Raw genomic sequence first — 72,089 nt, forward strand, 5'->3', positions numbered from 1 at the left:
AACCTGCACACACATACACCCCGGACGGACAAGGAGCCGAGGCCCGCCGTCCTCGCACCTGTGGGGCTATGCGGCTTAAGGCCGGTTAGGGCGTGAGGGCCCTGTGACCGACCGGGGCGTGGTTTTATCTTGTTGACGGCCCAGTCGGTCCAGGGTCCCGCCCAGGGAGGTGAGCTGACTAATGTTATGTGTTTTGTGTTTCAGCTCGTGGACTGCAGGAGGTGTGTCCCTGCCTGTCCTTGCCTTCCTGCCCCTTCGTGTTGTTGTGCAGCCGCTGTGTGCCACACACCCAGTGGAGGGGAGTGCGGCTTGGTGGGGGGGTCTGTCACGGTGAGGCGGCCCCCTACCGGCCGCCTCTGTCCACAGCGGCTGTGTTGTTGTTGTTTTGTGACGTCGTGTACGCCCCTCAGGTGGGCGGAGCCCGTGATCCGTTCCCACCTGATGGTCGTTTGTCTGTCTATATATGTCTTGTCTTTGTACCAGTTGACCGCTGGTCATTATATCCTTAATTCGGATCTATTGCACGGGTTTTAGGTTTGCACACTTTATATTAAACCACCCTTTTTCCCTGAGACTTGGCGTGATCGCTTCCTTTTTGTTGCTCACACCTGCCCGTCACAGCTCCTTACTGTGCATATGACAATAAAGCTTTGAATCCTTGAATCCTTGATATCTCTCCTCAAAGAGTACGGAATATCTCTCCTCACTAAGGGACCCAATATCTCTCCTAAGCCACTAAGTCTGCCTACCTCTTTCTCTCATTAGCTTAATCAAATCAAATCAAATCAAAGTTTATTTGTATAGTGCTTTTCACAACACATGTTGTCACAAAGCGCTTTACAGGATTTACAGGGTTTAATCAAATCTCCAATAGAATTGTTAACTCTATAAAATATATAAGAGGAAATTTGTAAATGTGTGATGAATATTGGGTTTCAATAAATAAAATAAATTCAAGAAATATTTGTACTGCTGGCACAATGAGAAATATGCAAATGGGTGGTTGACATGACGTGGCTTTTTTTTGGTCCAAAGTGTCAAATATACTTAAATTATAGAAAAATATGTAAAAAACTGTGGTTATTGTGACGAACGGGGTGGAGTGAAGGACGGGACACAGAATCCTTGCTACAGACGTCACTTTTAATATTTCCACACACAGATTGCGCAAAAGCGCACGAGGAACACTTGACATACACACAGAAACGTGTAGACTCTAGACAACGACGAGCACAGGACACTGCGCGAGCGCACATTAAATAGACAATCCACATTAGCCCCACGTGATTACGAGACGGGCCACAGGTGAGACAGATTATCACACGACATAACCACAACCACGGAGATCCACCGATGCGGACGATGCACGTGGACAACGTATACACACGCCCAAAAGGGAGGGGCCGGGGTCCTCAACGTGACAGTGATATTGTTCAGAAAGTGCTGTTTTATATGGATTCACAGAGCATTCATGGGATTAACATTCCTATTTTTCACAATTTTCAGCCAAACTAGAAAAACCTCATATGGAGCGACTGTCCCAAGCACATTTCACAAAGTTAGATTTTGAATTAAAACAAGAAAATTAATTAATTTTCTGTTTACTCAATAATATATTGATAACCCAGATGTCTACTTTTGAATATGCTTGACTAAAAGTTCAGGCATAACATTTTGAAGCCACCCTTAACTAAAACATTTTGTCCCAAAAATGGATGTCATATGGTGTGACGCCATATTCCTTTTTTTAAACGGGCAATTGTTTGGAGACCTTTGGGGAGTGGGGGTCCTCCTTCTTTCAGGAGATAGAAGAAAGCCTCAGAGAGACACTGAAAGTTACAAAGTGAGTCATCGCTCATGTTTCATGTTCATGTTTTCAAAAAAATCAAGTATATCCAGCAATCCTGCTTCAGTTCCCTTTTGGTGTGTCTTTTGGTGTGACACATATTACACAAAAATCCACAAGTTAAATTGCTTTTCAGTCAGTATTACCTTTAAAACTATATTGTCACATTGTAGTTAGCATGGTTTTATGGTGTTAGCGTAAAGGCACATTGCTTAATGTTTCATGCTAAGTACATGAAACCTCATATGGTGTGACACATCATCATAAGGTGTGACAGGGTTTTCTAAGTACTTGAAACCTCATATGGTGTGACACATTATCATACGGTGTGACAGGGTTTTCTAAGTACATGAAACCTCATATGGTGTGACATCATCATAAGGAGTGACAGGGTTTTCTAAGTACATGAAACCTCATATGGTGTGACATCATCATAAGGAGTGACAGGGTTTTCTAAGTACATGAAACCTCATATGGTGTGACACATCATCATAAGGTGTGACAGGGTTTTCTAAGTACATGAAACCTCATATGGTGTGACACATTATCATAAGGTGTGACAGGGTTTTCTTGTCACACCATATGATCATTTTGTCACACTATATGATATGAACTGTGCATAAATACATAAATAATGGTCTTGATAAATTTTTATAGTTAATAGTTTGTTGAATATTTTATACTTTTAATATATTTTGATAATATATGATTATATTATTCACATTTAATATCTACACCAACTCAATTTGGTGAATCACTGCTATCCCATTTTCAAGCTGAATCCATGTTAAACTACATCATTTTTGTCACTCAAAATGTTTCCCTTTATTTATTTAGTTTGAGGCAGATTTCATTAGATGATGAGAGATGGCACACAGATTTTAATGATATAATATCAGCTTGCTGTTTGATCATCGTTTTACTTATTCTCATTCTTAAATTAATTTATGCATTAAATATAAAAAAGTTCAATGACGTACCAAAAATTATTAGAATTCATGTAACCAATATTCAGCAGATTAGAATAAAAAGTGTAACATCTAATGAATACAGTAAATGGATTAGTTATGCCTTATTGTTCACTACGTTGAGTAGAATTCACTGTTCTTCAACAATTTTGTGATTTTGCTGTAACTAAAAATGATTTCGGTCACTTGTCAAACCAAGTTTGGTTGTTTGGTAAATGCAGATTTTTGCATACAGATTGCTGTGTGGCATGATTTATCATATGGCGAGACACCATGTAATTTGGTGTGACATTCAGAATTTTGAAACAAATGAAGGATTTTGACAATTAATCATAAACTCAACAATGTGGCTGATGGGGAATAGTGCCAGCAATATTTACATGAATTTTGGTACTTTTATAACAAGATACTCACAAATTAATTTGATAATACTGAAAGATTATGAGTAAAAGTCTTCTTATGAGTGTTGATGAAGCAAATTAATACAAAAGGTTACATATTTGCACATGAGAATGGTATACTTTTAAATAGTAATGATAAAGAATCAGGATAATTGACTTACATTATTACATTATATCTCTTTTTTATTTAATTCACAATAACATGTCACACCATATGACAAATTTAGTTACTAAGACATTAAACTAGTGAATAAATGTAAAATTCAAGGAAAAATCTACAAGACACATATATATTTGGAAATATAAGAGTTGATACAATATAACCCAGTGATTTCCATGACTTACATTTGAGATTTTTTTTTTAACTTTTTTTTTGCCAAATATGTCAACCCCCCAAATGCAATACAGTGTTTCTCTGCCACTGGACAAATGATGAAGAGGACAAAAATGAGGAAGAGGACAAGCAACCATACCGTATGAAATCAGAGCCATGCGGTCAACCATGCATTTAATTTTCTGGAGGCAAAGGGTCAAGCTACACTGTAGCATCATCCAGACATTTAAAAATGAGAATAGATAAGTAGACCTATACTAGATCGTGTTTGCACTACTAGACTATGCCTTGCTGGGAGACGAAGATGGCTATGCACCTCAGAACAGAAAAAAGCCATGGTCAATAAGGTCAGAGCAAACAATAGTATATGTTTCTGACAACTACAACAGTACATCATTGACAACGTCACCATCAGCAACATCTATTCCGTGAGTCTATCCACACTGGGACAGTGACAGTGTGAAACAACTGCACCGTGAATATGCACAAGTCTGCTTTGCTATCCACTCACTGATACTTTATTCCAGTGTCCTGAGCCACACAGCATTGACAACATTATGCCCATTTCATGCTGTAATGAACATCATAGGACACTGTGCCAATGTCAGAGTCTCTGGCAGCATGGCAGCTACATCACAGTGCACAGTGTATGACACATCATGACACTCTTGGTCCCTACAACACTGCCCACATCATCACCTTCTTCAACACAGAGCACAACACACTCTTGGTCCCTACAACACTGCCCACATCATCACCTTCTTCAACACAGAGCTCAACACACTCTTGGTCCCTACAACACTGTCCCACATCATCACCTTCTTCAACACAGAGCTCAACACACTCTTGGTCCCTACAACACTGTCCCACATCATCACCTTCTTCAACACAGAGCACAACACACTCTTGGTCCCTACAACACTGCCCACATCATCACCTTCTTCAACACAGAGCTCAACACACTCTTGGTCCCTACAACACTGTCCCACATCATCACCTTCTTCAACACAGAGCACAACACACTCTTGGTCCCTACAACACTGCCCACATCATCACCTTCCTCAACACAGAGCACAACACACTCTTGGTCCCTACAACACTGCCCACATCATCACCTTCTTCAACACAGAGCACAACACACTCTTGGTCCCTACAACACTGCCCACATCATCACCTTCTTCAACACAGAGCACAACACACTCTTGGTCCCTACAACACTGCCCACATCATCACCTTCTTCAACACAGAGCACAACACACTCTTGGTCCCTACAACACTGCCCACATCATCACCTTCTTCAACACAGAGCACAACACACTCTTGGTCCCTACAACACTGCCCACATCATCACCTTCCTCAACACAGAGCACAACACACTCTTGGTCCCTACAACACTGCCCACATCATCACCTTCTTCAACACAGAGCACAACACACTCTTGGTCCCTACAACACTGCCCACATCATCACCTTCTTCAACACAGAGCACAACACACTCTTGGTCCCTACAACACTGCCCACATCATCACCTTCTTCAACACAGAGCACAACACACTCTTGGTCCCTACAACACTGCCCACATCATCACCTTCCTCAACACAGAGCACAACACACTCATTCACCATCACTAGGGGGAGGAAAGTCAAAGTCAAATTTATTTATATAGTTCACATGTTGTTACAACACATGTTGTTACAAAGCAGCTTTACAATCATATGGGTCCAGATTCCTAATGAGCAAACCAAAGGAGACAGTGGCGAGGAAAAACTCCCTATGATGGTGGGGATTAGGAAGAAACCTCGGGAGGACCAAGACTCAAAAGGGAACACATACTCCATTGGGCGGACCATTAACACAAGTCCGTATTTGTGGACAAAAGGTGGTTCTACAGTTATAGTTAAGGTTCTTGTTCCCCAGCCAAGTAGTCACAGTTCCTTCGGTGTAGATGGTGAGCCTCAGGTAGGAGCATCAGCACATCCTCTTGTGGAAATGGCACATCCAACCCCGTCATCAGTACATCCACCGGCAAGCCAGACCATCTCCCAGGTGCTTGTAGGTGCTTGCATGCAATCGTCTTAGGTAGAAGCATGCAAAAAAATAGACAATACAGTTTGAGTATGTGGACATCAAATTACCACCATTAATTTAAATGTACATAGCTCACATGCCAGTGATAGCATGTGGCTCCGGCAGGCTAATCTATAGCAGCATAACTAAAGGGAGGGGTTCAGAGGTGACCACAGGCATGAGGGCTCACTGAGACATTGCTTTCCAGCCAAGTCATTGTCACAACTAGAGTGACACAGCTGGATCAACATCTCAGATTACCAGAAATCTCAAAGTCTGGGGGCCCCACACCTTACAAGGGGAATATTAACTGAAGGCTTGATTAAATAGGTGAGTCTTAAGTCTAGATTTAAAGACTGGAACTGTGTCAGAATCTCGGATTGGAGCTGGAAGGCTATTCCATAATTGAGGGGCTTTAAAAGAGAAAGATTTGACTCCGGCTGTAGTATTTTTGGAACTAGGAAAAATCCAGCATTTTGGGAGTACAAAGGGCGAGATGGGTTGTAGTAGGTAATGAGTTCACTCAGATATTGTGGGGCAAGACCATTTAAGGCCTTATAGGTGTCACGTTACGGCCCCTGACCCCTCCCTTTTTGACGTGTGTTTATGTTGCCTACGTCTAGTCGTCTGCATCTGTGGATCTCCGTGGGTGTGGTTACGTCTTGTGTTCATCCGTCTCACCTGTGGCTCATCTCGCCATCACTCGGGACTTATGTGGTTTGTCTAATTAATGTGCATTTGCAGTGTCCCATGCTCGTCTTTGTTTGAGTCTCGCCTCACTTTATGTGTACGTGTTCTATGTGCGCTGTCTGCGCTATTTTTGTACTTAATAAAGTAATGTTTGTGAGACCGTGGGACTTGACCTTTGCCCTTCCGCGAGCGTTACAGAAAAACGAGCCAACCAAGATGCCAGGCTATACCACCCGTGCCAAGAAGGGGAAGAGGCCCCAGTGACACTCGAGGAGATACAGCAGGACCTGTTGTGTCAGGCACGGGAAACCAAGGTGGCCTCGATGGCGGAATACTTTTGCGAAGCCGCGGTGAGGATGTGGAAGGAGCGACACCGCTCTTCCACCAGAGACCTCTCGCCACTGAGGGTAGGCTCCCTAGAGCTCTGCTCCACCGAAAAGACCCCCGAGAGCGAGTTCGAGAGGGAGGAGTCGGAGGAAGACTTTGAAGAGGAGGAGAGCTCCCCTCCGTCCGTATACTCGACCCCTACTGAGTACTACAGCGAGGGAGAGGAAGAAGAGGAAGACCCTCCTCCGTCCGTGTACTCGGCCCCCACCAAGTGTTATGGTGAGGGCGAGGAAGAACGCTGTAGGGGTTTCACCTACTAATCCTTTAAAGTAGATATAGTTTGTTTTACCTTAATTATTAATCAGTCTCATTAATTTAGAATCAGTCTCATATTCTAATTATACCAGAGCCATAACATTTAGTTATCAACTAAAAGGTAATTAATGGTTTGGTATCTGAAGGATTTAACTATGAATTCTTTGGAGGTTTTGGCAACAACCACTTTTGAATGACATCAACACAGACAATTTGGTGAAAATAAATGATACATTTATTTAAAACCAACTATTCTAAAACAAACAGCATCAACAAGGATCAGTATATTAACAGTGAAGACTCAGCATCTAGTGTGTGTGTGTGTGTGTGTGTGTGTGTGTGTGTGTGTGTGTGTGTATGAAAAGGGGAGGAAAGTACATGTGTGTGTGCATTTGTGTGCGCGCGTGAGGAGGCGGAGTTGTAGTCTCAGTTCTCCTATGGAGAATAAAGCAACTAAAATGGCGTCAACTTTAAACAGTAGAGCAGCGTGACTGTGTGTTAATGAGCTCAGCTGGTTTATACACAGACCCTGGTGTGAGTACGCCCTCAGATAAGTCTGCAGTTCAAGTAACTATGCCCTTTTATAAACTAAGCCCAGAAGTTAGACTCTCACGTGTTGAGGATTTTTTTATCCTCCATCCTCCATTTATCAACCTCAGGCTCCTCGTTGATAAAAAGCGACGTCGTCCAGGTGAGCTGGGAATCGTCCTTCTGGTTATGAAGTCCCGGAATGTGAGTCTCGTTCACGGTTTAACAAGGAATTGATCGCCTTTGTTTCAGTCCGTGTAGCTGCGTCATCAAGCTTGATTGAAATAATTTGGTGAATCTGTTGTCGCGGTAACGTTGATCAGTTGCTGGTTAGATTGCTCCATAACTCGGGCTCATTAATTAAGTAATATGACTTTCAGCTGTTTGCTGTTAGTCGTATCAAAGTTTGCGTGCTCTCAATAAGGAAAACCAGAGAGAGAGAAATGACGGAGCCTCTCTTTAATAGGTCTAACCTCGGTGTCAGTCAAACCAGAGAGAGAGTTATGAATGGCTGTTCAGGGTATTTAAACACCTGAACTGTAGACACACCCTTACTTCCGTCAAAGCAAGCTTGTTCCATGTGTTGCCAGGGGTACTGCCACCTGCTGGTTTAGCATGGTACCTACAACGCCCTCCTCCATCCGAGTACGGATGGTGATCCGTACACGGAGGATGAAGACCGTGAGCCGTGTACGGAGGAGGTAGACTTGAGTCCGCCCCCCTCGGAGTACTCCGGTGAAACCGTGAGGGGCAAGAGAGGGCAGAAGGAGGAGCTTTCTCCCTATCCCTCAGAGGGGAGTACAATGGACTGGTCCCGTGGCAAAACCCCGGTGGAGCCAATGATCTTGCGTTCGGACGGTGAGGAGGAAATGGAGATAGAGAGCACCGAGCAAGAGGCCGGATCACCAGGGGGAGGTGAAGAGCCTTGGCGGGGTCCCCGGAGAGGGGAGGAAGAGCATCGGGAGGGCCATCCTGCGGCGCGCCCCTCGGGGGCTGCCCGAGAGACTGGTCACGTGCCCACGGAGAGGGCTGCAAGGGTTTCCGCCAGCCGCGCCGCACCCAACAGAGGGTTTGCGGCAAGGACTGGAGGAGGACCGCCTACGGCAGTGCATGCAGCTCTGGGAGAGTTTCCCCTCCTGACTGTTCTCCTACAGCTGCGATGCCTGAATGATAGTGCCCAATGGTAGCATATATAATGAGAATAATATGGGGCCCAGTACAGATCCTTGTGGGACACCACATTTTACCTTGGAACGCTCTGAGCCTTCGTTATTTACTAGTACAAATTGGTAACAATCTGTCGGGTAAGGACCTGAACCAGGAGAGTGCTTGACCTCTTGTGGTAGGGAACTGGTCTTGTGACCGGAGGGTCGTGGGTTCGATTCCCAGACCTGAGGCTATGACTGAGGTGCCCTTGAGCAAGGCACCTAACCCCAACTGCTCCCCAGGTGCCGGGCTAGGGCTGCCCACCGCTCTGGGCACGTGTGATCCACAGCCCCCTTGTAATCACTAGTGTGTGTGTGTGTGTGTGTGTGTGTGTTCTAACTGCACAGATGGGTTAAAAGCGGAGGACAAATTTCGATTGTGGTGTAAATCACAATTGACAAAATATGGAACATTTACATTTTATAGTATAATTAGTGGTGGGCCGTTAACGGCGTTAACGGCGTTCGTTAATTTGATAATCTTATCGGGCGATATAAAAATTATCGCCGTTAATCTATTCTTAAAGTTAGGTTGGGAATTTGGTCAAAATGGGTAAGCAAACTATGATGACTTTCAACTTGATAGTTTAGCTTGGCTGTATTCCTAACCAAATTGCACAGTAGGGGCGAGAACGAGTTTTCAAACCTGTGAATTACAAATCGTACGTGTGTTTACATGGATACAGCCACGAAGTCGCCAGGTTTGCTTCATGGAAAATTCATTTTTAGGAACGTAAAGTGTTACCGGAGCAGAGCTCGGAGCGGTCGTTTTCTGCATGGTCCTAGTGCTAGATTCGTCGCTATTTAAATATTTCTTTTTAACTGTTAAAACTGCAGAGGACCAAAACCGGCTTTTGAAAAAGTCCCCCCCAAATTACATCCGTGAGGTTAAATGTACTAAATGTTGGTTTACATTTCAAATATCATGTTTAGCTGAATAAACATGTTATCAACCCCCTTTAATGTACAGTATGTAGGCTTACAAATTCATGTTTAACTGAATAAAACGTTGAACACGAGTAGCCTACATTTTATTGAGCATATTTTTTTTCTTCAAGTATCAAAGTAAAACATCTTCCTCAAGCAGTCATTGATGCATTTTTGAAACAGGAGATGAGCCCCTGGTCTAATGCACCCTAGAAACCCTATCTCAAAAACTGACTTTTAGTCATTACTTGGGTAGCACGCATATGAGCCATTTTAATATAGATTAATCTAGATTAATCTAGATTAATTTCAAGATTTCAGTGAGATTAATCTAGATAAAAAAAATTATCTATGCCCACCCCTAATTATAATTGTGTTTGCCTTTGTGGTGTAAATGTTCTGAATATGCATAAATAATTTCTGTATATGTGAGTACTCTGAAAGACCTTTACAACAGACTACAAACAGAACACTCAAACACAGGGTAGTACTGTTCTATTTATCACACCAGTGTGTAGTTGTTATATGAGAAAGGCTGTTCATCTGATATTTATGTGTAGAGTTTGGATGCAATAATTTGGTTTTGGCAAGAGTTGAAGGAGTTTTGGTTGTGTGTGTTTGCTTTTTCCAAAAGTGTGAGATGCCTGTTGTGTGTGGCATTGCCTGCCGTGTGCTAAGTTTTGACAAAAGGAGACATATTTTCATACATTTGGTCTTAGTATCTACAAAAACTGTAATAAGATGAAAGAGTAGTGAAACTTAACACCCTCAACAAATTAGATGAAAAAGTAGTGAAACTTAACACCCTCAATAAATGTTAGCATCATAGCATGATAATCCTTGTTTTAAGATGTTGATATTTTTCATTTATATCTGTGACAGCAATATTTACTGAGGAAGAAACCAGAATATGACATAAATGGATGTGTGGAATAAAGAAGTGAAAATGCTTGCATAGGAAAGTGTACAGCAGTTGTGTTTGAGTGTCACAACAGCACTAAGCATGACACGAGCGTCAAGCACACAGCCTCTTTGCAGTCTGCTACCAAGTCAAACAGCATTATGTGTGTGTGTGTGTGTGTGTGTATGCGTATGTGAGTGTACTTTGGTCAGTAGTGTGTGTGTGTGTGTGTGTGTGTGTGTGTGTGTGTGTGTGTGTGTCCGTACGAATGTCAGTATACTCTGAGCAACAGTGTGTCCTGTGTGTGTGTGTGTGTGTGTGTGTGTGTGTGTGTGTGTGTGTGTGTGTGTGTGTGTGTGTGTGTGTCCGTACAAACGTCAGTATACTCTGGGCAACAGTGTGTCCTGTGTGTGTGGCTGCTTTGGCCCTTAATGAGTGTTAGGACCCACTTGTACACTGATCTGCTGCCCATTATTTTAAATGAGGGCCAACTGAAGTTCTCATGCACTAATGAGGTTCCTGGGCTGGGACTGTGTGTCCTGTCCTTAAGGAGATGGATGCTGCATTTAACAAGAGAACAAGGAGCCCACAGTGACTCCCATCACGCTCGTCTGCTCCTTACAGTGGCTGTCAGTATGATTTTAACACACACATGCGCATTTGGTGACACTGAAGAGTCAACCAGAATAAACCTGGACAATCGAACCAGTATCAGCACAGTATACCAGCTTAATGTGGCAGCATTCTAAAACGTGTCACATAACATAAAGGCATCTGTGTATGTAAAGGGCATCTGTGTATGTAAAGGGCATCTGTGTATGTAAAGGGTATCTGTGTATGTAAAGGGCATCTGTGTATGTAAAGGGTATCTGTGTATGTAAAGGGTATCTGTGTATGTAAAGGGCATCTGTGCATGAGTCACCATTGACTATTTGCCATGTCAATGCCTAAATATGTCTAAATTCATGTGAGTTTAACACAAATGTTTTGTGAGTGATTCAGGGCATCTAATATGACATAACAAATATAATGACACTACAATCTTCATCTTCCAAACTGGATCCTTGTTTCTTGTTCCCTCCTAAACAGACATACATTAACAGGTTACAGCCCTTGAACGACCACTGGGAGACTGTGGGAGAGAACCCAGTGGACGTCAGCTCCGCACAGCAGCAGGAAGTGGTGGCGTCTGCTTTTGATCATCTGACTTTCATGTGGGATGTTTTCCACTTCCACTACATTTCTTTTTTTTTTGGGGGGGGGGGCATCATTATGTTCCGTGACGTCAAAACAGGGTCTGTTTCCCTCTGATTCTGTACTTTAAGATTCTTGTCAAACGGGGCATCTAGGGGTGTGTGATACAAGAGCTTTCATCGTTCCTCCATCTTTATGCACCTTCTTAGAGACGAAGGCTGTATATAAAGATGCTTGTAACATATTCCAGCACATTCACTGCAGCACCTAGAATCGGAGCTCCAGCCTCCACCTGGTCCTCAGAGCTACAGCCCTTCTCCCGAAATCTGCATCAGCTCAGGCAATCAAACAACATCAAGAAAAAGACGAAACCACAGCCAGAGAAGCATCTGTGCCTGCTGCCATACTGCATGGAAGAGGTGCAGACCAGCGCCAACTCCACCAACCAGGCAGAAGCTCTTCATCACCACCACCATCTGGAGGCACTGAGCTGCATTATTACTGACAACCTGCACCAGAATGTGAGAGTAATATTTGTTTGTTTTATATTTGTTTTTTATACAAACAGCAATATTATTTTAAAGGTGGCTTGAAAAAAGCAGAAGGTTCAACAGTAAAGCTGAACTATCAAAGTCACTGAAAATAAAAATCACTTTTTTAAGTCAAGGGCATATTGTTGAGAAATACAGTGCATGTCAAACAATCAACATGGTTCCTGAAAAATATTAGTCAGTACTGAAAACATGTAAATGCATCTTACTATTTTGTCATTTATCGGTGCATTTATTCACTGTATTTACCAGTGCTTATCTAGTGATACACTTATATAACATTTTAATGTGGCTGCTTAAGGGAATATTATTGTCTGTCAAGCTAACATTAGTTGGATTAGTGTGATAATTTAATATCCATATTGTATCTATCTATTCTGGGCTTTGAAAACGTGTGTGTGCACATCTACTGTAGATGGTGGCGCTCAGCATGTGGTCCCGCACTGCACTGTTGTTCACAGTGCTGATGTGTACGACTGTAGGGACCTGGGCACTCCCACCTACCCACGCTCAGACTCCGGACAGGTAAGAACAGTGCACTACCATGTCCAGAACAGGTCCTTACAGAACACGGAAATGATTTAAAAAGTGTGGTGTGTTTGATCGTGGCCACAGAAACTCCCCTCCAGTTGGTGAAGATACCTCTCCACAGGACCACTGGCGCTACCCTTACATCCCTCTTCGTTACTGGAGTATTCAAATGTTGTCTGCTCCAGACTTTGACAGAACCAGGACAGAGCAGCTGGATGTGGGGGAGTGGACACCCCTGAGCCAGCCGCAGATAAAGGTGGACCTGGTGAAGGGGTCTGGTGCCATGACGCAGACGCTGGATCATCAAGCGAAGAGGAACATCGTAGTCGCAGATGATGCTGCATTCAGGGAGAAAAGTAAACTTCTCACAGCTATGGAGAGACAAAAGTGGCTGAATTCATACATGCAGAAACTGCTGGTGGTGAACTCAAAGTGAATCATGTGTCCAAGCATGTACATCATATGTATAAATAAATAAAGATGAATGCTAGTTGTATGACTACAGGATGTCTAGAAATGAAGACACTGGCTCCCTGATCTAATGAAAGCATATTCTGTGATAGGCCACTGTTGTGTCAGGATGTCAATAATTAAAATTGTGCAGAAGAATTCACGATCTGATTCATCTGTCAAAACTATGAAAAAAGGAGTTTATCACATGATCTATTGCAGTAGTTGCAGCAATAATAATAATAATAATAATAAAATTTTCTTTTGAGGATACCTGAATTGTAAAGTACAATTAGAAAACAATTAAGCCAGAATTTACTTTCTGTAAGGGTTCTTTTCAGAATTGTTAAATACTAAATTCAAGAATTTCCTTCTGGGATCAATAAAGTATCTGTCTGTCTGTCTGTCTATTTGTTTTCCACTAGAGACCTGTTAGCTCCCTCTATTGGCCTGAGATGTAAGTCTCTCTTTGAAACGTGAAAAAAAGATTGCTTTGGTAAAACAGTTGGTATTACAGTTTTTCAGTCGATTCGATTTGGTTCATTTCTCACATCATGCTTTACATTGGCATCACAACTAGTGCATTTCTCAAAACAGTTAGTGCAAACAGCAAAACTCAATGAAATACCTGCAAAAGCAGATACTTCACTCAAAATTCTTTGTTTTTGCCCCAAAAGCAAACATTTATGTCAGTCAATTTGTCAGTTCCATCAGAATATCTAGTCTGTGTGCCATCGCCTATGAACAAGGCAGTCAAAATACTTAGTCATGTTGTCAGTGCAACTATAAGTCACAGTCAGTGTAGACTGTATATTCTGATGGAAACTAGCTAAGCTTTTGATTTCAAGAACGCTGCACATTGCACTGTATATCAAATACATGATACACACATACAAACTTACACAGAACACAAAGTTACACATCACTGTATGTGGGAGACTGATAGCAAGAAATTGGACTGGAATCAAATTTGTACAGCAATATTGTTTGACTGTATTGTTCGCACTGCAATTTGTTGACAAAAACAAATCTGACTGAAATTCAGAAAAGACCTCCCCCCCATGAGCTAGTCTTGATATCCTATATGGTATAAGAATGCAAAGATGCAAAACAAAAAACTGAATTGAATAACATTAGAATTTATGTCAATGTGCAGCATTACAGCATAAAATTACAGCGCATACATGTTTTCTCTATGTAATGTTTGAACGACTGAAGACACAGTTGTTCTTCCAATATTCGGCTGCACCCAGCGACCAGCTTCAGCCATTGTAAGACCATGACTTACATGTAAAACATGGTCCACAATTGTTGTCCTTATTTCACTGTTTTGTCCTCTCAGCCTTACACGGAGTGGGCCCCTTTTTCAGCCCGGGAGTTTCATGCCCAAATCCGGCCCAAAATGTTTTTTCCCTCCCAATCGGCCCAAACTAGAGACTGACATGAGATGGCCCATTGGGAATCCTCCCAAATCTCCCGATTAGCCACTCCGGCTCTGCTTACACCACACAGTCTTACCCCTCTTCACCACACAGTCTTACCCCTCTACACCACACAGTCTTACCCCTCTTCACCACACAGTCTTACCCCTCTACACCACACAGTCTTACCCCTCTACACCACATAGTCTTACTCCTCTTATTGGCTGTTCACATGGCCTTGTCTTTCCATTATGAGACTTTGTGATACTTTGTGCAGTGTTTAGCATCTATAAATGTTTGCCAATTACAGTAAATGTTCATGAGGCACACCTCTGACCTATGGTTGAGACCAGTGGTAGCCTTCACCAATTCCCTTTCTTTTTTTTCTTTTTTTTGGACCCACCTCTACCCCCCATCTTTGGAGGACAACATTGTTTTTATATCAAATAATAGATCAAATAATAACAATTCTGGATAATATAGTGCGAAGTGATGACAATTATTGGGGTTAGGTGGACCATGAGTGTCACGTTGTGGGGGGGCCCCCTGCCGGTCGCCCCCGTTTACAGCGGCAGATGTCCTGTTTTGGTCACGTGATGTTCGTCCCTCAGGCGGGTGGGACCCGTGATCCGTTTCACCTGAGGGTCGTTTGTTCGTCTATATATGTCTTGTCTTTGTACCAGTTGACTGCTGGTTATTATTTCCTTAATCTGGAACAATGTCACGAGTTTTGGTTTGCGCACTTTCTATTAAACCATCCTCTTTCCCTGAGACTTGGCGTGATCGCTTCCTTTTTAGTTGCTCACCCTGCCCGTCACAGAATAACCCTTCGGAAGCCGCCAGTCTCCTTTACTTTCTCCTTTGTTCGTGGTCATGTCTCGTGGTGAGTGTTTGTCTACGTGGTGAGTGTTTGTCGTGTATTGTCTAAGAGTGTGTTGAGTCTGTCTCCACTCATCCCGCCGTGTTTAAATGTTGTTTGTGTTAAGACCCGTAAGTAACACGGCGGTGACTGGGGACCAGTAGACTCCGCTCTCGCCCAGCGAGACTACCGGTACGGGTTGTTTTGTTTAAATAACAACGCGGACTTGAGCGAGTGTGTGAGTGTGAAGTTTAGCATTCTTAAATATTGGACTTATCTTCTCCTCCTTCCTGCTTTGAAGTTATCTTTTCTAGAGTTTTTTGTGTGTGTGTGTGTGTGTGTGTATGTGTGTGGAATTACTTGTTTTTTTATTTAGATTTGGGTTTTTTGACTGCTCTTTTCTGTAGTTTTGGTGTGTGTGTGTGTGTGTGTCTAAGAGAGATAGAGATGGTGTGAAGTTCTTGTGAGATTCTTGTTCTGTTTTGAGAACCTATTTTTGATGCATTGATCATTTCTTCATTTGTTGGATTTACTGCTTATTCTCCACCTGTGCAAAAAAAAAAAAACAACTACATTTGAACTGCGGTTGGGGTTCCTTGTTTAAATTATTGCCTGGCCCTTGTGTTTGACTTGCTAGATCTCAGCATGCCATCAACTTCAAAAGTAGATCTTGGTTAAAAAAAGGTTGGGCACCCCTGGTTTAGAGCGCTTACAGCGCCAGCAAACGCTGTTTTGAACACCTAAATACAAGACTTAGGCTACTACTTGTTTGGAAATGCATGTGTAACATTACAAACATGATAAAACAGCTTGTTATTACATCAAAACACTGTTTTTATTCAAAATATGAGTTTTCTTTTCATTCTTCAAAAGTTACACTTTTGCCACAAGTTATGCTCAGAAACACTGTTTAGAGTGCTTACAACGCCAGCAAACGTTGTTTTGAACGCCTAAATGCAAGACTTACTACTTGTTTGGAAATGCATGTGTAACATTACAAACATGATAAAACAGCTTGTTATTACATCAAAACACTGTTTTCATTCAAAATATGAGTTTTCTTTTCATTCTTCAAAAGTTGCAGTTTTGCCACAAGTTATGCTCAGAAACACTGTTTAGAGCACTTACAACGCCAGCAAACGCTGTTTTGAACGCCTAAATGCAAGACTTACTACTTGTTTGGAAATGCATGTGTAACATTGCAAACATGATAAAACAGCTTGGTATTACATCAAAACACTGTTTTCATTCAAAATATGAGTTTTCTTTTCATTCTTCAAAAGTTGCACTTTTGCCACAAGTTATGCTCAGAAACACTGTTTAGAGCACTTACAACGCCAGCAAACGCTGTTTTGAACGCCTAAATGCAAGACTTACTACTTGTTTGGAAATGCATGTGTAACATTACAAACACGATAAAACAGCTTGTTATTACATCAAAACACTATTTTCATTCAAAATATGAGTTTTCTTTTCATTCTTCAAAAGTTGCACTTTTGCCCCATGTTCTGCTCAGAAACAATGTTTAGAGTGCTTACGACGCCAGCTAACACTGTTTTGAACGCCTAAATGCAAGATTTACTACTTGTTTGGAAATGCATGTGTAACATTACAAACATGATAAAACAGCTTGTTATTACATCAAAACACTGTTTTCATTCAAAATATGAGTTTTCTTTTCATTCTTCAAAAGTTGCACATTTGCCACAAGTTATGCTCAGAAACACTGTTTAGAGCGCTTACAATGCCAGCAAACGCTGTTTTGAAGGCCTAAATGCAAGACTTACTACTTGTTTGGAAATGCACGTGTAACATTGCAAACATGATAAAACAGCTTGGTATTACATCAAAACACTGTTTTCATTCAAAATATGAGTTTTCTTTTCATTCTTCAAAAGTTGCACTTTTGCCACAAGTTATGCTCAGAAACACTGTTTAGAGCGCTTACATTGCCAGCAAACGCTGTTTTGAACGCCTATATGCAAGACTTACCACTTGTTTGGAAATGCATGTGTAACATTACAAACATGATAAAACAGCTTGTTATTACATCAAAACACTGTTTTCATTCAAAATATGAGTTTTCTTTTCATTCTTCAAAAGTTGCACTTTTGCCCCATGTTATGCTCAGAAACACTGTTTAGAGCGCTTACAACGCCAGCTAATGCTGTTTTGAACGCCTATATGCAAGACTTACCACTTGTTTGGAAATACATGTGTAACATTACAAACATGATAAAACAGCTTGTTATTACATCAAAACACTGTTTTCATTCAAAATATGAGTTTTCTTTTCATTCTTCAAAAGTTGCACTTTTGCCACAAGTTATGCTCAGAAACACTGTTTAGAGCACTTACAACGCCAGCAAACGCTGTTTTGAACGCCTAAATGCAAGACTTACTACTTGTTTGGAAATGCATGTGTAACATTACAAACACGATAAAACAGCTTGTTATTACATCAAAACACTGTTTTCATTCAAAATATGAGTTTTCTTTTCATTCTTCAAAAGTTGCACTTTTGCCACAAGTTATGCTCAGAAACACTGTTTAGAGCGCTTACAACGCCAGCAAACGCTGTTTTGAACACCTAAATGCAAGACTTACTACTTGTTTGGAAATGCATGTGTAACATTACAAACACGATAAAACAGCTTGTTATTACATCAAAACACTGTTTTCATTCAAAATATGAGTTTTCTTTTCATTCTTCAAAAGTTGCACTTTTGCCACAAGTTATGCTCAGAAACACTGTTTAGAGCGCTTACAACGCCAGCAAACGTTGTTTTGAACACCTAAATGCAAGACTTACTACTTGTTTGGAAATGCATGTGTAACATTACAAACACGATAAAACAGCTTGTTATTACATCAAAACACTGTTTTCATTCAAAATATGAGTTTTCTTTTCATTCTTCAAAAGTTGCACTTTTGCCACAAGTTATGCTCAGAAACACTGTTTAGAGCGCTTACATTGCCAGCAAACGCTGTTTTGAACGCCTATATGCAAGACTTACTACTTGTTTGGAAATGCATGTGTAACATTACAAACATGATAAAACAGCTTGTTATTACATCAAAACACTGTTTTCATTCAAAATATGAGTTTTCTTTTCATTCTTCAAAAGTTGCACTTTTGCCCCATGTTATGCTCAGAAACACTGTTTAGAGCGCTTACAACGCCAGCTAATGCTGTTTTGAACGCCTATATGCAAGACTTACTACTTGTTTGGAAATACATGTGTAACATTACAAACATGATAAAACAGCTTGTTATTACATCAAAACACTGTTTTCATTCAAAATATGAGTTTTCTTTTCATTCTTCAAAAGTTGCACTTTTGCCACAAGTTATTCTCAGAAACACTGTTTAGAGCACTTACAATGCCAGCAAACGCTGTTTTGAACGCCTAAGTGCAAGACTTACTACTTGTTTGGAAATGCATGTGTAACATTACAAACACGATAAAACAGCTTGTGATTACATCAAAGCACTGTTTTCATTCAAAATATGAGTTTTCTTTTCATTCTTCAAAAGTTGCACTTTTGCCCCATGTTATGCTCAGAAACACTGTTTAGAGCGCTTACAACGCCAGCAAACGCTGTTTTGAACGCCTAAATGCAAGACTTACTACTTGCTTGGAAATGCATGTGTAACATTACAAACATGATAAAACAGCTTGTTATTACATCAAAACACTGTTTTCATTCAAAATATGAGTTTTCTTTTCATTCTTCAAAAGTTGCACTTTTGCCCCATGTTATGCTCAGAAACACTGTTTAGAGCGCTTACAACGCCAGCAAACGCTGTTTTGAACGCCTAAATGCAAGACTTACTACTTGTTTGGAAATGCATGTGTAACATTACAAACATGATAAAACAGCTTGTTATTACATCAAAACACTGTTTTCATTCAAAATATGAGTTTTCTTTTCATTCTTCAAAAGTTGCACATTTGCCACAAGTTATGCTCAGAAACACTGTTTAGAGCGCTTACAACGCCAGCAAACGCTGTTTTGAACACCTAAATGCAAGACTTACTACTTGTTTGGAAATGCATGTGTAACATTACAAACACGATAAAACAGCTTGTTATTACATCAAAACACTGTTTTCATTCAAAATATGAGTTTTCTTTTCATTCTTCAAAAGTTGCACATTTGCCACAAGTTATGCTCAGAAACACTGTTTAGAGCGCTTACAATGCCAGCAAACGCTGTTTTGAATGCCTATATGCAAGACTTACTACTTGTTTGGAAATACATGTGTAACATTACAAACATGATAAAACAGCTTGTTATTACATCAAAACACTGTTTTCATTCAAAATATGAGTTTTCTTTTCATTCTTCTAAAGTTGCACTTTTGCCACAAGTTATGCTCAGAAACACTGTTTAGAGCGCTTACAACGCCAGCAAACGCTGTTTTGAACACCTAAATGCAAGACTTACTACTTGTTTGGAAATGCATGTGTAACATTACAAACACGATAAAACAGCTTGTTATTACATCAAAACACTGTTTTCATTCAAAATATGAGTTTTCTTTTCATTCTTCAAAAGTTGCACTTTTGCCCCATGTTATGCTCAGAAACACTGTTTAGAGCGCTTACAACGCCAGCAAACGCTGTTTTGAACACCTTAAAGCAAGACTTACTACTTGTTTGGAAATGCATGTGTAACATTACAAACATGATAAAACAGCTTGTTATCACATCCAAACACTGTTTTGGAACAAAATATGAGTTTTCTTTTCATTCTTCAAAAGTTGCACTTTTGCCCCATGTTATGCTCAGAAACACTGTTTAGAGCGCTTACAACGCCAGCAAACGCTGTTTTGAACGCCTAAATGCAAGACTTACTACTTGTTTGGAAATGCATGTGTAACATTACAAACATGATAAAACAGCTTGTTATTACATCAAAACACTGTTTTCATTCAAAATATGAGTTTTCTTTTCATTCTTCAAAAGTTGCACATTTGCCATAAGTTATGCTCAGAAACACTGTTTAGAGCACTTACAACGCCAGCAAACGCTGTTTTGAACGCCTAAATGCAAGACTTACTACTTGTTTGGAAATGCATGTGTAACATTACAAACACGATAAAACAGCTTGTTATTACATCAAAACACTATTTTCATTCAAAATATGAGTTTTCTTTTCATTCTTCAAAAGTTGCACTTTTGCCCCATGTTCTGCTCAGAAACAATGTTTAGAGTGCTTACGACGCCAGCTAACACTGTTTTGAACGCCTAAATGCAAGATTTACTACTTGTTTGGAAATGCATGTGTAACATTACAAACATGATAAAACAGCTTGTTATTACATCAAAACACTGTTTTCATTCAAAATATGAGTTTTCTTTTCATTCTTCAAAAGTTGCACATTTGCCACAAGTTATGCTCAGAAACACTGTTTAGAGCGCTTACAATGCCAGCAAACGCTGTTTTGAAGGCCTAAATGCAAGACTTACTACTTGTTTGGAAATGCACGTGTAACATTGCAAACATGATAAAACAGCTTGGTATTACATCAAAACACTGTTTTCATTCAAAATATGAGTTTTCTTTTCATTCTTCAAAAGTTGCACTTTTGCCACAAGTTATGCTCAGAAACACTGTTTAGAGCGCTTACATTGCCAGCAAACGCTGTTTTGAACGCCTATATGCAAGACTTACCACTTGTTTGGAAATGCATGTGTAACATTACAAACATGATAAAACAGCTTGTTATTACATCAAAACACTGTTTTCATTCAAAATATGAGTTTTCTTTTCATTCTTCAAAAGTTGCACTTTTGCCCCATGTTATGCTCAGAAACACTGTTTAGAGCGCTTACAACGCCAGCTAATGCTGTTTTGAACGCCTATATGCAAGACTTACTACTTGTTTGGAAATACATGTGTAACATTACAAACATGATAAAACAGCTTGTTATTACATCAAAACACTGTTTTCATTCAAAATATGAGTTTTCTTTTCATTCTTCAAAAGTTGCACTTTTGCCACAAGTTATGCTCAGAAACACTGTTTAGAGCACTTACAACGCCAGCAAACGCTGTTTTGAACGCCTAAATGCAAGACTTACTACTTGTTTGGAAATGCATGTGTAACATTACAAACACGATAAAACAGCTTGTTATTACATCAAAACACTGTTTTCATTCAAAATATGAGTTTTCTTTTCATTCTTCAAAAGTTGCACATTTGCCACAAGTTATGCTCAGAAACACTGTTTAGAGCGCTTACAATGCCAGCATACGCTGTTTTGAACGCCTAAATGCAAGACTTACTACTTGTTTGGAAATGCACGTGTAACATTGCAAACATGATAAAACAGCTTGGTATTACATCAAAACACTGTTTTCATTCAAAATATGAGTTTTCTTTTCATTCTTCAAAAGTTGCACTTTTGCCACAAGTTATGCTCAGAAACACTGTTTAGAGCGCTTACAACGCCAGCAAACGTTGTTTTGAACACCTAAATGCAAGACTTACTACTTGTTTGGAAATGCATGTGTAACATTACAAACACGATAAAACAGCTTGTTATTACATCAAAACACTGTTTTCATTCAAAATATGAGTTTTCTTTTCATTCTTCAAAAGTTGCACTTTTGCCACAAGTTATGCTCAGAAACACTGTTTAGAGCGCTTACATTGCCAGCAAACGCTGTTTTGAACGCCTATATGCAAGACTTACTACTTGTTTGGAAATGCATGTGTAACATTACAAACATGATAAAACAGCTTGTTATTACATCAAAACACTGTTTTCATTCAAAATATGAGTTTTCTTTTCATTCTTCAAAAGTTGCACTTTTGCCCCATGTTATGCTCAGAAACACTGTTTAGAGCGCTTACAAAGCCAGCTAATGCTGTTTTGAACGCCTATATGCAAGACTTACTACTTGTTTGGAAATACATGTGTAACATTACAAACATGATAAAACAGCTTGTTATTACATCAAAACACTGTTTTCATTCAAAATATGAGTTTTCTTTTCATTCTTCAAAAGTTGCACTTTTGCCACAAGTTATTCTCAGAAACACTGTTTAGAGCACTTACAACGCCAGCAAACGCTGTTTTGAACGCCTAAATGCAAGACTTACTACTTGCTTGGAAATGCATGTGTAACATTACAAACATGATAAAACAGCTTGTTATTACATCAAAACACTGTTTTCATTCAAAATATGAGTTTTCTTTTCATTCTTCAAAAGTTGCACATTTGCCACAAGTTATGCTCAGAAACACTGTTTAGAGCGCTTACAATGCCAGCAAACTCTGTTTTGAACGCCTATATGCAAGACTTACTACTTGTTTGGAAATACATGTGTAACATTACAAACATGATAAAACAGCTTGTTATTACATCAAAACACTGTTTTCATTCAAAATATGAGTTTTCTTTTCATTCTTCTAAAGTTGCACTTTTGCCACAAGTTATGCTCAGAAACACTGTTTAGAGCGCTTACAACGCCAGCAAACGCTGTTTTGAACACCTAAATGCAAGACTTACTACTTGTTTGGAAATGCATGTGAAACATTACAAACACGATAAAACAGCTTGTTATTACATCAAAACACTGTTTTCATTCAAAATATGAGTTTTCTTTTCATTCTTCAAAAGTTGCACTTTTGCCCCATGTTATGCTCAGAAACACTGGTTAGAGCGCTTACAACGCCAGCAAACGCTGTTTTGAACGCCTAAGTGCAAGACTTACTACTTGTTTGGAAATGCACGTGTAACATTGCAAACATGATAAAACAGCTTGGTATTACATCAAAACACTGTTTTCATTCAAAATATGAGTTTTCTTTTCATTCTTCTAAAGTTGCACTTTTGCCACAAGTTATGCTCAGAAACACTGTTTAGAGCGCTTACAACGCCAGCAAACGCTGTTTTGAACACCTAAATGCAAGACTTACTACTTGTTTGGAAATGCATGTGTAACATTACAAACACGATAAAACAGCTTGTTATTACATCAAAACACTGTTTTCATTCAAAATATGAGTTTTCTTTTCATTCTTCAAAAGTTGCACTTTTGCCCCATGTTATGCTCAGAAACACTGTTTAGAGCGCTTACAACGCCAGCAAACGCTGTTTTGAACGCCTAAATGCAAGACTTACTACTTGTTTGGAAATGCATGTGTAACATTACAAACATGATAAAACAGCTTGTTATTACATCAAAACACTGTTTTCATTCAAAATATGAGTTTTCTTTTCATTCTTCAAAAGTTGCACATTTGCCACAAGTTATGCTCAGAAACACTGTTTAGAGCGCTTACAACGCCAGCAAACGCTGTTTTGAACACCTAAATGCAAGACTTACTACTTGTTTGGAAATGCATGTGTAACATTACAAACACGATAAAACAGCTTGTTATTACATCAAAACACTGTTTTCATTCAAAATATGAGTTTTCTTTTCATTCTTCAAAAGTTGCACATTTGCCACAAGTTATGCTCAGAAACACTGTTTAGAGCGCTTACAACGCCAGCAAACGCTGTTTTGAACACCTAAATGCAAGACTTACTACTTGTTTGGAAATGCATGTGTAACATTACAAACACGATAAAACAGCTTGTTATTACATCAAAACACTGTTTTCATTCAAAATATGAGTTTTCTTTTCATTCTTCAAAAGTTGCACTTTTGCCCCATGTTATGCTCAGAAACACTGTTTAGAGCGCTTACAACGCCAGCAAACGCTGTTTTGAACACCTTAAAGCAAGACTTACTACTTGTTTGGAAATGCATGTGTAACATTACAAACATGATAAAACAGCTTGTTATCACATCCAAACACTGTTTTGGAACAAAATATGAGTTTTCTTTTCATTCTTCAAAAGTTGCACTTTTGCCCCATGTTATGCTCAGAAACACTGTTTAGAGCGCTTACAACGCCAGCAAACGCTGTTTTGAACGCCTAAATGCAAGACTTACTACTTGTTTGGAAATGCATGTGTAACATTACAAACATGATAAAACAGCTTGTTATTACATCAAAACACTGTTTTCATTCAAAATATGAGTTTTCTTTTCATTCTTCAAAAGTTGCACATTTGCCATAAGTTATGCTCAGAAACACTGTTTAGAGCGCTTACAATGCCAGCAAACGCTGTTTTGAACGCCTATATGCAAGACTTACTACTTGTTTGGAAATACATGTGTAACATTACAAACATGATAAAACAGCTTGTTATTACATCAAAACACTGTTTTCATTCAAAATATGAGTTTTCTTTTCATTCTTCAAAAGTTGCACTTTTGCCCCATGTTATGCTCAGAAACACTGTTTAGAGCGCTTACAACACCAGCTAATGCTGTTTTGAACGCCTATATGCAAGACTTACTACTTGTTTGGAAATACATGTGTAACATTACAAACATGATAAAACAGCTTGTTATCACATCCAAACACTGTTTTGGAACAAAATATGAGTTTTCAGTTCATTCTTCAAAAGTTGCACTTTTGCTCCAAGTTATGCTCAGAAACACTGTTTAGAGCGTTTACAACACCAGCTAATGCTGTTTTGAACGCCTATATGCAAGACTTACTACTTGTTTGGAAATACATGTGTAACATTACAAACATGATAAAACAGCTTGTTATCACATCCAAACACTGTTTTGGAACAAAATATGAGTTTTCAGTTCATTCTTCAAAAGTTGCACTTTTGCCCCATGTTATGCTCAGAAACACTGTTTAGAGCGCTTACAACGCCAGCAAACGCTGTTTTGAACGCCTAAATGCAAGACTTACTACTTGTTTGGAAATGCATGTGTAACATTACAAACATGATAAAACAGCTTGTTATTACATCAAAACACTGTTTTCATTCAAAATATGAGTTTTCTTTTCATTCTTCAAAAGTTGCACATTTGCCATAAGTTATGCTCAGAAACACTGTTTAGAGCGCTTACAATGCCAGCAAACGCTGTTTTGAACGCCTATATGCAAGACTTACTACTTGTTTGGAAATACATGTGTAACATTACAAACATGATAAAACAGCTTGTTATTACATCAAAACACTGTTTTCATTCAAAATATGAGTTTTCTTTTCATTCTTCAAAAGTTGCACTTTTGCCCCATGTTATGCTCAGAAACACTGTTTAGAGCGCTTACAACACCAGCTAATGCTGTTTTGAACGCCTATATGCAAGACTTACTACTTGTTTGGAAATACATGTGTAACATTACAAACATGATAAAACAGCTTGTTATCACATCCAAACACTGTTTTGGAACAAAATATGAGTTTTCAGTTCATTCTTCAAAAGTTGCACTTTTGCTCCAAGTTATGCTCAGAAACACTGTTTAGAGCGTTTACAACACCAGCTAATGCTGTTTTGAACGCCTATATGCAAGACTTACTACTTGTTTGGAAATACATGTGTAACATTACAAACATGATAAAACAGCTTGTTATCACATCCAAACACTGTTTTGGAACAAAATATGAGTTTTCAGTTCATTCTTCAAAAGTTGCACTTTTGCTCCAAGTTATGCTCAGAAACACTGTTTAGAGCGTTTACAGCGCCAGCAAACGCTGTTCTGAACGCCTAAATGCAAGACTTACTACTTGTTTGGAAATGCATGTGTAACATTACAAACATGATAAAACAGCTTGTTATCACATCCAAACACTGTTTTCATTCAAAATATGAGTTTTCAGTTCATTCTTCAAAAGTTGCACTTTTGCTCCAAGTTATGCTCAGAAACACTGTTTAGAGCGTTTTTACAGCGCCAGCAAACGCTGTTTTGAACGCCTTAATACAAGACTTACTACTTGTTTGGAAATGCATGTGTAACATTACAAACATGATAAAACAGCTTGTTATCACATCCAAACACTGTTTTGGAACAAAATATGAGTTTTCTTTTCATTCTTCAAAAGTTGCACTTTTGCCCCATGTTATGCTCAGAAACACTGTTTAGAGCGCTTACAATGCCAGCAAACGCTGTTTTGAACGCCTATATGCAAGACTTACTACTTGTTTGGAAATACATGTGTAACATTACAAACATGATAAAACAGCTTGTTATTACATCAAAACACTGTTTTCATTCAAAATATGAGTTTTCTTTTCATTCTTCAAAAGTTGCACTTTTGCCACAAGTTATGCTCAGAAACACTGTTTAGAGCGCTTACAACGCCAGCAAACGTTGTTTTGAACACCTAAATGCAAGACTTACTACTTGTTTGGAAATGCATGTGTAACATTACAAACACGATAAAACAGCTTGTTATTACATCAAAACACTGTTTTCATTCAAAATATGAGTTTTCTTTTCATTCTTCAAAAGTTGCACTTTTGCCACAAGTTATGCTCAGAAACACTGTTTAGAGCGCTTACATTGCCAGCAAACGCTGTTTTGAACGCCTATATGCAAGACTTACTACTTGTTTGGAAATGCATGTGTAACATTACAAACATGATAAAACAGCTTGTTATTACATCAAAACACTGTTTTCATTCAAAATATGAGTTTTCTTTTCATTCTTCAAAAGTTGCACTTTTGCCCCATGTTATGCTCAGAAACACTGTTTAGAGCGCTTACAAAGCCAGCTAATGCTGTTTTGAACGCCTATATGCAAGACTTACTACTTGTTTGGAAATACATGTGTAACATTACAAACATGATAAAACAGCTTGTTATTACATCAAAACACTGTTTTCATTCAAAATATGAGTTTTCTTTTCATTCTTCAAAAGTTGCACTTTTGCCACAAGTTATTCTCAGAAACACTGTTTAGAGCACTTACAATGCCAGCAAACGCTGTTTTGAACGCCTAAGTGCAAGACTTACTACTTGTTTGGAAATGCATGTGTAACATTACAAACACGATAAAACAGCTTGTGATTACATCAAAGCACTGTTTTCATTCAAAATATGAGTTTTCTTTTCATTCTTCAAAAGTTGCACTTTTGCCCCATGTTATGCTCAGAAACACTGTTTAGAGCGCTTACAACGCCAGCAAACGCTGTTTTGAACGCCTAAATGCAAGACTTACTACTTGCTTGGAAATGCATGTGTAACATTACAAACATGATAAAACAGCTTGTTATTACATCAAAACACTGTTTTCATTCAAAATATGAGTTTTCTTTTCATTCTTCAAAAGTTGCACATTTGCCACAAGTTATGCTCAGAAACACTGTTTAGAGCGCTTACAATGCCAGCAAACTCTGTTTTGAACGCCTATATGCAAGACTTACTACTTGTTTGGAAATACATGTGTAACATTACAAACATGATAAAACAGCTTGTTATTACATCAAAACACTGTTTTCATTCAAAATATGAGTTTTCTTTTCATTCTTCTAAAGTTGCACTTTTGCCACAAGTTATGCTCAGAAACACTGTTTAGAGCGCTTACAACACCAGCAAACGCTGTTTTGAACACCTAAATGCAAGACTTACTACTTGTTTGGAAATGCATGTGAAACATTACAAACACGATAAAACAGCTTGTTATTACATCAAAACACTGTTTTCATTCAAAATATGAGTTTTCTTTTCATTCTTCAAAAGTTGCACTTTTGCCCCATGTTATGCTCAGAAACACTGGTTAGAGCGCTTACAACGCCAGCAAACGCTGTTTTGAACGCCTAAGTGCAAGACTTACTACTTGTTTGGAAATGCACGTGTAACATTGCAAACATGATAAAACAGCTTGGTATTACATCAAAACACTGTTTTCATTCAAAATATGAGTTTTCTTTTCATTCTTCTAAAGTTGCACTTTTGCCACAAGTTATGCTCAGAAACACTGTTTAGAGCGCTTACAACGCCAGCAAACGCTGTTTTGAACACCTAAATGCAAGACTTACTACTTGTTTGGAAATGCATGTGTAACATTACAAACACGATAAAACAGCTTGTTATTACATCAAAACACTGTTTTCATTCAAAATATGAGTTTTCTTTTCATTCTTCAAAAGTTGCACTTTTGCCCCATGTTATGCTCAGAAACACTGTTTAGAGCGCTTACAACGCCAGCAAACGCTGTTTTGAACGCCTAAATGCAAGACTTACTACTTGTTTGGAAATGCATGTGTAACATTACAAACATGATAAAACAGCTTGTTATTACATCAAAACACTGTTTTCATTCAAAATATGAGTTTTCTTTTCATTCTTCAAAAGTTGCACATTTGCCACAAGTTATGCTCAGAAACACTGTTTAGAGCGCTTACAACGCCAGCAAACGCTGTTTTGAACACCTAAATGCAAGACTTACTACTTGTTTGGAAATACATGTGTAACATTACAAACATGATAAAACAGCTTGTTATCACATCCAAACACTGTTTTGGAACAAAATATGAGTTTTCAGTTCATTCTTCAAAAGTTGCACTTTTGCTCCAAGTTATGCTCAGAAACACTGTTTAGAGCGTTTACAGCGCCAGCAAACGCTGTTCTGAACGCCTAAATGCAAGACTTACTACTTGTTTGGAAATGCATGTGTAACATTACAAACATGATAAAACAGCTTGTTATCACATCCAAACACTGTTTTCATTCAAAATATGAGTTTTCAGTTCATTCTTCAAAAGTTGCACTTTTGCTCCAAGTTATGCTCAGAAACACTGTTTAGAGCGTTTTTACAGCGCCAGCAAACGCTGTTTTGAACGCCTTAATACAAGACTTACTACTTGTTTGGAAATGCATGTGTAACATTACAAACATGATAAAACAGCTTGTTATCACATCCAAACACTGTTTTGGAACAAAATATGAGTTTTCTTTTCATTCTTCAAAAGTTGCACTTTTGCCCCATGTTATGCTCAGAAACACTGTTTAGAGCGCTTACAATGCCAGCAAACGCTGTTTTGAACGCCTATATGCAAGACTTACTACTTGTTTGGAAATACATGTGTAACATTACAAACATGATAAAACAGCTTGTTATTACATCAAAACACTGTTTTCATTCAAAATATGAGTTTTCTTTTCATTCTTCAAAAGTTGCACTTTTGCCACAAGTTATGCTCAGAAACACTGTTTAGAGCGCTTACAACGCCAGCAAACGTTGTTTTGAACACCTAAATGCAAGACTTACTACTTGTTTGGAAATGCATGTGTAACATTACAAACACGATAAAACAGCTTGTTATTACATCAAAACACTGTTTTCATTCAAAATATGAGTTTTCTTTTCATTCTTCAAAAGTTGCACTTTTGCCACAAGTTATGCTCAGAAACACTGTTTAGAGCGCTTACATTGCCAGCAAACGCTGTTTTGAACGCCTATATGCAAGACTTACTACTTGTTTGGAAATGCATGTGTAACATTACAAACATGATAAAACAGCTTGTTATTACATCAAAACACTGTTTTCATTCAAAATATGAGTTTTCTTTTCATTCTTCAAAAGTTGCACTTTTGCCCCATGTTATGCTCAGAAACACTGTTTAGAGCGCTTACAAAGCCAGCTAATGCTGTTTTGAACGCCTATATGCAAGACTTACTACTTGTTTGGAAATACATGTGTAACATTACAAACATGATAAAACAGCTTGTTATTACATCAAAACACTGTTTTCATTCAAAATATGAGTTTTCTTTTCATTCTTCAAAAGTTGCACTTTTGCCACAAGTTATTCTCAGAAACACTGTTTAGAGCACTTACAATGCCAGCAAACGCTGTTTTGAACGCCTAAGTGCAAGACTTACTACTTGTTTGGAAATGCATGTGTAACATTACAAACACGATAAAACAGCTTGTGATTACATCAAAGCACTGTTTTCATTCAAAATATGAGTTTTCTTTTCATTCTTCAAAAGTTGCACTTTTGCCCCATGTTATGCTCAGAAACACTGTTTAGAGCGCTTACAACGCCAGCAAACGCTGTTTTGAACGCCTAAATGCAAGACTTACTACTTGCTTGGAAATGCATGTGTAACATTACAAACATGATAAAACAGCTTGTTATTACATCAAAACACTGTTTTCATTCAAAATATGAGTTTTCTTTTCATTCTTCAAAAGTTGCACATTTGCCACAAGTTATGCTCAGAAACACTGTTTAGAGCGCTTACAATGCCAGCAAACTCTGTTTTGAACGCCTATATGCAAGACTTACTACTTGTTTGGAAATACATGTGTAACATTACAAACATGATAAAACAGCTTGTTATTACATCAAAACACTGTTTTCATTCAAAATATGAGTTTTCTTTTCATTCTTCTAAAGTTGCACTTTTGCCACAAGTTATGCTCAGAAACACTGTTTAGAGCGCTTACAACACCAGCAAACGCTGTTTTGAACACCTAAATGCAAGACTTACTACTTGTTTGGAAATGCATGTGAAACATTACAAACACGATAAAACAGCTTGTTATTACATCAAAACACTGTTTTCATTCAAAATATGAGTTTTCTTTTCATTCTTCAAAAGTTGCACTTTTGCCCCATGTTATGCTCAGAAACACTGGTTAGAGCGCTTACAACGCCAGCAAACGCTGTTCTGAACGCCTAAGTGCAAGACTTACTACTTGTTTGGAAATGCACGTGTAACATTGCAAACATGATAAAACAGCTTGGTATTACATCAAAACACTGTTTTCATTCAAAATATGAGTTTTCTTTTCATTCTTCTAAAGTTGCACTTTTGCCACAAGTTATGCTCAGAAACACTGTTTAGAGCGCTTACAACGCCAGCAAACGCTGTTTTGAACACCTAAATGCAAGACTTACTACTTGTTTGGAAATGCATGTGTAACATTACAAACACGATAAAACAGCTTGTTATTACATCAAAACACTGTTTTCATTCAAAATATGAGTTTTCTTTTCATTCTTCAAAAGTTGCACTTTTGCCCCATGTTATGCTCAGAAACACTGTTTAGAGCGCTTACAACGCCAGCAAACGCTGTTTTGAACGCCTAAATGCAAGACTTACTACTTGTTTGGAAATGCATGTGTAACATTACAAACATGATAAAACAGCTTGTTATTACATCAAAACACTGTTTTCATTCAAAATATGAGTTTTCTTTTCATTCTTCAAAAGTTGCACATTTGCCACAAGTTATGCTCAGAAACACTGTTTAGAGCGCTTACAACGCCAGCAAACGCTGTTTTGAACACCTAAATGCAAGACTTACTACTTGTTTGGAAATGCATGTGTAACATTACAAACACGATAAAACAGCTTGTTATTACATCAAAACACTGTTTTCATTCAAAATATGAGTTTTCTTTTCATTCTTCAAAAGTTGCACATTTGCCACAAGTTATGCTCAGAAACACTGTTTAGAGCGCTTACAATGCCAGCAAACGCTGTTTTGAATGCCTATATGCAAGACTTACTACTTGTTTGGAAATACATGTGTAACATTACAAACATGATAAAACAGCTTGTTATTACATCAAAACACTGTTTTCATTCAAAATATGAGTTTTCTTTTCATTCTTCTAAAGTTGCACTTTTGCCACAAGTTATGCTCAGAAACACTGTTTAGAGCGCTTACAACGCCAGCAAACGCTGTTTTGAACACCTAAATGCAAGACTTACTACTTGTTTGGAAATGCATGTGTAACATTACAAACACGATAAAACAGCTTGTTATTACATCAAAACACTGTTTTCATTCAAAATATGAGTTTTCTTTTCATTCTTCAAAAGTTGCACTTTTGCCCCATGTTATGCTCAGAAACACTGTTTAGAGCGCTTACAACGCCAGCAAACGCTGTTTTGAACACCTTAAAGCAAGACTTACTACTTGTTTGGAAATGCATGTGTAACATTACAAACATGATAAAACAGCTTGTTATCACATCCAAACACTGTTTTGGAACAAAATATGAGTTTTCTTTTCATTCTTCAAAAGTTGCACTTTTGCCCCATGTTATGCTGAGAAACACTGTTTAGAGCGCTTACAACGCCAGCAAACGCTGTTTTGAACGCCTAAATGCAAGACTTACTACTTGTTTGGAAATGCATGTGTAACATTACAAACATGATAAAACAGCTTGTTATTACATCAAAACACTGTTTTCATTCAAAATATGAGTTTTCTTTTCATTCTTCAAAAGTTGCACATTTGCCATAAGTTATGCTCAGAAACACTGTTTAGAGCGCTTACAATGCCAGCAAACGCTGTTTTGAACGCCTATATGCAAGACTTACTACTTGTTTGGAAATACATGTGTAACATTACAAACATGATAAAACAGCTTGTTATTACATCAAAACACTGTTTTCATTCAAAATATGAGTTTTCTTTTCATTCTTCAAAAGTTGCACTTTTGCCCCATGTTATGCTCAGAAACACTGTTTAGAGCGCTTACAACACCAGCTAATGCTGTTTTGAACGCCTATATGCAAGACTTACTACTTGTTTGGAAATACATGTGTAACATTACAAACATGATAAAACAGCTTGTTATCACATCCAAACACTGTTTTGGAACAAAATATGAGTTTTCAGTTCATTCTTCAAAAGTTGCACTTTTGCTCCAAGTTATGCTCAGAAACACTGTTTAGAGCGTTTACAGCGCCAGCAAACGCTGTTCTGAACGCCTAAATGCAAGACTTACTACTTGTTTGGAAATGCATGTGTAACATTACAAACATGATAAAACAGCTTGTTATCACATCCAAACACTGTTTTCATTCAAAATATGAGTTTTCAGTTCATTCTTCAAAAGTTGCACTTTTGCTCCAAGTTATGCTCAGAAACACTGTTTAGAGCGTTTTTACAGCGCCAGCAAACGCTGTTTTGAACGCCTTAATACAAGACTTACTACTTGTTTGGAAATGCATGTGTAACATTACAAACATGATAAAACAGCTTGTTATCACATCCAAACACTGTTTTGGAACAAAATATGAGTTTTCTTTTCATTCTTCAAAAGTTGCACTTTTGCCCCATGTTATGCTCAGAAACACTGTTTAGAGCGCTTACAATGCCAGCAAACGCTGTTTTGAACGCCTATATGCAAGACTTACTACTTGTTTGGAAATACATGTGTAACATTACAAACATGATAAAACAGCTTGTTATTACATCAAAACACTGTTTTCATTCAAAATATGAGTTTTCTTTTCATTCTTCTAAAGTTGCACTTTTGCCACAAGTTATGCTCAGAAACACTGTTTAGAGCGCTTACAACGCCAGCAAACGCTGTTTTGAACACCTAAATGCAAGACTTACTACTTGTTTGGAAATGCATGTGTAACATTACAAACACGATAAAACAGCTTGTTATTACATCAAAACACTGTTTTCATTCAAAATATGAGTTTTCTTTTCATTCTTCAAAAGTTGCACTTTTGCCCCATGTTATGCTCAGAAACACTGTTTAGAGCGCTTACAACGCCAGCAAACGCTGTTTTGAACACCTTAAAGCAAGACTTACTACTTGTTTGGAAATGCATGTGTAACATTACAAACATGATAAAACAGCTTGTTATCACATCCAAACACTGTTTTGGAACAAAATATGAGTTTTCTTTTCATTCTTCAAAAGTTGCACTTTTGCCCCATGTTCTGCTCAGAAACACTGTTTAGAGCGCTTACAACGCCAGCAAACGCTGTTTTGAACGCCTAAATGCAAGACTTACTACTTGTTTGGAAATGCATGTGTAACATTACAAACATGATAAAACAGCTTGTTATTACATCAAAACACTGTTTTCATTCAAAATATGAGTTTTCTTTTCATTCTTCAAAAGTTGCACATTTGCCATAAGTTATGCTCAGAAACACTGTTTAGAGCGCTTACAATGCCAGCAAACGCTGTTTTGAACGCCTATATGCAAGACTTACTACTTGTTTGGAAATACATGTGTAACATTACAAACATGATAAAACAGCTTGTTATTACATCAAAACACTGTTTTCATTCAAAATATGAGTTTTCTTTTCATTCTTCAAAAGTTGCACTTTTGCCCCATGTTATGCTCAGAAACACTGTTTAGAGCGCTTACAACACCAGCTAATGCTGTTTTGAACGCCTATATGCAAGACTTACTACTTGTTTGGAAATACATGTGTAACATTACAAACATGATAAAACAGCTTGTTATCACATCCAAACACTGTTTTGGAACAAAATATGAGTTTTCAGTTCATTCTTCAAAAGTTGCACTTTTGCTCCAAGTTATGCTCAGAAACACTGTTTAGAGCGTTTACAACACCAGCTAATGCTGTTTTGAACGCCTATATGCAAGACTTACTACTTGTTTGGAAATACATGTGTAACATTACAAACATGATAAAACAGCTTGTTATCACATCCAAACACTGTTTTGGAACAAAATATGAGTTTTTTTTTTCATTCTTCAAAAGTTGCACTTTTGCCCCATGTTATGCTCAGAAACACTGTTTAGAGCGCTTACAATGCCAGCAAACGCTGTTTTGAACGCCTAAATGCAAGACTTACTACTTGTTTGGAAATGCATGTGTAACATGACAAACATGATAAAACAGCTTGTTATCACATCCAAATACTGTTTTCATTCAAAATATGAGTTTTCAGTTCATTCTTCAAAAGTTGCACTTTTGCTCCAAGTTATGCTCAGAAACACTGTTTAGAGCGTTTTTACAGCGCCAGCAAACGCTGTTTTGAACGCCTTAATACAAGACTTACTACTTGTTTGGAAATGCATGTGTAACATTACAAACATGATAAAACAGCTTGTTATCACATCCAAACACTGTTTTGGAACAAAATATGAGTTTTTTTTTCATTCTTCAAAAGTTGCACTTTTGCCCCATGTTATGCTCAGAAACACTGTTTAGAGCGCTTACAATGCCAGCAAACGCTGTTTTGAACGCCTATATGCAAGACTTACTACTTGTTTGGAAATACATGTGTAACATTACAAACATGATAAAACAGCTTGTTATTACATCAAAACACTGTTTTCATTCAAAATATGAGTTTTCTTTTCATTCTTCTAAAGTTGCACTTTTGCCACAAGTTATGCTCAGAAACACTGTTTAGAGCGCTTACAACGCCAGCAAACGCTGTTTTGAACACCTAAATGCAAGACTTACTACTTGTTTGGAAATGCATGTGAAACATTACAAACACGATAAAACAGCTTGTTATTACATCAAAACACTGTTTTCATTCAAAATATGAGTTTTCTTTTCATTCTTCAAAAGTTGCACTTTTGCCCCATGTTATGCTCAGAAACACTGGTTAGAGCGCTTACAACGCCAGCAAACGCTGTTTTGAACGCCTAAGTGCAAGACTTACTACTTGTTTGGAAATGCACGTGTAACATTGCAAACATGATAAAACAGCTTGGTATTACATCAAAACACTGTTTTCATTCAAAATATGAGTTTTCTTTTCATTCTTCTAAAGTTGCACTTTTGCCACAAGTTATGCTCAGAAACACTGTTTAGAGCGCTTACAACGCCAGCAAACGCTGTTTTGAACACCTAAATGCAAGACTTACTACTTGTTTGGAAATGCATGTGTAACATTACAAACACGATAAAACAGCTTGTTATTACATCAAAACACTGTTTTCATTCAAAATATGAGTTTTCTTTTCATTCTTCAAAAGTTGCACTTTTGCCCCATGTTATGCTCAGAAACACTGTTTAGAGCGCTTACAACGCCAGCAAACGCTGTTTTGAACGCCTAAATGCAAGACTTACTACTTGTTTGGAAATGCATGTGTAACATTACAAACATGATAAAACAGCTTGTTATTACATCAAAACACTGTTTTCATTCAAAATATGAGTTTTCTTTTCATTCTTCAAAAGTTGCACATTTGCCACAAGTTATGCTCAGAAACACTGTTTAGAGCGCTTACAACGCCAGCAAACGCTGTTTTGAACACCTAAATGCAAGACTTACTACTTGTTTGGAAATGCATGTGTAACATTACAAACACGATAAAACAGCTTGTTATTACATCAAAACACTGTTTTCATTCAAAATATGAGTTTTCTTTTCATTCTTCAAAAGTTGCACATTTGCCACAAGTTATGCTCAGAAACACTGTTTAGAGCGCTTACAATGCCAGCAAACGCTGTTTTGAATGCCTATATGCAAGACTTACTACTTGTTTGGAAATACATGTGTAACATTACAAACATGATAAAACAGCTTGTTATTACATCAAAACACTGTTTTCATTCAAAATATGAGTTTTCTTTTCATTCTTCTAAAGTTGCACTTTTGCCACAAGTTATGCTCAGAAACACTGTTTAGAGCGCTTACAACGCCAGCAAACGCTGTTTTGAACACCTAAATGCAAGACTTACTACTTGTTTGGAAATGCATGTGTAACATTACAAACACGATAAAACAGCTTGTTATTACATCAAAACACTGTTTTCATTCAAAATATGAGTTTTCTTTTCATTCTTCAAAAGTTGCACTTTTGCCCCATGTTATGCTCAGAAACACTGTTTAGAGCGCTTACAACGCCAGCAAACGCTGTTTTGAACACCTTAAAGCAAGACTTACTACTTGTTTGGAAATGCATGTGTAACATTACAAACATGATAAAACAGCTTGTTATCACATCCAAACACTGTTTTGGAACAAAATATGAGTTTTCTTTTCATTCTTCAAAAGTTGCACTTTTGCCCCATGTTATGCTCAGAAACACTGTTTAGAGCGCTTACAACGCCAGCAAACGCTGTTTTGAACGCCTAAATGCAAGACTTACTACTTGTTTGGAAATGCATGTGTAACATTACAAACATGATAAAACAGCTTGTTATTACATCAAAACACTGTTTTCATTCAAAATATGAGTTTTCTTTTCATTCTTCAAAAGTTGCACATTTGCCATAAGTTATGCTCAGAAACACTGTTTAGAGCGCTTACAATGCCAGCAAACGCTGTTTTGAACGCCTATATGCAAGACTTACTACTTGTTTGGAAATACATGTGTAACATTACAAACATGATAAAACAGCTTGTTATTACATCAAAACACTGTTTTCATTCAAAATATGAGTTTTCTTTTCATTCTTCAAAAGTTGCACTTTTGCCCCATGTTATGCTCAGAAACACTGTTTAGAGCGCTTACAACACCAGCTAATGCTGTTTTGAACGCCTATATGCAAGACTTACTACTTGTTTGGAAATACATGTGTAACATTACAAACATGATAAAACAGCTTGTTATCACATCCAAACACTGTTTTGGAACAAAATATGAGTTTTCAGTTCATTCTTCAAAAGTTGCACTTTTGCTCTGTAGGTACCATGCTAAACCAGCAGGTGGCAGTACCACTGGAAACACAGGGAACAAGCTTGCTTTGACGGAAGTAAGGGTGTGTCTACAGCTCAGGTGTTTAAATACCCTGAACAGCCATTCATCTCTCTCTCTCTCTGGTTTGACCGACACATAGGTTAGACCTATTATAGAGAGGCTCCGTAATATCTCCCTCTCTCTCTGGTTTGACTGACACCGAGGTTAGACCTATTAAAGAGAGGCTCCGCCACTTCTCTCTCTCTCTCCGGTTTTCTTTGAGAACACGCGAACTTTGCAACGACTAACAGCAAACAGCTGAAAGTCGTACTACTTAATTAACGAGCCCGAGTTACGGTGCAATCTAACCAGTAACCGATCAACGGTACCGCGACAACAGATTCACCTAACTACTTCAATCAAGCTTGCTAACGCGGCCACACGGACTGAAACAAAGGCGATCAATTCCCTGTTGTTAAACCGTGAACGAGACTCTCATTCCTGGACGATTCCCCAGCACACCTGGACGACGTCGTTTAATCAACGAGGAGCCTGCGGTGGAAATTCCCTCCTAATTCCAGGAGAATTCAGGGAGGACGACAAAACCCCAAATCCTCAACACGTGAGACTCTTACCGCTGGGCATAGTTTATAGAAGGGCAAAGTTACTTGAACTGCAGAGTTAACCAAGTTTTCTGTTAATACATTCTGAATGTTTAACTTTATTTTGATAAACCTCATTAAGCATCGTACACACAAAGTTCTCCACCTTGCATGTAATCTCTTTGTTTTATCTTCTGATTATTGGACAACTTGTAGTCTTCCCCATTCTCAGACACACCACATTAATTTTTAGTTAGTAAGCCAGCGCCATTACTCTTTGTTCTGACCACGTTGGAATAAACCAGCTGAGCTCATTAACATACAGTCGCGCTGATCTACTGTTTAAAGTCGGCGCCATTTTAGTTGCTTTGTTCTCTATAGGAGAACTGAGACTACAACTCCCGCCTCCTCACACGCGCACAAGCGCGTGCACACATTACTCTCCTCCCCTTTTTATACACACACACACACTAGATGCCGAGTCTTCACTGTAAATATACTGATCCCTGTTGATGCTCTTTGTGTTTTAGAATAGTTGGTTTTAAATAAATGTATCATTTATTTTCACCAAATTGTCTGTGTTGATGTCATTCAAAAGTGGTTGTTGCCAAAACCTCCAAAGAATTCATAGTTAAATCCTTCAGATACCAAACCATTAATTACCTTTTAGTTGATAACTAAATGTTATGGCTCTGGTATAATTAGAATATGAGACTGATTCTAAATTAATGAGACTGATTAATGATTAAGGTAAAACAAATTATATCTACTTTAAAGGATTAGTAGGTGAAACCCCTACATAATTGGTGCCCCGTGTGAGGGAGATTTCTGGCTCAACCATATTTGTTTGATATCAACCATAATTTCATATCATAGGCTTTCAAGCCATTAGAATAGGACCATCTCCAAATTCGCCAGAAGAGGGCGCCAGAGCGCTTCCCAAGTCTTCCTATAGAGGAAAGCTAATACTTGGTAACTACAGTTTGGTGATACCTTGTTCTAATTTGTTTACCATTTGGTTACTATTCACATTCATTGAGCAATCAACTGAAGATCAGTATATTTATTTCACTCATTTAATTTCTGATTACTTCAATAGTAATTCAAGTGCTTTAACTTGTGTGGCATCCCACTAATTTCCCCTGTACTGCAGAAGTATTAGGATAATTATTTAGCACAGTTATCAGACTTCACTGTCTTTGTATAACTTCACTATTGCAGTCTTTGGTCCAGTGTTCTAGTGTTTAGTTTCAGAGACCGTAATCACCTTTTGCACAATTCTTTTTACCCCAGTTTCAATTTGGCTTGCCTATCTAGGTATTACCCTTTTACCTGCCCACACTTGCCAGACACAGGATCGCGGCACATTAACTAAGCCAGATTGTACTGAAGCTGACTTGATTTTGTCCCTTTTTTGAGCTAGTCTATAAGTACATTTAGACTAACCATGGCTTTTCTAAAACAGAATACTTGTCAATCTTTGCTTCAGCTCCTTCAGATGCTTGAACCAGGTAGGAAGGATGTTGACAAACCTCTAAAGGACTACTTTGAGGAGACCCCTACCGTTCCAGATGTAGTTTTTAAAATGTTCCTTCTATGTCAGCAGCAGGCTCACTTAGAAGTAGAGGCACTACGCAAGGAAAATAGACTCCTCAAACAGGACACTGCTAAGCTCAGTTCTGAGGTTGAGAGCCTTCGCCACAACCTCCAACTGACCACTCGTGCGCTGAATGACGTGCTCACCGTAAGTGAACGTCACACGGGCTTAACAGAAACTGCCCGCCTCCAAAGGGAGAGTGAACTTGCCCGTGCAAGAGCGCAGGATTTCCTTGTAACTAGATCGGGCACCTCTAGACCTTCTAAATTAGTTACAGTAGAAAGCCAATATAGTCAGCACTCCACAGGTGATGATGCACCTGTCGTACATCCTAAGGCCCCGGCTCCAGTCCCCACGAGTCTTAGGTTAGATGTAACTAGTTCTTCCTCAGAGTATCCATATGATACTACTGACGGTTCAGCTTCTGAAGCTCAAAGTGAAGCCTCTGTGGAGAAGCACCCTCCAAGAGCAGATGCCCTGTCTGCATCATCTTGCTACAAGTCAGCAGAGCCCTCTTACTCGTCCCTAGCTTCTGCCCCCTTACTCTTGAGTAACAAAGAGAGTAATATTATTCCTGCTATGTATTTTGGCCCTCCTTATTCTCTGCATGATGTCCAGACCAGGGACATCCCATCAGGTACAGCAGCTAGGAAGCCTTACTTAAAAGCTGAGCATCATTCCACTGACCCACGCACAGGCTGGCACAGTGACGTACATGTTCCAGCTTCTTCCTCAAGGAGAAATGCAGGTATTTCTCAACTTGAGATGCGCAAAGGCTCACTGTTGCCCCCTATGGACAGAGACCAGGAAGGTAGAAAGCATGCTGGTGACCATTATCCTCCGCATGATATCCAGACCAGGGACATCTCATTAGGTACCACAGTTAAGAAGCCTTGCATGAATGCTGAGCATCATTCCACTGACCCACGCACAGGCTGGCACAGTGACGTACATGCTCCAGCTATTTCCTCAAGAGGAAATGCAGAAATTTCCCAACTTGAGATGCACAAAGGCTCACTGTTGCCCCCTATAGACACAGAGCAGGATGGCAGGAGGCATGCTGATGTACACCACTGGCAGAATGTACAGACAAGGGACGTCTCACCAGGTAGAGCAGATAACAGGCCTTACTTAAACGCTGAGCATTCCACTGACCCACGCACAGGCTGGCACAGTGACGTACATGCTACAGCTTTTTCCTCAAGGAGAAATACAGATATTTCTCAACTTGAGATGCATAAAGGCTCATTACTGCCACCTAGGCACAGGGAGACAGGAGGCAGTAGGCATCCTATTGACCAAGAGTTACACCACTTGGATAGTGAAGGTCCACCTTCCTATTCTAATAGACATGTCCTTGAACATTTCCCTCGGTTAAAGTTACTAGATTCACTAGTCAAGGACATGGAGCCATTCGACCCAGCAAGGTCAAACTACCATGTTGAAGACTACCTCAAAGAAATTGAGTGTAGCCTCTCGGACTTGCCTTATGCAACAGAACGAGAGAAAGTGAAGCTAATTTGGAAAACCACCTCTAGATCAGTTCGCACATTCATAGAATCACAGCCGTTTTCCATTAGGGACAGTTACACTCAGCTATGCAAAGCCCTCGCTGAGGAGTATTCCGCTTATTTTGACGAAGCGTCAGCATTCATGTCAGCCATTAAAATTAAGCACAAGCGTTCAGAGCATCCCAGAGATTACTTTAATCGCTTGAAACAAACATTTTTTCCAGGGAAGAAATGGACCCGGTCTCACAGAAGACCGAACCTTCAAATCCCTATTTTTGCACAATCTCCACCCTTGTGTGAGAACCCATGTCTCACTTTTAGCACGCCAAGGGTGACCTGTCGATGTGTGAGATCAGAAAGACCACGCAGACAGTTTGGGAGACTGTTGTGCAGCCCAGTATGCTTGAAGGAGACTCCCAAGAGTTCCAAGATCCTCCCTATGCTTTCCCTGTAGATTCAGACACTGTTCTTTCTGCAGGCCCCTCTCACTACTCTCGTCACAGGGACAGAGCCAAGAGGTGGAAAGAGAGGCAGAACCAGTGGAAGGGGGGGACAGCCATAGATAAGGGTCAGTTAGTGGACCTCCAGCCTGAACCAGGAGGAGGCAGAACTGACTTTATACGAAGTTACATGTAAACATTCAGCCTGTAAGCATGTAGCTATTTTTCTAGATCTCTAACCCTTTAAAGGGAGATGTTCCTGACATCATCTCCGCTCACAGTTCTGCATTCTCAATGCAGTAGGTTCTTTACTAAGGGGGGTGTACCCGGCGTTACCTCCTAACTTCTACATTTTACCCCTCACACAGATCTTATTCTCTCCTCTACCAGTATAGCAAGTGTGAGATACTTAAATACTTGTCTATCACAGGATAGGATGAGGCATTACACCTCAGTTAAACCCCCATTTACATTTTACTAGATCTCACAAGAAGCCACACTCTAACTGGACATTAACCCAAATGTTTTAGTCCAGCAAGATCTTTCCTTTAAAGCATTGTTAAGTTTGTTCCAGCCAACAGACTAACACCAACATGTGCTAACTCCACACCTTTCTCCATTTCCTCTTTTCCATCAAAGGCATTTAATCCTGCATGTGACCTTGTTTTCTTATTGTAAAGCCAAGAGAAATCTAAGCCATGCATTAGTATCCTTTCATTGTTTTTCTTGATTTGGTTAACCTTAGTTACTGTTCAAGAACTGCCCAGTAGTGAACTTGTTGCCCAGATGTGTCTCTACAGCGTCTCCCAGCCATCTCATGGATTATGCTATGAGCGGGATGGACAACTGACTCATGGAATTGATCACCTTCCAGTGGATGCTACAGGGAACATGGACTGCATGGATAACCTTTTGTGCTCTTCAGGACTGTGACATCAGCCCCAGTCTGAAGACCAAGGGGGGAATGTAGGTACCATGCTAAACCAGCAGGTGGCAGTACCACTGGAAACACAGGGAACAAGCTTGCTTTGACGGAAGTAAGGGTGTGTCTACAGCTCAGGTGTTTAAATACCCTGAACAGCCATTCATCTCTCTCTCTCTCTGGTTTGACCGACACATAGGTTAGACCTATTATAGAGAGGCTCCGTAATATCTCCCTCTCTCTCTGGTTTGACTGACACCGAGGTTAGACCTATTAAAGAGAGGCTCCGCCACTTCTCTCTCTCTCTCCGGTTTTCTTTGAGAACACGCGAACTTTGCAACGACTAACAGCAAACAGCTGAAAGTCGTACTACTTAATTAACGAGCCCGAGTTACGGTGCAATCTAACCAGTAACCGATCAACGGTACCGCGACAACAGATTCACCTAACTACTTCAATCAAGCTTGCTAACGCGGCCACACGGACTGAAACAAAGGCGATCAATTCCCTGTTGTTAAACCGTGAACGAGACTCTCATTCCTGGACGATTCCCCAGCACACCTGGACGACGTCGTTTAATCAACGAGGAGCCTGCGGTGGAAATTCCCTCCTAATTCCAGGAGAATTCAGGGAGGACGACAAAACCCCAAATCCTCAACACGTGAGACTCTTACCGCTGGGCATAGTTTATAGAAGGGCAAAGTTACTTGAACTGCAGAGTTAACCAAGTTTTCTGTTAATACATTCTGAATGTTTAACTTTATTTTGATAAACCTCATTAAGCATCGTACACACAAAGTTCTCCACCTTGCATGTAATCTCTTTGTTTTATCTTCTGATTATTGGACAACTTGTAGTCTTCCCCATTCTCAGACACACCACATTAATTTTTAGTTAGTAAGCCAGCGCCATTACTCTTTGTTCTGACCACGTTGGAATAAACCAGCTGAGCTCATTAACATACAGTCGCGCTGATCTACTGTTTAAAGTCGGCGCCATTTTAGTTGCTTTGTTCTCTATAGGAGAACTGAGACTACAACTCCCGCCTCCTCACACGCGCACAAGCGCGTGCACACATTACTCTCCTCCCCTTTTTATACACACACACACACACTAGATGCCGAGTCTTCACTGTAAATATACTGATCCCTGTTGATGCTCTTTGTGTTTTAGAATAGTTGGTTTTAAATAAATGTATCATTTATTTTCACCAAATTGTCTGTGTTGATGTCATTCAAAAGTGGTTGTTGCCAAAACCTCCAAAGAATTCATAGTTAAATCCTTCAGATACCAAACCATTAATTACCTTTTAGTTGATAACTAAATGTTATGGCTCTGGTATAATTAGAATATGAGACTGATTCTAAATTAATGAGACTGATTAATGATTAAGGTAAAACAAATTATATCTACTTTAAAGGATTAGTAGGTGAAACCCCTACAGCTCCAAGTTATGCTCAGAAACACTGTTTAGAGCGTTTACAGCGCCAGCAAACGCTGTTCTGAACGCCTAAATGCAAGACTTACTACTTGTTTGGAAATGCATGTGTAACATTACAAACATGATAAAACAGCTTGTTATCACATCCAAACACTGTTTTCATTCAAAATATGAGTTTTCAGTTCATTCTTCAAAAGTTGCACTTTTGCTCCAAGTTATGCTCAGAAACACTGTTTAGAGCGTTTTTACAGCGCCAGCAAACGCTGTTTTGAACGCCTTAATACAAGACTTACTACTTGTTTGGAAATGCATGTGTAACATTACAAACATGATAAAACAGCTTGTTATCACATCCAAACACTGTTTTGGAACAAAATATGAGTTTTCTTTTCATTCTTCAAAAGTTGCACTTTTGCCCCATGTTATGCTCAGAAACACTGTTTAGAGCGCTTACAATGCCAGCAAACGCTGTTTTGAACGCCTATATGCAAGACTTACTACTTGTTTGGAAATACATGTGTAACATTACAAACATGATAAAACAGCTTGTTATTACATCAAAACACTGTTTTCATTCAAAATATGAGTTTTCTTTTCATTCTTCTAAAGTTGCACTTTTGCCACAAGTTATGCTCAGAAACACTGTTTAGAGCGCTTACAACGCCAGCAAACGCTGTTTTGAACACCTAAATGCAAGACTTACTACTTGTTTGGAAATGCATGTGAAACATTACAAACACGATAAAACAGCTTGTTATTACATCAAAACACTGTTTTCATTCAAAATATGAGTTTTCTTTTCATTCTTCAAAAGTTGCACTTTTGCCCCATGTTATGCTCAGAAACACTGGTTAGAGCGCTTACAACGCCAGCAAACGCTGTTTTGAACGCCTAAGTGCAAGACTTACTACTTGTTTGGAAATGCACGTGTAACATTGCAAACATGATAAAACAGCTTGGTATTACATCAAAACACTGTTTTCATTCAAAATATGAGTTTTCTTTTCATTCTTCTAAAGTTGCACTTTTGCCACAAGTTATGCTCAGAAACACTGTTTAGAGCGCTTACAACGCCAGCAAACGCTGTTTTGAACACCTAAATGCAAGACTTACTACTTGTTTGGAAATGCATGTGTAACATTACAAACACGATAAAACAGCTTGTTATTACATCAAAACACTGTTTTCATTCAAAATATGAGTTTTCTTTTCATTCTTCAAAAGTTGCACTTTTGCCCCATGTTATGCTCAGAAACACTGTTTAGAGCGCTTACAACGCCAGCAAACGCTGTTTTGAACGCCTAAATGCAAGACTTACTACTTGTTTGGAAATGCATGTGTAACATTACAAACATGATAAAACAGCTTGTTATTACATCAAAACACTGTTTTCATTCAAAATATGAGTTTTCTTTTCATTCTTCAAAAGTTGCACATTTGCCACAAGTTATGCTCAGAAACACTGTTTAGAGCGCTTACAACGCCAGCAAACGCTGTTTTGAACACCTAAATGCAAGACTTACTACTTGTTTGGAAATGCATGTGTAACATTACAAACACGATAAAACAGCTTGTTATTACATCAAAACACTGTTTTCATTCAAAATATGAGTTTTCTTTTCATTCTTCAAAAGTTGCACATTTGCCACAAGTTATGCTCAGAAACACTGTTTAGAGCGCTTACAATGCCAGCAAACGCTGTTTTGAATGCCTATATGCAAGACTTACTACTTGTTTGGAAATACATGTGTAACATTACAAACATGATAAAACAGCTTGTTATTACATCAAAACACTGTTTTCATTCAAAATATGAGTTTTCTTTTCATTCTTCTAAAGTTGCACTTTTGCCACAAGTTATGCTCAGAAACACTGTTTAGAGCGCTTACAACGCCAGCAAACGCTGTTTTGAACACCTAAATGCAAGACTTACTACTTGTTTGGAAATGCATGTGTAACATTACAAACACGATAAAACAGCTTGTTATTACATCAAAACACTGTTTTCATTCAAAATATGAGTTTTCTTTTCATTCTTCAAAAGTTGCACTTTTGCCCCATGTTATGCTCAGAAACACTGTTTAGAGCGCTTACAACGCCAGCAAACGCTGTTTTGAACACCTTAAAGCAAGACTTACTACTTGTTTGGAAATGCATGTGTAACATTACAAACATGATAAAACAGCTTGTTATCACATCCAAACACTGTTTTGGAACAAAATATGAGTTTTCTTTTCATTCTTCAAAAGTTGCACTTTTGCCCCATGTTATGCTCAGAAACACTGTTTAGAGCGCTTACAACGCCAGCAAACGCTGTTTTGAACGCCTAAATGCAAGACTTACTACTTGTTTGGAAATGCATGTGTAACATTACAAACATGATAAAACAGCTTGTTATTACATCAAAACACTGTTTTCATTCAAAATATGAGTTTTCTTTTCATTCTTCAAAAGTTGCACATTTGCCATAAGTTATGCTCAGAAACACTGTTTAGAGCGCTTACAATGCCAGCAAACGCTGTTTTGAACGCCTATATGCAAGACTTACTACTTGTTTGGAAATACATGTGTAACATTACAAACATGATAAAACAGCTTGTTATTACATCAAAACACTGTTTTCATTCAAAATATGAGTTTTCTTTTCATTCTTCAAAAGTTGCACTTTTGCCCCATGTTATGCTCAGAAACACTGTTTAGAGCGCTTACAACACCAGCTAATGCTGTTTTGAACGCCTATATGCAAGACTTACTACTTGTTTGGAAATACATGTGTAACATTACAAACATGATAAAACAGCTTGTTATCACATCCAAACACTGTTTTGGAACAAAATATGAGTTTTCAGTTCATTCTTCAAAAGTTGCACTTTTGCTCCAAGTTATGCTCAGAAACACTGTTTAGAGCGTTTACAGCGCCAGCAAACGCTGTTCTGAACGCCTAAATGCAAGACTTACTACTTGTTTGGAAATGCATGTGTAACATTACAAACATGATAAAACAGCTTGTTATCACATCCAAACACTGTTTTCATTCAAAATATGAGTTTTCAGTTCATTCTTCAAAAGTTGCACTTTTGCTCCAAGTTATGCTCAGAAACACTGTTTAGAGCGTTTTTACAGCGCCAGCAAACGCTGTTTTGAACGCCTTAATACAAGACTTACTACTTGTTTGGAAATGCATGTGTAACATTACAAACATGATAAAACAGCTTGTTATCACATCCAAACACTGTTTTGGAACAAAATATGAGTTTTCTTTTCATTCTTCAAAAGTTGCACTTTTGCCCCATGTTATGCTCAGAAACACTGTTTAGAGCGCTTACAATGCCAGCAAACGCTGTTTTGAACGCCTATATGCAAGACTTACTACTTGTTTGGAAATACATGTGTAACATTACAAACATGATAAAACAGCTTGTTATTACATCAAAACACTGTTTTCATTCAAAATATGAGTTTTCTTTTCATTCTTCAAAAGTTGCACTTTTGCCCCATGTTATGCTCAGAAACACTGTTTAGAGCGCTTACAACGCCAGCAAACGCTGTTTTGAACGCCTAAATGCAAGACTTACTACTTGTTTGGAAATGCATGTGTAACATTACAAACATGATAAAACAGCTTGTTATTACATCAAAACACTGTTTTCATTCAAAATATGAGTTTTCTTTTCATTCTTCAAAAGTTGCACATTTGCCACAAGTTATGCTCAGAAACACTGTTTAGAGCGCTTACAATGCCAGCAAACGCTGTTTTGAACGCCTATATGCAAGACTTACTACTTGTTTGGAAATACATGTGTAACATTACAAATATGATAAAACAGCTTGTTATTACATCAAAACACTGTTTTCATTCAAAATATGAGTTTTCTTTTCATTCTTCTAAAGTTGCACTTTTGCCACAAGTTATGCTCAGAAACACTGTTTAGAGCGCTTACAGCGCCAGCAAACGCTGTTTTGAACACCTTAATACAAGACTTACTACTTGTTTGGAAATGCATGTGTAACATTACAAACATGATAAAACAGCTTGTTATCACATCCAAACACTGTTTTGGAACAAAATATGAGTTTTCAGTTCATTCTTCAAAAGTTGCACTTTTGCTCCAAGTTATGCTCAGAAACACTGTTTAGAGCGTTTACAGCGCCAGCAAACGCTGTTTTGAACGCCTTAATACAAGACTTACTACTTGTTTGGAAATGCATGTGTAACATTACAAACATGATAAAACAGCTTGTTATCACATCCAAACACTGTTTTGGAACAAAATATGAGTTTTCTTTTCATTCTTCAAAAGTTGCACTTTTGCCCCATGTTATGCTCAGAAACACTGTTTAGAGCGCTTACAACGCCAGCTAATGCTGTTTTGAACGCCTATATGCAAGACTTACTACTTGTTTGGAAATACATGTGTAACATTACAAACATGATAAAACAGCTTGTTATCACATCCAAACACTGTTTTGGAACAAAATATGAGTTTTCAGTTCATTCTTCAAAAGTTGCACTTTTGCTCCAAGTTATGCTCAAAAACACTGTTTAGAGCGTTTACAGCGCCAGCAAACGCTGTTTTGAACGCCTTAATGCAAGCCTTACTACTTGTTAGGAAATGCATGTGTAACATTACAAACATCATAAAACAGCTTGTTATCACATCCAAACACTGTTTTGGAACAAAATATGAGTTTTCAGTTCATTCTTCAAAAGTTGCACTTTTGCTCCAAGTTATGCTCAGAAACACTGTTTAGAGCGTTTACAGCGCCAGCAAACGCTGTTCTGAACGCCTAAATGCAAGACTTACTACTTGTTTGGAAATGCATGTGTAACATTACAAACATGATAAAACAGCTTGTTATCACATCAAAACACTGTTTTCATTCAAAATATGAGTTTTCTTTTCATTCTTCAAAAGTTGCACATTTGCCACAAGTTATGCTCAGAAACACTGTTTAGAGCGCTTACAATGCCAGCAAACGCTGTTTTGAACGCCTATATGCAAGACTTACTACTTATTTGGAAATACATGTGTAACATTACAAACATGATAAAACAGCTTGTTATTACATCAAAACACTGTTTTCATTCAAAATATGAGTTTTCTTTTCATTCTTCTAAAGTTGCACTTTTGCCACAAGTTATGCTCAGAAACACTGTTTAGAGCACTTACAACGCCAGCAAACGCTGTTTTGAACACCTAAATGCAAGACTTACTACTTGTTTGGAAATGCATGTGTAACATTACAAACACGATAAAACAGCTTGTTATTACATCAAAACACTGTTTTCATTCAAAATATGAGTTTTCTTTTCATTCTTCAAAAGTTGCACTTTTGCCCCATGTTATGCTCAGAAACACTGTTTAGAGCGCTTACAACGCCAGCAAACGCTGTTTTGAACGCCTAAATGCAAGACTTACTACTTGTTTGGAAATGCATGTGTAACATTACAAACATGATAAAACAGCTTGTTATTACATCAAAACACTGTTTTCATTCAAAATATGAGTTTTCTTTTCATTCTTCAAAAGTTGCACATTTGCCACAAGTTATGCTCAGAAACACTGTTTAGAGCGCTTACAACGCCAGCAAACGCTGTTTTGAACACCTAAATGCAAGACTTACTACTTGTTTGGAAATGCATGTGTAACATTACAAACACGATAAAACAGCTTGTTATTACATCAAAACACTGTTTTCATTCAAAATATGAGTTTTCTTTTCATTCTTCAAAAGTTTCACTTTTGCCCCATGTTATGCTCAGAAACACTGTTTAGAGCGTTTACAACACCAGCTAATGCTGTTTTGAACGCCTATATGCAAGACTTACTACTTGTTTGGAAATACATGTGTAACATTACAAACATGATAAAACAGCTTGTTATCACATCCAAACACTGTTTTGGAACAAAATATGAGTTTTCAGTTCATTCTTCAAAAGTTGCACTTTTGCTCCAAGTTATGCTCAGAAACACTGTTTAGAGCGTTTACAGCGCCAGCAAACGCTGTTTTGAACGCCTAAATGCAAGACTTACTACTTGTTTGGAAATGCATGTGTAACATTACAAACATGATAAAACAGCTTGTTATCACATCCAAACACTGTTTTCATTCAAAATATGAGTTTTCAGTTCATTCTTCAAAAGTTGCACTTTTGCCACAAGTTATGCTCAGAAACACTGTTTAGAGCGCTTACAGCGCCAGCAAACGCTGTTTTGAACGCCTTAATACAAGACTTACTACTTGTTTGGAAATGCATGTGTAACATTACAAACATGATAAAACAGCTTGTTATCACATCCAAACACTGTTTTAGAACAAAATATGAGTTTTCAGTTCATTCTTCAAAAGTTGCACTTTTGCCACAAGTTATGCTCAGAAACACTGTTTAGAGCGCTTACATTGCCAGCAAACGCTGTTTTGAACGCCTATATGCAAGACTTACTACTTGTTTGGAAATACATGTGTAACATTACAAACATGATAAAACAGCTTGTTATAACATCCAAACACTGTTTTGGAACAAAATATGAGTTTTCCAGTTCATTCTTCAAAAGTTGCACTTTTGCTCCAAGTTATGCTCAGAAACACTGTTTAGAGCGTTTACAGGCGCCAGCAAACGCTGTTTTGAACGCCTAAATGCAAGACTTACTACTTGTTTGGAAATGCATGTGTAACATTACAAACATGATAAAACAGCTTGTTATCACATCCAAACACTGTTTTCATTCAAAATATGAGTTTTCAGTTCATTCTTCAAAAGTTGCATTTTCAGTTCATTCTTCAAAAGTTGCACTTTTGCTCCAAGTTATGCTCAGAAACACTGTTTAGAGCGTTTACAGCGCCAGCAAACGCTGTTTTGACCCTAATGCAAGCCTTACTACTTGTTAGGAAATGCATGTGAACATTACAAACATCATAAAACAGCTTGTGTTATCACATCCAAACACTGTTTTGGAACAAAATATGAGTTTTCAGTTCATTCTCAAAGTTGCACTTTGCTCCAAGTTATGCTCAGAAACACTGTTTAGAGCGTTTACAGCGCCAGCAAACGCTGTTCTGAACGCCTAAATGCAAGACTTACTACTTGTTTGGAAATGCATGTGTAACATTACAAACATGATAAAACAGCTTGTTATCACATCCAAACACTGTTTTGGAACAAAATATGAGTTTTCAGTTCATTCTTCAAAAGTTGCACTTTTTGCTCCAAGTTATGCTCAGAAACACTGTTTAGAGCGTTTACAGCGCCAGCAAACGCTGTTTTGAACGCCTAAATGCAAGACTTACTACTTGTTTGGAAATGCATGTGTAACATTACAAACATGATAAAACAGCTTGTTATCACATCCAAACACTGTTTTCATTCAAAATATGAGTTTTCAGTTCATTCTTCAAAAGTTGCACTTTTGCTCCAAGTTATGCTCAGAAACACTGTTTAGAGCGTTTACAGCGCCAGCAAACGCTGTTTTGAACGCCTAAATGCAAGACTTACTACTTGTTTGGAAATGCATGTGTAACATTACAAACATGATAAAACAGCTTGTTATCACATCCAAACACTGTTTTGGAACAAAATATGAGTTTTCAGTTCATTCTTCAAAAGTTGCACTTTTGCCACAAGTTATGCTCAGAAACACTGTTTAGAGCGCTTACAACGCCAGCAAACGCTGTTTTGAACGCCTAAATGCAAGACTTACTACTTGTTTGGAAATGCATGTGTAACATTACAAACATGATAAAACAGCTTGTTATTACATCAAAACACTGTTTTCATTCAAAATATGAGTTTTCTTTTCATTCTTCAAAAGTTGCACATTTGCCACAAGTTATGCTCAGAAACACTGTTTAGAGCGCTTACAATGCCAGCAAACGCTGTTTTGAACGCCTATATGCAAGACTTACTACTTGTTTGGAAATACATGTGTAACATTACAAACATGATAAAACAGCTTGTTATTACATCAAAACACTGTTTTCATTCAAAATATGAGTTTTCTTTTCATTCTTCTAAAGTTGCACTTTTGCCACAAGTTATGCTCAGAAACACTGTTTAGAGCGCTTACAACGCCAGCAAACGCTGTTTTGAACACCTAAATGCAAGACTTACTACTTGTTTGGAAATGCATGTGTAACATTACATACACGATAAAACAGCTTGTTATTACATCAAAACACTGTTTTCATTCAAAATATGAGTTTTCTTTTCATTCTTCAAAAGTTGCACTTTTGCCACAAGTTATGCTCAGAAACACTGTTTAGAGCGCTTACATTGCCAGCAAACGCTGTTTTGAACGCCTATATGCAAGACTTACTACTTGTTTGGAAATACATGTGTAACATTACAAACATGATAAAACAGCTTGTTATCACATCCAAACACTGTTTTGGAACAAAATATGAGTTTTCAGTTCATTCTTCAAAAGTTGCACTTTTGCTCCAAGTTATGCTCAGAAACACTGTTTAGAGCGTTTACAGCGCCAGCAAACGCTGTTTTGAACGCCTAAATGCAAGACTTACTACTTGTTTGGAAATGCATGTGTAACATTACAAACATGATAAAACAGCTTGTTATCACATCCAAACACTGTTTTCATTCAAAATATGAGTTTTCAGTTCATTCTTCAAAAGTTGCACTTTTGCTCCAAGTTATGCTCAGAAACACTGTTTAGAGCGTTTACAGCGCCAGCAAACGCTGTTTTGAGCGCCTTAATGCAAGCCTTACTACTTGTTAGGAAATGCATGTGTAACATTACAAACATGATAAAACAGCTTGTTATCATATCCAAACACTGTTTTGGAACAAAATATGAGTTTTCAGTTCATTCTTCAAAAGTTGGACTTTTGCCACAAGTTATGCTCAGAAACACTGTTTAGAGCGCTTACAGCGCCAGCAAACGCTGTTTTGAACGCCTTAATACAAGACTTACTACTTGTTTGGAAATGCATGTGTAACATTACAAACATGATAAAACAGCTTGTTATCACATCCAAACACTGTTTTCATTCAAAATATGAGTTTTCTTTTCATTCTTCAAAAGTTGCACTTTTGCCACAAGTTATGCTCAGAAACACTGTTTAGAGCGCTTACAGCGCCAGCAAACGCTGTTTTGAACGCCTTAATACAAGACTTACTACTTGTTTGGAAATGCATGTGTAACATTACAAACATGATAAAACAGCTTGTTATCACATCCAAACACTGTTTTAGAACAAAATATGAGTTTTCAGTTCATTCTTCAAAGTTGCACTTTTGCTCCAAGTTATGCTCAGAAACACTGTTTAGAGCGCTTACAGCGCCAGCAAACGCTGTTTTGAACGCCTTAATACAAGACTTACTACTTGTTTGGAAATGCATGTGTAACATTACAAACATGATAAAGCAGCTTGTTATCACATCCAAACACTGTTTTGGAACAAAATATGAGTTTTCAGTTCATTCTTCAAAAGTTGCACTTTTGCCACAAGTTATGCTCAGAAACACTGTTTAGAGCGCTTACAGCGCCAGCAAACGCTGTTTTGAACGCCTTAATACAAGACTTACTACTTGTTTGGAAATGCATGTGTAACATTACAAACATGATAAAACAGCTTGTTATCACATCCAAACACTGTTTTAGAACAAAATATGAGTTTTCAGTTCATTCTTCAAAAGTTGCACTTTTGCTCCAAGTTATGCTCAGAAACACTGTTTAGAGCGCTTACAGCGCCAGCAAACGCTGTTTTGAACGCCTTAATACAAGACTTACTACTTGTTTGGAAATGCATGTGTAACATTACAAACATGATAAAACAGCTTGTTATCACATCCAAACACTGTTTTGGAACAAAATATGAGTTTTCAGTTCATTCTTCAAAAGTTGCACTTTTGCTCCAAGTTATGCTCAGAAACACTGTTTAGAGCGCTTACAGCGCCAGCAAACGCTGTTTTGAACGCCTTAATACAAGACTTACTACTTGTTTGGAAATGCATGTGTAACATTACAAACATGATAAAGCAGCTTGTTATCACATCCAAACACTGTTTTGGAACAAAATATGAGTTTTCAGTTCATTCTTCAAAGTTGCACTTTTGCCACAAGTTATGCTCAGAAACACTGTTTAGAGCGCTTACAGCGCCAGCAAACGCTGTTTTGAACGCCTTAATACAAGACTTACTACTTGTTTGGAAATGCATGTGTAACATTACAAACATGATAAAACAGCTTGTTATCACATCCAAACACTGTTTTGGAACAAAATATGAGTTTTCAGTTCATTCTTCAAAAGTTGCACTTTTGCTCCAAGTTATGCTCAGAAACACTGTTTAGAGCGCTTACAGCGCCAGCAAACGCTGTTTTGAACGCCTTAATACAAGACTTACTACTTGTTTGGAAATGCATGTGTAACATTACAAACATGATAAAACAGCTTGTTATCACATCCAAACACTGTTTTCATTCAAAATATGAGTTTTCTTTTCATTCTTCAAAAGTTGCACTTTTGCCACAAGTTATGCTCAGAAACACTGTTTAGAGCGCTTACAGCGCCAGCAAACGCTGTTTTGAACGCCTTAATACAAGACTTACTACTTGTTTGGAATGCATGTGTAACATTACAAACATGATAAAACAGCTTGTTATCACATCCAAACACTGTTTTGGAACAAAAATATGAGTTTTCAGTTCATTCTTCAAAAGTTGCACTTTTGCTCCAAGTTATGCTCAGAAACACTGTTTAGAGCGCTTACAGCGCCAGCAAACGCTGTTTTGAACGCCTTAATACAAGACTTACTACTTGTTTGGAAATGCATGTGTAACATTACAAACATGATAAAGCAGCTTGTTATCACATCCAAACACTGTTTTGGAACAAAATATGAGTTTTCAGTTCATTCTTCAAAAGTTGCACTTTTGCCACAAGTTATGCTCAGAAACACTGTTTAGAGCGCTTACAGCGCCAGCAAACGCTGTTTTGAACGCCTTAATACAAGACTTACTACTTGTTTGGAAATGCATGTGTAACATTACAAACATGATAAAACAGCTTGTTATCACATCCAAACACTGTTTTAGAACAAAATATGAGTTTTCAGTTCATTCTTCAAAAGTTGCACTTTTGCCACAAGTTATGCTCAGAAACACTGTTTAGAGCGCTTACAGCGCCAGCAAACGCTGTTTTGAACGCCTTAATACAAGACTTACTACTTGTTTGGAAATGCATGTGTAACATTACAAACATGATAAAACAGCTTGTTATCACATCCAAACACTGTTTTAGAACAAAATATGAGTTTTCAGTTCATTCTTCAAAAGTTGCACTTTTGCTCCAAGTTATGCTCTGAAACACTGTTTAGAGCGCTTACAGCGCCAGCAAACGCTGTTTTGAACGCCTTAATACAAGACTTACTACTTGTTTGGAAATGCATGTGTAACATTACAAACATGATAAAACAGCTTGTTATCACATCCAAACACTGTTATGGAACAAAATATGAGTTTTCAGTTCATTCTTCAAAAGTTGCACTTTTGCTCCAAGTTATGCTCAGAAACACTGTTTAGAGCGCTTACAGCGCCAGCAAAACGCTGTTTTGAACGCCTTAATACAAGACTTACTACTTGTTTGGAAATGCATGTGTAACATGACAACATGATAAAACAGCTTGTTATCACATCCAAACACTGTTTTGGAACAAAATATGAGTTTTCAGTTCATTCTTCAAAAGTTGCACTTTTGCCACAAGTTATGCTCAGAAACACTGTTTAGAGCGCTTACAGCGCCAGCAAACGCTGTTTTGAACGCCTTAATACAAGACTTACTACTTGTTTGGAAATGCATGTGTAACATTACAAACATGATAAAACAGCTTGTTATCACATCCAAACACTGTTTTAGAACAAAATATGAGTTTTCAGTTCATTCTTCAAAAGTTGCACTTTTGCTCCAAGTTATGCTCAGAAACACTGTTTAGAGCGCTTACAGCGCCAGCAAACGCTGTTTTGAACGCCTTAATACAAGACTTACTACTTGTTTGGAAATGCATGTGTAACATTACAAACATGATAAAACAGCTTGTTATCACATCCAAACACTGTTTTGGAACAAAATATGAGTTTTCAGTTCATTCTTCAAAAGTTGCACTTTTGCCACAAGTTATGCTCAGAAACACTGTTTAGAGCGCTTACAGCGCCAGCAAACGTTGTTTTGAACGCCTTAATACAAGACTTACTACTTGTTTGGAAATGCATGTGTAACATTACAAACATGATAAAACAGCTTGTTATCACATCCAAACACTGTTTTGGAACAAAATATGAGTTTTCTTTTCATTCTTCAAAAGTTGCACTTTTGCCCCATGTTATGCTCAGAAACACTGTTTAGAGCGGTTACAATGCCAGCAAACGCTGTTTTGAACGCCTATATGCAAGACTTACTACTTGTTTGGAAATACATGTGTAACATTACAAACATGATAAAACAGCTTGTTATTACATCAAAACACTGTTTTCATTCAAAATATGAGTTTTCTTTTCATTCTTCAAAAGTTGCACTTTTGCCCCATGTTATGCTCAGAAACACTGTTTAGAGCGCTTACAACGCCAGCAAACGCTGTTTTGAACGCCTAAATGCAAGACTTACTACTTGTTTGGAAATGCATGTGTAACATTACAAACATGATAAAACAGCTTGTTATTACATCAAAACACTGTTTTCATTCAAAATATGAGTTTTCTTTTCATTCTTCAAAAGTTGCACATTTGCCACAAGTTATGCTCAGAAACACTGTTTAGAGCGCTTACAATGCCAGCAAACGCTGTTTTGAACGCCTATATGCAAGACTTACTACTTGTTTGGAAATACATGTGTAACATTACAAATATGATAAAACAGCTTGTTATTACATCAAAACACTGTTTTCATTCAAAATATGAGTTTTCTTTTCATTCTTCTAAAGTTGCACTTTTGCCACAAGTTATGCTCAGAAACACTGTTTAGAGCGCTTACAGCGCCAGCAAACGCTGTTTTGAACACCTTAATACAAGACTTACTACTTGTTTGGAAATGCATGTGTAACATTACAAACATGATAAAACAGCTTGTTATCACATCCAAACACTGTTTTGGAACAAAATATGAGTTTTCAGTTCATTCTTCAAAAGTTGCACTTTTGCTCCAAGTTATGCTCAGAAACACTGTTTAGAGCGTTTACAGCGCCAGCAAACGCTGTTTTGAACGCCTTAATACAAGACTTACTACTTGTTTGGAAATGCATGTGTAACATTACAAACATGATAAAACAGCTTGTTATCACATCCAAACACTGTTTTGGAACAAAATATGAGTTTTCTTTTCATTCTTCAAAAGTTGCACTTTTGCCCCATGTTATGCTCAGAAACACTGTTTAGAGCGCTTACAACGCCAGCTAATGCTGTTTTGAACGCCTATATGCAAGACTTACTACTTGTTTGGAAATACATGTGTAACATTACAAACATGATAAAACAGCTTGTTATAACATCCAAACACTGTTTTGGAACAAAATATGAGTTTTCAGTTCATTCTTCAAAAGTTACACTTTTGCTCCAAGTTATGCTCAGAAACACTGTTTAGAGCGTTTACAGCGCCAGCAAACGCTGTTTTGAACGCCTAAATGCAAGACTTACTACTTGTTTGGAAATGCATGTGTAACATTACAAACATGATAAAACAGCTTGTTATCACATCCAAACACTGTTTTCATTCAAAATATGAGTTTTCAGTTCATTCTTCAAAAGTTGCACTTTTGCTCCAAGTTATGCTCAGAAACACTGTTTAGAGCGTTTACAGCGCCAGCAAACGCTGTTTTGAACGCCTTAATGCAAGCCTTACTACTTGTTAGGAAATGCATGTGTAACATTACAAACATCATAAAACAGCTTGTTATCACATCCAAACACTGTTTTGGAACAAAATATGAGTTTTCAGTTCATTCTTCAAAAGTTGCACTTTTGCTCCAAGTTATGCTCAGAAACACTGTTTAGAGCGTTTACAGCGCCAGCAAACGCTGTTCTGAACGCCTAAATGCAAGACTTACTACTTGTTTGGAAATGCATGTGTAACATTACAAACATGATAAAACAGCTTGTTATCACATCCAAACACTGTTTTGGAACAAAATATGAGTTTTCAGTTCATTCTTCAAAAGTTGCACTTTTGCTCCAAGTTATGCTCAGAAACACTGTTTAGAGCGTTTACAGCGCCAGCAAACGCTGTTTTGAACGCCTAAATGCAAGACTTACTACTTGTTTGGAAATGCATGTGTAACATTACAAACATGATAAAACAGCTTGTTATCACATCCAAACACTGTTTTCATTCAAAATATGAGTTTTCAGTTCATTCTTCAAAAGTTGCACTTTTGCTCCAAGTTATGCTCAGAAACACTGTTTAGAGCGTTTACAGCGCCAGCAAACGCTGTTTTGAACGCCTAAATGCAAGACTTACTACTTGTTTGGAAATGCATGTGTAACATTACAAACATGATAAAACAGCTTGTTATCACATCCAAACACTGTTTTGGAACAAAATATGAGTTTTCAGTTCATTCTTCAAAAGTTGCACTTTTGCCACAAGTTATGCTCAGAAACACTGTTTAGAGCGCTTACAACGCCAGCAAACGCTGTTTTGAACGCCTAAATGCAAGACTTACTACTTGTTTGGAAATGCATGTGTAACATTACAAACATGATAAAACAGCTTGTTATTACATCAAAACACTGTTTTCATTCAAAATATGAGTTTTCTTTTCATTCTTCAAAAGTTGCACATTTGCCACAAGTTATGCTCAGAAACACTGTTTAGAGCGCTTACAATGCCAGCAAACGCTGTTTTGAACGCCTATATGCAAGACTTACTACTTGTTTGGAAATACATGTGTAACATTACAAACATGATAAAACAGCTTGTTATTACATCAAAACACTGTTTTCATTCAAAATATGAGTTTTCTTTTCATTCTTCTAAAGTTGCACTTTTGCCACAAGTTATGCTCAGAAACACTGTTTAGAGCGCTTACAACGCCAGCAAACGCTGTTTTGAACACCTAAATGCAAGACTTACTACTTGTTTGGAAATGCATGTGTAACATTACATACACGATAAAACAGCTTGTTATTACATCAAAACACTGTTTTCATTCAAAATATGAGTTTTCTTTTCATTCTTCAAAAGTTGCACTTTTGCCACAAGTTATGCTCAGAAACACTGTTTAGAGCGCTTACATTGCCAGCAAACGCTGTTTTGAACGCCTATATGCAAGACTTACTACTTGTTTGGAAATACATGTGTAACATTACAAACATGATAAAACAGCTTGTTATCACATCCAAACACTGTTTTGGAACAAAATATGAGTTTTCAGTTCATTCTTCAAAAGTTGCACTTTTGCTCCAAGTTATGCTCAGAAACACTGTTTAGAGCGTTTACAGCGCCAGCAAACGCTGTTTTGAACGCCTAAATGCAAGACTTACTACTTGTTTGGAAATGCATGTGTAACATTACAAACATGATAAAACAGCTTGTTATCACATCCAAACACTGTTTTCATTCAAAATATGAGTTTTCAGTTCATTCTTCAAAAGTTGCACTTTTGCTCCAAGTTATGCTCAGAAACACTGTTTAGAGCGTTTACAGCGCCAGCAAACGCTGTTTTGAGCGCCTTAATGCAAGCCTTACTACTTGTTAGGAAATGCATGTGTAACATTACAAACATGATAAAACAGCTTGTTATCATATCCAAACACTGTTTTGGAACAAAATATGAGTTTTCAGTTCATTCTTCAAAAGTTGGACTTTTGCCACAAGTTATGCTCAGAAACACTGTTTAGAGCGCTTACAGCGCCAGCAAACGCTGTTTTGAACGCCTTAATACAAGACTTACTACTTGTTTGGAAATGCATGTGTAACATTACAAACATGATAAAACAGCTTGTTATCACATCCAAACACTGTTTTCATTCAAAATATGAGTTTTCTTTTCATTCTTCAAAAGTTGCACTTTTGCCACAAGTTATGCTCAGAAACACTGTTTAGAGCGCTTACAGCGCCAGCAAACGCTGTTTTGAACGCCTTAATACAAGACTTACTACTTGTTTGGAAATGCATGTGTAACATTACAAACATGATAAAACAGCTTGTTATCACATCCAAACACTGTTTTGGAACAAAATATGAGTTTTCAGTTCATTCTTCAAAAGTTGCACTTTTGCTCCAAGTTATGCTCAGAAACACTGTTTAGAGCGCTTACAGCGCCAGCAAACGCTGTTTTGAACGCCTTAATACAAGACTTACTACTTGTTTGGAAATGCATGTGTAACATTACAAACATGATAAAGCAGCTTGTTATCACATCCAAACACTGTTTTGGAACAAAATATGAGTTTTCAGTTCATTCTTCAAAAGTTGCACTTTTGCCACAAGTTATGCTCAGAAACACTGTTTAGAGCGCTTACAGCGCCAGCAAACGCTGTTTTGAACGCCTTAATACAAGACTTACTACTTGTTTGGAAATGCATGTGTAACATTACAAACATGATAAAACAGCTTGTTATCACATCCAAACACTGTTTTAGAACAAAATATGAGTTTTCAGTTCATTCTTCAAAAGTTGCACTTTTGCTCCAAGTTATGCTCAGAAACACTGTTTAGAGCGCTTACAGCGCCAGCAAACGCTGTTTTGAACGCCTTAATACAAGACTTACTACTTATTTGGAAATGCATGTGTAACATTACAAACATGATAAAACAGCTTGTTATCACATCCAAACACTGTTTTGGAACAAAATATGAGTTTTCAGTTCATTCTTCAAAAGTTGCACTTTTGCCACAAGTTATGCTCAGAAACACTGTTTAGAGCGCTTACAGCGCCAGCAAACGCTGTTTTGAACGCCTTAATACAAGACTTACTACTTGTTTGGAAATGCATGTGTAACATTACAAACATGATAAAACAGCTTGTTATCACATCCAAACACTGTTTTAGAACAAAATATGAGTTTTCAGTTCATTCTTCAAAAGTTGCACTTTTGCTCCAAGTTATGCTCTGAAACACTGTTTAGAGCGCTTACAGCGCCAGCAAACGCTGTTTTGAACGCCTTAATACAAGACTTACTACTTGTTTGGAAATGCATGTGTAACATTACAAACATGATAAAACAGCTTGTTATCACATCCAAACACTGTTATGGAACAAAATATGAGTTTTCAGTTCATTCTTCAAAAGTTGCACTTTTGCTCCAAGTTATGCTCAGAAACACTGTTTAGAGCGCTTACAGCGCCAGCAAACGCTGTTTTGAACGCCTTAATACAAGACTTACTACTTGTTTGGAAATGCATGTGTAACATTACAAACATGATAAAACAGCTTGTTATCACATCCAAACACTGTTTTAGAACAAAATATGAGTTTTCAGTTCATTCTTCAAAAGTTGCACTTTTGCTCCAAGTTATGCTCAGAAACACTGTTTAGAGCGCTTACAGCGCCAGCAAACGCTGTTTTGAACGCCTTAATACAAGACTTACTACTTGTTTGGAAATGCATGTGTAACATTACAAACATGATAAAACAGCTTGTTATCACATCCAAACACTGTTTTGGAACAAAATATGAGTTTTCAGTTCATTCTTCAAAAGTTGCACTTTTGCCACAAGTTATGCTCAGAAACACTGTTTAGAGCGCTTACAGCGCCAGCAAACGTTGTTTTGAACGCCTTAATACAAGACTTACTACTTGTTTGGAAATGCATGTGTAACATTACAAACATGATAAAACAGCTTGTTATCACATCCAAACACTGTTTTGGAACAAAATATGAGTTTTCTTTTCATTCTTCAAAAGTTGCACTTTTGCCCCATGTTATGCTCAGAAACACTGTTTAGAGCGCTTACAATGCCAGCAAACGCTGTTTTGAACGCCTATATGCAAGACTTACTACTTGTTTGGAAATACATGTGTAACATTACAAACATGATAAAACAGCTTGTTATTACATCAAAACACTGTTTTCATTCAAAATATGAGTTTTCTTTTCATTCTTCAAAAGTTGCACTTTTGCCCCATGTTATGCTCAGAAACACTGTTTAGAGCGCTTACAACGCCAGCAAACGCTGTTTTGAACGCCTAAATGCAAGACTTACTACTTGTTTGGAAATGCATGTGTAACATTACAAACATGATAAAACAGCTTGTTATTACATCAAAACACTGTTTTCATTCAAAATATGAGTTTTCTTTTCATTCTTCAAAAGTTGCACTTTTGCCACAAGTTATGCTCAGAAACACTGTTTAGAGCGCTTACATTGCCAGCAAACGCTGTTTTGAACGCCTATATGCAAGACTTACTACTTGTTTGGAAATACATGTGTAACATTACAAACATGATAAAACAGCTTGTTATCACATCCAAACACTGTTTTGGAACAAAATATGAGTTTTCAGTTCATTCTTCAAAAGTTGCACTTTTGCTCCAAGTTATGCTCAGAAACACTGTTTAGAGCGTTTACAGCGCCAGCAAACGCTGTTTTGAACGCCTAAATGCAAGACTTACTACTTGTTTGGAAATGCATGTGTAACATTACAAACATGATAAAACAGCTTGTTATCACATCCAAACACTGTTTTCATTCAAAATATGAGTTTTCAGTTCATTCTTCAAAAGTTGCACTTTTGCTCCAAGTTATGCTCAGAAACACTGTTTAGAGCGTTTACAGCGCCAGCAAACGCTGTTTTGAGCGCCTTAATGCAAGCCTTACTACTTGTTAGGAAATGCATGTGTAACATTACAAACATGATAAAACAGCTTGTTATCATATCCAAACACTGTTTTGGAACAAAATATGAGTTTTCAGTTCATTCTTCAAAAGTTGGACTTTTGCCACAAGTTATGCTCAGAAACACTGTTTAGAGCGCTTACAGCGCCAGCAAACGCTGTTTTGAACGCCTTAATACAAGACTTACTACTTGTTTGGAAATGCATGTGTAACATTACAAACATGATAAAACAGCTTGTTATCACATCCAAACACTGTTTTCATTCAAAATATGAGTTTTCTTTTCATTCTTCAAAAGTTGCACTTTTGCCACAAGTTATGCTCAGAAACACTGTTTAGAGCGCTTACAGCGCCAGCAAACGCTGTTTTGAACGCCTTAATACAAGACTTACTACTTGTTTGGAAATGCATGTGTAACATTACAAACATGATAAAACAGCTTGTTATCACATCCAAACACTGTTTTGGAACAAAATATGAGTTTTCAGTTCATTCTTCAAAAGTTGCACTTTTGCTCCAAGTTATGCTCAGAAACACTGTTTAGAGCGCTTACAGCGCCAGCAAACGCTGTTTTGAACGCCTTAATACAAGACTTACTACTTGTTTGGAAATGCATGTGTAACATTACAAACATGATAAAGCAGCTTGTTATCACATCCAAACACTGTTTTGGAACAAAATATGAGTTTTCAGTTCATTCTTCAAAAGTTGCACTTTTGCCACAAGTTATGCTCAGAAACACTGTTTAGAGCGCTTACAGCGCCAGCAAACGCTGTTTTGAACGCCTTAATACAAGACTTACTACTTGTTTGGAAATGCATGTGTAACATTACAAACATGATAAAACAGCTTGTTATCACATCCAAACACTGTTTTAGAACAAAATATGAGTTTTCAGTTCATTCTTCAAAAGTTGCACTTTTGCTCCAAGTTATGCTCAGAAACACTGTTTAGAGCGCTTACAGCGCCAGCAAACGCTGTTTTGAACGCCTTAATACAAGACTTACTACTTGTTTGGAAATGCATGTGTAACATTACAAACATGATAAAACAGCTTGTTATCACATCCAAACACTGTTTTGGAACAAAATATGAGTTTTCAGTTCATTCTTCAAAAGTTGCACTTTTGCCACAAGTTATGCTCAGAAACACTGTTTAGAGCGCTTACAGCGCCAGCAAACGCTGTTTTGAACGCCTTAATACAAGACTTACTACTTGTTTGGAAATGCATGTGTAACATTACAAACATGATAAAACAGCTTGTTATCACATCCAAACACTGTTTTAGAACAAAATATGAGTTTTCAGTTCATTCTTCAAAAGTTGCACTTTTGCTCCAAGTTATGCTCTGAAACACTGTTTAGAGCGCTTACAGCGCCAGCAAACGCTGTTTTGAACGCCTTAATACAAGACTTACTACTTGTTTGGAAATGCATGTGTAACATTACAAACATGATAAAACAGCTTGTTATCACATCCAAACACTGTTATGGAACAAAATATGAGTTTTCAGTTCATTCTTCAAAAGTTGCACTTTTGCTCCAAGTTATGCTCAGAAACACTGTTTAGAGCGCTTACAGCGCCAGCAAACGCTGTTTTGAACGCCTTAATACAAGACTTACTACTTGTTTGGAAATGCATGTGTAACATGACAAACATGATAAAACAGCTTGTTATCACATCCAAACACTGTTTTGGAACAAAATATGAGTTTTCAGTTCATTCTTCAAAAGTTGCACTTTTGCCACAAGTTATGCTCAGAAACACTGTTTAGAGCGCTTACAGCGCCAGCAAACGCTGTTTTGAACGCCTTAATACAAGACTTACTACTTGTTTGGAAATGCATGTGTAACATTACAAACATGATAAAACAGCTTGTTATCACATCCAAACACTGTTTTAGAACAAAATATGAGTTTTCAGTTCATTCTTCAAAAGTTGCACTTTTGCTCCAAGTTATGCTCAGAAACACTGTTTAGAGCGCTTACAGCGCCAGCAAACGCTGTTTTGAACGCCTTAATACAAGACTTACTACTTGTTTGGAAATGCATGTGTAACATTACAAACATGATAAAACAGCTTGTTATCACATCCAAACACTGTTTTGGAACAAAATATGAGTTTTCAGTTCATTCTTCAAAAGTTGCACTTTTGCCACAAGTTATGCTCAGAAACACTGTTTAGAGCGCTTACAGCGCCAGCAAACGTTGTTTTGAACGCCTTAATACAAGACTTACTACTTGTTTGGAAATGCATGTGTAACATTACAAACATGATAAAACAGCTTGTTATCACATCCAAACACTGTTTTGGAACAAAATATGAGTTTTCTTTTCATTCTTCAAAAGTTGCACTTTTGCCCCATGTTATGCTCAGAAACACTGTTTAGAGCGCTTACAATGCCAGCAAACGCTGTTTTGAACGCCTATATGCAAGACTTACTACTTGTTTGGAAATACATGTGTAACATTACAAACATGATAAAACAGCTTGTTATTACATCAAAACACTGTTTTCATTCAAAATATGAGTTTTCTTTTCATTCTTCAAAAGTTGCACTTTTGCCCCATGTTATGCTCAGAAACACTGTTTAGAGCGCTTACAACGCCAGCAAACGCTGTTTTGAACGCCTAAATGCAAGACTTACTACTTGTTTGGAAATGCATGTGTAACATTACAAACATGATAAAACAGCTTGTTATCACATCCAAACACTGTTTTAGAACAAAATATGAGTTTTCAGTTCATTCTTCAAAAGTTGCACTTTTGCTCCAAGTTATGCTCAGAAACACTGTTTAGAGCGCTTACAGCGCCAGCAAACGCTGTTTTGAACGCCTTAATACAAGACTTACTACTTGTTTGGAAATGCATGTGTAACATTACAAACATGATAAAACAGCTTGTTATCACATCCAAACACTGTTTTGGAACAAAATATGAGTTTTCAGTTCATTCTTCAAAAGTTGCACTTTTGCCACAAGTTATGCTCAGAAACACTGTTTAGAGCGCTTACAGCGCCAGCAAACGCTGTTTTGAACGCCTTAATACAAGACTTACTACTTGTTTGGAAATGCATGTGTAACATTACAAACATGATAAAACAGCTTGTTATCACATCCAAACACTGTTTTAGAACAAAATATGAGTTTTCAGTTCATTCTTCAAAAGTTGCACTTTTGCTCCAAGTTATGCTCTGAAACACTGTTTAGAGCGCTTACAGCGCCAGCAAACGCTGTTTTGAACGCCTTAATACAAGACTTACTACTTGTTTGGAAATGCATGTGTAACATTACAAACATGATAAAACAGCTTGTTATCACATCCAAACACTGTTATGGAACAAAATATGAGTTTTCAGTTCATTCTTCAAAAGTTGCACTTTTGCTCCAAGTTATGCTCAGAAACACTGTTTAGAGCGCTTACAGCGCCAGCAAACGCTGTTTTGAACGCCTTAATACAAGACTTACTACTTGTTTGGAAATGCATGTGTAACATGACAAACATGATAAAACAGCTTGTTATCACATCCAAACACTGTTTTGGAACAAAATATGAGTTTTCAGTTCATTCTTCAAAAGTTGCACTTTTGCCACAAGTTATGCTCAGAAACACTGTTTAGAGCGCTTACAGCGCCAGCAAACGCTGTTTTGAACGCCTTAATACAAGACTTACTACTTGTTTGGAAATGCATGTGTAACATTACAAACATGATAAAACAGCTTGTTATCACATCCAAACACTGTTTTAGAACAAAATATGAGTTTTCAGTTCATTCTTCAAAAGTTGCACTTTTGCTCCAAGTTATGCTCAGAAACACTGTTTAGAGCGCTTACAGCGCCAGCAAACGCTGTTTTGAACGCCTTAATACAAGACTTACTACTTGTTTGGAAATGCATGTGTAACATTACAAACATGATAAAACAGCTTGTTATCACATCCAAACACTGTTTTGGAACAAAATATGAGTTTTCAGTTCATTCTTCAAAAGTTGCACTTTTGCCACAAGTTATGCTCAGAAACACTGTTTAGAGCGCTTACAGCGCCAGCAAACGTTGTTTTGAACGCCTTAATACAAGACTTACTACTTGTTTGGAAATGCATGTGTAACATTACAAACATGATAAAACAGCTTGTTATCACATCCAAACACTGTTTTGGAACAAAATATGAGTTTTCTTTTCATTCTTCAAAAGTTGCACTTTTGCCCCATGTTATGCTCAGAAACACTGTTTAGAGCGCTTACAATGCCAGCAAACGCTGTTTTGAACGCCTATATGCAAGACTTACTACTTGTTTGGAAATACATGTGTAACATTACAAACATGATAAAACAGCTTGTTATTACATCAAAACACTGTTTTCATTCAAAATATGAGTTTTCTTTTCATTCTTCAAAAGTTGCACTTTTGCCCCATGTTATGCTCAGAAACACTGTTTAGAGCGCTTACAACGCCAGCAAACGCTGTTTTGAACGCCTAAATGCAAGACTTACTACTTGTTTGGAAATGCATGTGTAACATTACAAACATGATAAAACAGCTTGTTATTACATCAAAACACTGTTTTCATTCAAAATATGAGTTTTCTTTTCATTCTTCAAAAGTTGCACATTTGCCACAAGTTATGCTCAGAAACACTGTTTAGAGCGCTTACAATGCCAGCAAACGCTGTTTTGAACGCCTATATGCAAGACTTACTACTTGTTTGGAAATACATGTGTAACATTACAAATATGATAAAACAGCTTGTTATTACATCAAAACACTGTTTTCATTCAAAATATGAGTTTTCTTTTCATTCTTCTAAAGTTGCACTTTTGCCACAAGTTATGCTCAGAAACACTGTTTAGAGCGCTTACAGTGCCAGCAAACGCTGTTTTGAACACCTTAATACAAGACTTACTACTTGTTTGGAAATGCATGTGTAACATTACAAACATGATAAAACAGCTTGTTATCACATCCAAACACTGTTTTGGAACAAAATATGAGTTTTCAGTTCATTCTTCAAAAGTTGCACTTTTGCTCCAAGTTATGCTCAGAAACACTGTTTAGAGCGTTTACAGCGCCAGCAAACGCTGTTTTGAACGCCTTAATACAAGACTTACTACTTGTTTGGAAATGCATGTGTAACATTACAAACATGATAAAACAGCTTGTTATCACATCCAAACACTGTTTTGGAACAAAATATGAGTTTTCTTTTCATTCTTCAAAAGTTGCACTTTTGCCCCATGTTATGCTCAGAAACACTGTTTAGAGCGCTTACAACGCCAGCTAATGCTGTTTTGAACGCCTATATGCAAGACTTACTACTTGTTTGGAAATACATGTGTAACATTACAAACATGATAAAACAGCTTGTTATCACATCCAAACACTGTTTTGGAACAAAATATGAGTTTTCAGTTCATTCTTCAAAAGTTGCACTTTTGCCACAAGTTATGCTCAGAAACACTGTTTAGAGCGCTTACAGCGCCAGCAAACGCTGTTTTGAACGCCTTAATACAAGACTTACTACTTGTTTGGAAATGCATGTGTAACATTACAAACATGATAAAACAGCTTGTTATCACATCCAAACACTGTTTTAGAACAAAATATGAGTTTTCAGTTCATTCTTCAAAAGTTGCACTTTTGCTCCAAGTTATGCTCTGAAACACTGTTTAGAGCGCTTACAGCGCCAGCAAACGCTGTTTTGAACGCCTTAATACAAGACTTACTACTTGTTTGGAAATGCATGTGTAACATTACAAACATGATAAAACAGCTTGTTATCACATCCAAACACTGTTATGGAACAAAATATGAGTTTTCAGTTCATTCTTCAAAAGTTGCACTTTTGCTCCAAGTTATGCTCAGAAACACTGTTTAGAGCGCTTACAGCGCCAGCAAACGCTGTTTTGAACGCCTTAATACAAGACTTACTACTTGTTTGGAAATGCATGTGTAACATGACAAACATGATAAAACAGCTTGTTATCACATCCAAACACTGTTTTGGAACAAAATATGAGTTTTCAGTTCATTCTTCAAAAGTTGCACTTTTGCCACAAGTTATGCTCAGAAACACTGTTTAGAGCGCTTACAGCGCCAGCAAACGCTGTTTTGAACGCCTTAATACAAGACTTACTACTTGTTTGGAAATGCATGTGTAACATTACAAACATGATAAAACAGCTTGTTATCACATCCAAACACTGTTTTAGAACAAAATATGAGTTTTCAGTTCATTCTTCAAAAGTTGCACTTTTGCTCCAAGTTATGCTCAGAAACACTGTTTAGAGCGCTTACAGCGCCAGCAAACGCTGTTTTGAACGCCTTAATACAAGACTTACTACTTGTTTGGAAATGCATGTGTAACATTACAAACATGATAAAACAGCTTGTTATCACATCCAAACACTGTTTTGGAACAAAATATGAGTTTTCAGTTCATTCTTCAAAAGTTGCACTTTTGCCACAAGTTATGCTCAGAAACACTGTTTAGAGCGCTTACAGCGCCAGCAAACGTTGTTTTGAACGCCTTAATACAAGACTTACTACTTGTTTGGAAATGCATGTGTAACATTACAAACATGATAAAACAGCTTGTTATCACATCCAAACACTGTTTTGGAACAAAATATGAGTTTTCTTTTCATTCTTCAAAAGTTGCACTTTTGCCCCATGTTATGCTCAGAAACACTGTTTAGAGCGCTTACAATGCCAGCAAACGCTGTTTTGAACGCCTATATGCAAGACTTACTACTTGTTTGGAAATACATGTGTAACATTACAAACATGATAAAACAGCTTGTTATTACATCAAAACACTGTTTTCATTCAAAATATGAGTTTTCTTTTCATTCTTCAAAAGTTGCACTTTTGCCCCATGTTATGCTCAGAAACACTGTTTAGAGCGCTTACAACGCCAGCAAACGCTGTTTTGAACGCCTAAATGCAAGACTTACTACTTGTTTGGAAATGCATGTGTAACATTACAAACATGATAAAACAGCTTGTTATTACATCAAAACACTGTTTTCATTCAAAATATGAGTTTTCTTTTCATTCTTCAAAAGTTGCACATTTGCCACAAGTTATGCTCAGAAACACTGTTTAGAGCGCTTACAATGCCAGCAAACGCTGTTTTGAACGCCTATATGCAAGACTTACTACTTGTTTGGAAATACATGTGTAACATTACAAATATGATAAAACAGCTTGTTATTACATCAAAACACTGTTTTCATTCAAAATATGAGTTTTCTTTTCATTCTTCTAAAGTTGCACTTTTGCCACAAGTTATGCTCAGAAACACTGTTTAGAGCGCTTACAGCGCCAGCAAACGCTGTTTTGAACACCTTAATACAAGACTTACTACTTGTTTGGAAATGCATGTGTAACATTACAAACATGATAAAACAGCTTGTTATCACATCCAAACACTGTTTTGGAACAAAATATGAGTTTTCAGTTCATTCTTCAAAAGTTGCACTTTTGCTCCAAGTTATGCTCAGAAACACTGTTTAGAGCGTTTACAGCGCCAGCAAACGCTGTTTTGAACGCCTTAATACAAGACTTACTACTTGTTTGGAAATGCATGTGTAACATTACAAACATGATAAAACAGCTTGTTATCACATCCAAACACTGTTTTGGAACAAAATATGAGTTTTCTTTTCATTCTTCAAAAGTTGCACTTTTGCCCCATGTTATGCTCAGAAACACTGTTTAGAGCGCTTACAACGCCAGCTAATGCTGTTTTGAACGCCTATATGCAAGACTTACTACTTGTTTGGAAATACATGTGTAACATTACAAACATGATAAAACAGCTTGTTATAACATCCAAACACTGTTTTGGAACAAAATATGAGTTTTCAGTTCATTCTTCAAAAGTTACACTTTTGCTCCAAGTTATGCTCAGAAACACTGTTTAGAGCGTTTACAGCGCCAGCAAACGCTGTTTTGAACGCCTAAATGCAAGACTTACTACTTGTTTGGAAATGCATGTGTAACATTACAAACATGATAAAACAGCTTGTTATCACATCCAAACACTGTTTTCATTCAAAATATGAGTTTTCAGTTCATTCTTCAAAAGTTGCACTTTTGCTCCAAGTTATGCTCAGAAACACTGTTTAGAGCGTTTACAGCGCCAGCAAACGCTGTTTTGAACGCCTTAATGCAAGCCTTACTACTTGTTAGGAAATGCATGTGTAACATTACAAACATCATAAAACAGCTTGTTATCACATCCAAACACTGTTTTGGAACAAAATATGAGTTTTCAGTTCATTCTTCAAAAGTTGCACTTTTGCTCCAAGTTATGCTCAGAAACACTGTTTAGAGCGTTTACAGCGCCAGCAAACGCTGTTTTGAACGCCTTAATACAAGACTTACTACTTGTTTGGAAATGCATGTGTAACATTACAAACATGATAAAACAGCTTGTTATCACATCCAAACACTGTTTTGGAACAAAATATGAGTTTTCAGTTCATTCTTCAAAAGTTGCACTTTTGCTCCAAGTTATGCTCAAAAACACTGTTTAGAGCGTTTACAGCGCCAGCAAACGCTGTTTTGAACGCCTAAATGCAAGACTTACTACTTGTTTGGAAATGCATGTGTAACATTACAAACATGATAAAACAGCTTGTTATCACATCCAAACACTGTTTTCATTCAAAATATGAGTTTTCAGTTCATTCTTCAAAAGTTGCACTTTTGCTCCAAGTTATGCTCAGAAACACTGTTTAGAGCGTTTACAGCGCCAGCAAACGCTGTTTTGAACGCCTTAATACAAGACTTACTACTTGTTTGGAAATGCATGTGTAACTTCAGGTGTGGCGCTCAGCGACTCCTGCGCCAAAGCACACACAGAATGTAGCCGCTCACGAAACGAACTAACGTAATCCAACACGTTCGTTGGGGGAGACGAAGGAGGCGTATCGGACAACATTTCTTCCTGCAATATCTTCAGGGGTCCTCGAAGTGCGTGCCCAAATATTAATTCAGCAGAACTAAACCCTAGGGACTCCTGTGGGGTCGTGCGCACAGCAAAAAGAAGGAAAGGGAGA

The 72,089-nt window shown here is 37.8% G+C and overlaps 1 protein-coding gene across 1 annotated transcript; it reads left to right on the forward strand.

Moving 5' to 3' along the window:
* The first annotated feature begins 11,830 nt into the window (after positions 1-11,830).
* pth2 (parathyroid hormone 2) lies at positions 11,831-13,625 on the forward strand. Its single transcript, XM_076987771.1, has 3 exons — positions 11,831-12,223; positions 12,669-12,778; positions 12,869-13,625. Exons 1-3 carry the CDS (start codon positions 11,933-11,935, stop codon positions 13,218-13,220), a joined length of 753 nt encoding a protein of 250 aa, XP_076843886.1. The 5' UTR covers positions 11,831-11,932; the 3' UTR covers positions 13,221-13,625.
* The last annotated feature ends 58,464 nt before the right edge of the window (positions 13,626-72,089 follow it).

Source organism: Brachyhypopomus gauderio, unplaced genomic scaffold, assembly GCF_052324685.1.
Source record: "Brachyhypopomus gauderio isolate BG-103 unplaced genomic scaffold, BGAUD_0.2 sc56, whole genome shotgun sequence".
Classification (NCBI taxonomy): domain Eukaryota; kingdom Metazoa; phylum Chordata; class Actinopteri; order Gymnotiformes; family Hypopomidae; genus Brachyhypopomus; species Brachyhypopomus gauderio.

Excerpts from the sequence above, each read along its gene's own strand:
- pth2 (XM_076987771.1), top strand. The coding sequence starts at position 11,933 with ATGCTTGTAACATATTCCAGCACATTCACTGCAGCACCTAGAATCGGA. Across the intron at positions 12,224-12,668 it reads CTGACAACCTGCACCAGAAT|ATGGTGGCGCTCAGCATGTG; the intron begins GTGAGAGTAATA and ends CATCTACTGTAG. Across the intron at positions 12,779-12,868 it reads CACGCTCAGACTCCGGACAG|AAACTCCCCTCCAGTTGGTG; the intron begins GTAAGAACAGTG and ends TCGTGGCCACAG.